This window comes from Struthio camelus, chromosome 7 (assembly GCF_040807025.1).
Source record: "Struthio camelus isolate bStrCam1 chromosome 7, bStrCam1.hap1, whole genome shotgun sequence".
NCBI lineage: Eukaryota > Metazoa > Chordata > Aves > Struthioniformes > Struthionidae > Struthio > Struthio camelus.
In genome coordinates this window covers 19,848,511-19,907,511 of record NC_090948.1, presented here as the reverse complement: position 1 = coordinate 19,907,511, position 59,001 = coordinate 19,848,511, and the positions used below count along the sequence as shown (strand labels likewise).

General features: G+C 39.5%; 1 protein-coding gene across 2 annotated transcripts; it reads left to right on the top strand.

Annotated features, from left to right (window-relative positions):
• The first annotated feature begins 4,470 nt into the window (after positions 1-4,470).
• TNKS2 (tankyrase 2) lies at positions 4,471-38,534 on the top strand. 2 transcript variants are annotated; one of them, XM_068950068.1, is made up of 27 exons: positions 4,471-4,687; positions 11,932-12,156; positions 13,151-13,246; positions 13,584-13,620; positions 13,938-14,013; positions 15,334-15,428; positions 16,547-16,613; positions 18,097-18,283; positions 19,272-19,393; positions 19,910-20,001; positions 20,113-20,191; positions 21,081-21,252; positions 22,009-22,088; positions 22,504-22,649; positions 23,096-23,261; positions 23,611-23,830; positions 24,414-24,523; positions 25,191-25,379; positions 26,182-26,434; positions 27,094-27,176; positions 27,589-27,709; positions 30,663-30,760; positions 31,415-31,489; positions 32,589-32,694; positions 34,181-34,367; positions 35,797-35,953; positions 36,263-38,534. In XM_068950068.1, exons 1-27 carry the CDS (start codon positions 4,486-4,488, stop codon positions 36,323-36,325), a joined length of 3,504 nt encoding a protein of 1,167 aa, XP_068806169.1. In that variant the 5' UTR covers positions 4,471-4,485; the 3' UTR covers positions 36,326-38,534. The 2 variants fall into 2 exon arrangements, with proteins under 2 accessions (XP_068806169.1, XP_068806170.1); XM_068950069.1 differs by lacking the exons at positions 30,663-30,760; positions 31,415-31,489; positions 32,589-32,694; ... (1 more) ...; positions 35,797-35,953; positions 36,263-38,534 and adding an exon at positions 27,990-28,110.
• Positions 38,535-59,001: the final 20,467 nt, after the last annotated feature.

Below are 59,001 nucleotides of genomic sequence, written 5' to 3'. Positions count from 1 at the left end.
TGTTTGCCTTTAGCTTTTTAGTACCTATCTGAAATGTAAATGGATTTGCTTTGCTAGCATCCCTAGCCAATGCCTATCTTTGGCCTGACTGCTCCTGTGCTGCTTGTGGCTTTCCTCCTAAAAACAAACACCAATTATTCAGGCCTCTGCCATGTTCCCTTGTTGGCAGTCCACATAATTCTATTTTGCATATGTGCAGCTGATGCTTTTATAAAAGCTCTCTATACTCTCTAAAGTGTTTGATGCGCTGCAGGACAACAAAAGCTCCCTGAAGGGAGCTGAAAAGCTCCCTTTAAACCCTATATACACGTGTCTGCATAGTAGTCTTTGAGAGGAAAACTGGAATTATTTTAAAGAAAGCACAGCGGTCCTGGGCCAAAAGCTTTTTCCTAACTCATCTAAATTTAGTTTCCGTGACCTCTCAAACACTTCTTTGTGCTCTTGGTGTCAGGACCACAAGCATCTCCCTACCACTAACTACCATTTTCTCTAAATGTATCATGTGAACTGTCATCTTCACAGCTGGTCACCAAGCTGCTGAACAGCTCTCATGGTTGCTGCACACACAGGTCTAGTATTTCGATGACCAGATCTCCTACCGTTACAGCTTGTTGACATCTCACAGTCGTATGCCTGTCTCCTAGAGGGACCGCTTAGATATGTAATTGCTCTTCTCTGCAATGTTCGGTCTCTCAGTGTTTCACTATCCCCAAATCTCCTTTCATCTTAAAAAGATTTATCCCTTCTTTATTATTTCAGAACAACTTGTTATATTTATTCCACTTTACTCCCATCTGCTGGTCAAACAAAGCCGGCACATATAAACCACTAACTGCAGATGAGTGACTTGCAGAGAAAAGCAACTACTTCCTGCTTTTTTAAGATGAGTAGCCAAACTACTTGATGGATCAACTGAGATGACTTGATTTAAAGAAAAAAAAAAAAGGAAGAGGAAGGAGAAAGTACTTTTAAAGATATGGTTGAACATACATTCACTTTTACACGGCTTAAATTTTGCTGTACACTCTTATTTCTCAAATTAATCAGCACCTCTTATGCTTAGAAAAAAATAGCTTGCACTGAAAAAGTTGCTGCTTATAGTTCTAAAAATTTAGTAACTAAACAATTAGCCTCTTCTTCTGCCCTCCTTAATTTCCTATTTTCATTTTGGGCATGTTTTAATAATTTCCTGATGTGCAGCATTAATTAATGTTGCTTTTTGCTGAGTCTCACCTAGAAATACTTCAAAAGGGTACATCTTCATCATTCTTCTTTTAAAATAAGAAAAATGTCTGGACACTTGCTTGAAGTATCTCATTGATACTAGCATTTTACTTTGCTTCCAAGAACAAGGCAAAGCACTGTAGGGACCAATTAGAAACTGCTGAGAAATCCTGTCAAAATGAAGGGCTGACAGCTGAAAATCCTAAATCTGATGGACTGCCTCGCAGGTGGCATGGAAGATGGCTCTACCCCTAAGCAACCTTTAGTCTCCAAAAGAGAAAGGAAAGGTCTTTCTCTTTCAGTCAGCTGTATCAGTCTGTCCATATCCAACAGTCCCCTTTTCTTTTCTGCCCTCTAGTGACCAACCACGCAGGTTTCAAAAGAAACTATTTGGGTACACTCTTTAAAAATACATTCATGTATTATTCAGCCAAGTCATGCCACTAATTTAAATATGCTACGTAGAAGAGGCTATTGGTATATCACGATTTACACTAAAAAATGGCAGTCAAATGTTTCTGAGCTGTTGGCAGGCAAGCTTCTTGGGCGGTGCTAATAATAGATGGGTTATAACCCCTGCTTCCTCTGGAAAAGTCCTCACCAGAAGGGTGGGCATATATTTCAGCTACAGTGTTCTAAATTTACAGTTTTCTAAAAAAAAAAAAAAAAAAGAAAGAATGAAATTTACAGATTATTTTCTCATAAAATAAATAAAAATATAAACAAAATAAAAACTAGATTTATTTTCTGTGAGGCCAATTTCTCATAAGTCAATGTGAGAGCTATTAATAGACCAGTCCTGAAAGGTGCTAAGAGTCTTTGACTCACTGAATTCAAAGGGAACTGAATGCTGCTCTTAGAGTATAATGCATCTAAAAATTATTTTCCCTTCACAAAGATCTGCCATCATTTTATACTCAAGCTGTGAGGAAGCCATACTGGAAAAGGAAGCCAGGCTATAGGTAATTTAGAAAAATTAGCACCTTTTTAGTGTAAAGATGTGGAAAGAATGGATAGTTTCCTAATTTTAGATCCAGAATAGCAATACATTTTATAATCATGCTTTTTTTCTAACTCACTTCAAACTTCTTCCATTAGCATTTCATATATTTTGCCAGAGTTGAAAAAGTAGACTTTCAGGTCTTTCCCTTCTTCAAATTTTAAATGGAAGTAATCAATTTCAAGCAAATTCATTTTCTGTTTCTGTTAGAGACCTGAAGAAGGGTTTATGAACGCAAAGGCTTGTGTATTTTCTTCCAGCCACGCTAGCTGGCCTAATAGAAGATATTCTCTCTCTCTCTGCAAATCTTGTTGTTCTGTCCTTTGACTGTCGCAGAGATAACAACTCCTCTATCAGAGGTAAAATAGAAAGCATTTCACACAAGTGTTTTTTGTGATTTCTTTTCTGCATATCAGCTGTCTGCTTTTTGCCAGGAAATGTACGGGGTGATCATGTAATAAAAACATACTTCAGATTTCCCTAAGGGCTTTGATGGGTGCCCACTGAAGACTGGGGCTCAGAGGACAGGGCACGGTAACCCCCGCTGCCTGGCTGTGCCACTCGAGGAGGTGCTCAGGGTCCACTGACAGCAGAGCAAGTGTGCTACTCATCCAGCTAACACCACCTCTCTGAGCCCCAGTTATCTAGGAGGGAAGACGATGTAGCACTTTAGGTAGTAACTAGAAGTTGGCCCCCAACATACACATGCTTTATTTTCCTTATGTGTTGTCTGTCAGGTTTTCACAGCCGCATTACCAGTGACTCATTTGCCCTGCTGACATTTCAGGAAGCGAACTGCAGCACTACAGCTCTTGTTTTCCATCTATGGAGCGTGCACGTAGAAGGGCAGCTACCATGCACACTTTGGAGAACAAGATGTTGGGAAGATCTGAGATTGCTCCAGGCCTACGAGCCATATTTGATCATAGCTTACAGAATGGTATGGCCACATGCAAAGCAGTGCATGAATTATGTATGTGTGACAAAAGCTGATAGAGACTCTGGCCGCGCCCTGACTTTTCTCTGCCTACTAATAATACTGAACAGAGCTTGTAAGGTAAGTAGTGAAAGGGAGACAGGGCAGTGGGGCAATAGCATGCATATGCATGATAAAGGCTGTCTGTCAAGGCACGTATTTTCTGTCTCTGTGCCTGAGCCGTCCGCATTCTTCTGTCACACAACTGTAGCTACATGAGTAAATTAAACAGTACCAGGCCATAGACACAGGCACTGGGCCTTGAGCTGCTACTGTAACATGGTTTGGGCCTGTGACAGCTACTAGATGCCCAGACAACTCCTGGGCACAGGTCAGGCATTAGCATGGAGCAGGGACAGGCAGCTTGGATATAACTACCTCATTTCAGTGGCATTAATAGCCTGGAAGTGACTAGGCTGTACCAATAAGCAGCAGGGTCTGTTTCCTGGCTCGTAGGCCATTTCATTTACTAGTATAACAAAAGTCTGCAAGTTCAGTTGACTTTTGAGGCACTTATCTTTCCTGCCTTAGGAACAGGAAGCCACTGACCCTATTCAACTACCTTTTCCAAAGTTTAAGTGTTTTTATTTAAGTACTATAGCATGAGGGGCAAAAAATATTTTAAATTTACCAAAAGAATCCTCCCCCAGCTAGTCCCATCTGAGCCCAAACTTCCCCATCAAGCCTGCCGGGCAGGCTTGCGCCCTGTTTTACAGAATGGGCAAAGACGCTCTGCGTTCCTTTCTACAGCCTTGAGCTGGCAACGTCCCTCAACAGCACTTTCTAACAGCAATTTCCAAGATTAAGAAAGAAAACTATATATACTATGCAAGTACCTTACTTCCTTCAGAGGAACATATTTCGCTATACCGCTATGTACGGATTTTCTCTCGTTACATCATGAAGCTATTAGCAGCAGAACGCAACCTTACGCATCTTTCAGGGAAAAAACACCAACCAACCAAGCAAGCCCTCAGCAGTCACCACACGCTAACCTACCCGCCCCCCGCAGCCCAACGGAAACACCCGCCGCCGAGGCCCGGCCGCGCCACCGCGCGTGCTCCGCCCGACAACACACGCGCGCGCCCCCGCGGCCCCCCTCCGCTCCATCTGCGCGCGCCCGGCCCCTCGGAAGGCGCCTGCGCAGGCCCCGCTCCCGGTAGTGGCCGCCGCCGCCGCGGGGCCGCCGGCGCCCGCTCTGCCGGATCCCTCCGGGGCGATGCGCCGCGCGTCGAGGGGTCGCAGCCTGTGAGCGGCGCCGGAGGCTCCTCGGCCGCCTCCCGGCATGGCGGGGCGACGGTGCGCGGGCGGGGCGGCCGCCCTGGCCGAGGCGCCGGGCTGCGGCGCGGCGGCGGAGCCGGCCCGCGAGCTCTTCGAGGCCTGCCGGAACGGGGACGTGGAGCGCGTCAAGCGGCTGGTGCGGCCCGAGAACGTGAACAGCCGCGACACGGCGGGCAGGAAGTCCAGCCCGCTGCACTTCGCCGCAGGTACGGTGGCGGGGTCGGGGGCCGCGGCTCCTGCGTGGGCCCGGCGGCGGCGGCGTGGCGTGGCGTGGCGTGGGGAGCGCCAGGAGGCGCCCGCTCGCCCCGCGTGCTCGCAGCGCCCATTTTGTGGCGGTGGAAGCGCTCGGCGGGACGGGCCCGCGGAGCTGTTGGAGCTGGGGATCCCCGGGGGGCGCAGGTGGCTTAACAAAAAACAAATACCCAGCACGCTCGGCTGGCGTTCAGGACATCGGGGTTGAGATTTTTGGCTGTTGTGGCCTGTCGGCTTTGACAGGTGACGTAGGTCGCAGGTACTGTTTGCATTGATTTCAGCAAGCCTGTTTATTTCTAGAATTTCTCCTAGGAAGGCGGCCTGTCGGATAGCACAGTTTCTGAGCAATCTGATCGTTAACAAATAGACTCTGTTAATTCGGCACTTAGACACATAAATAACTGACATCACAGGACAACTGCTTTCCCTGGCAGTTGTCCAGAGGATTGTATCCCACCTTTTCACACAAAGACCTGATTGTGGCTCTTTGTTGTTTTCCTTTTTTTTTTTTTTTTATTTGATTGCAGCAATTTTCTGTAGGACCTCAAGACAGGTTGGCTACAAAAGGCAGCAGCTTCTGTGCGCTAAACAGCATGGGTTGTAATAAAGACGTTTGTTTCTTCACTGAATTGTCTTTGAAAAGGTCTCTATTTAAGATGCCTTTTTCTCTTGTTCAGAAAGCATAGTGGGTGTAAATTTCTGAAAGACTCTTTTCAGGACAGCAGCATTTCACAGTTAGAAAAACACTTGATCGCAAAAGATGCCGGGAGAAAACTTTAAATATCCAGAAGAAAACAATTTTGCACCCACCTTTTTATATGCAGCGATCCTGACTGCTCACTCATCAACTCTGAACTTCTCAATAATTATCAGTATGTTTTACTGTGTTTTGGCGAAAGTGGGGGGGTTTCTGTTTGGTTGCTTTGGTTATTTGTTGTTGTTCTGGTTTGGTTTTTTTCTGCCTAGTCACATAATGTTGTGAGTTGGTCTGCCTCTCTGGACAGGAGTGATCTGTCTTGGCTTTAAAAAACAGAACTTCTGATCTCTAAAAAGCTTTTTATTTAAAAAGTAAAAAGTTCACATGTTTGTTAGACTTATGATGTTAAACAGAATGGTGTGTAAATGGGAGAGGCCGTGGCCATGCTTATGTCCCCTTCAGACTTGATATAAGAGAAATTACTAATGGCTCCTCTAAGAAGACTGCAGGATTTGCCAAAACTTTACGGTTAAGATCTGGCATAAAATACTTGCACAATTTCTTGATTTAACCATCCTCCTCTGCTTCAGATGGAACTCCTGCTCTCAGGCTAGTTGAGGTAGATTCAGGTAGGAAGATGGTCATAAGTAACGCCTTCTTTGGGTTTTTTTTTTTTTGTTTTGCTTTTTTCCTTGTTATTCACAGATTGAATAATACTAACTTCTTCTATTTCCTGTCTCTGGAGGAGTTACGTTACAGGAAGTAAAAGCAAAAGTCTTTTGTATTCTTGCTTTGTTTAGGCTAGGTATGTGTACATATTTGTTCTTGGAAAACAGGCTATGAAACTTATGCAACTAATTTCATTCAGTTTCGAGACATTGTTTTATGGAAGAGGCCAAAACATGAAGATAGTTTTTGTATTGCCTTTTTTGTCATTTGCAGTGGCGTTGTAGTCTGAACTCAGGTTCCACTTTTTAAGTTTTTTTCCATATTTTATCTAACTGTTTACAGGAGTCAAAAAAACCTTCTTTTTGTATGTGTTATTTTGTAAAGGTGGATTGTAAAAACTATATTGTGACTGCAAGCTCTCACTGGGCATGTGTCACTGTTAAAAGCAATATATATTGGGATCTTGGTGAAGTTTTCTCTCTAGATTTTGTAATACACAATTGTTCATGTGGCAAATAGGCTGTAGTGACGCTTAAGTCAACTGTCTGCGGGTCTTTGCAACGTAATAGGCTCAGTCTTCTCTCATCATAAGTCACACATGCTTATTTAAAAGCAGTCAATCCTTTTCATTGCAGTGTATATCAACCTGAAAGTTTCAGCAAGGTTTTAAGGACTTGGCAGGAACCAAAATGCCCTTACTGTAAGGTAAACTCATCCGAAAGCCAAAGGGCTGGGGTGGGGAGAAGAACCAGAGCTAACAAGTAGAACAGTTGTTTCTGTCGCTTTTCATCCTGTCAGAATTAGATGAATGTCAGTTGATACAACAATGATTACTGCCAACATATAGTTTTCTGTTCTGATTCATGTTCAGGATTTGTAAGCTGGAAGTTTATAACTTTTCAGATGAATTAAACAGCTACTTGGCCATTATAGATGGTGGAAGACTGTTAGCTGGAGGCCTCGATTAGCCCTTCTACTCTGCAGTCAGGAAGAAGGTCGTCGTGATGAAGACAGCAATTATCTGACCCAAGCACAGGCTGTAATGCTTTTGCTAGAAGCTCAAGAGCTAAAAATGGAAATATTTTAAAATGACAGCTTTTTTTTTTTTTTCTCTTTTGCGAAGCATTGAAACTTTCCTTGCAGTTTTGGACTAAGAGTGAAGAGGAACAGTAACAGTAGATATTGGCTTCCTTTCCTGGGCCAGCAAAGGCTGTCTTTCCGCTTCCAGAGAGAACAAGAGAGAGGAGGGAGATGCTGTTGTACAGAGATTGGCTACCTCCTCTGTACACATGTGTCCTTTGTAAAATAATGGGAAAATACTCCTGTTTCCATATATGGTGCCTTCTTGTACAAATGCTTCCACAGGGAAATAAGGAATCCCTGCTGTGTGCTTACTGCTGAGGAGAGGTTGCAGAAAGTGATATGATGCAAGTAATCTGTTGTCTCCACATTAAAATAACTACAGGTAGTTTGGGCTTGTTGCTGTACTATTTTGGATGTTTTCCAAGTAGATGCTGGCTTTGCACTGAGGAAAGCTATAGGTTGTGCATGAATTGTACGTGGTTGAACCTATGTACTAGAGAATTCACCTGTCAGTCCTCTGCACCTATAATAGGATTTACCACAGCTGAGTAATTATCCGTTTTGGTATTGATTCCCACCAAGTTTAGCACTTCATGTTCAAAACCATGGATATACATCAAAGCTTTGAGGGACAGGCATGTCTTCTGTACAAAAAGGGAATGATGTTTATCCAACAGAGGTACAATGTCTAGGCAGCAAATTGAATCAGAGGTCTTTCTAGTGTAACTAAAGCAGTTTCTGTAAAACATTTTTTTGGTACTGAAAGAGGATACCAAGCAGTCTGTCGTAGAAAACAGCTTTGATCGTGGCTTTGCAGGACTCTGGTGCTTGTAAAAGGTGTGGTCTGAGAAGATCCTGTAAGAACTTACCAAATTTTGAGTGTGCATTCAAAATGAAACAGAGTTTTAGGAAACTTTGAAGGTGTACGAAATTCAGGAGGAAACACATTTAAGAAAAATAAGAATATTTATAATAGTTATAAAAGCTACATTTACTTTATTTAAGAATGAGAAATATGCTCCATATAATTTAATATGTAGAAGATAGGACTCTATGGATATATGTTGTGCAGGTATTGATTTTTATTTTGGCGGTAGAAGCGTGCGTGTGCAGTGAATATGGCTTACTGTGCCTGTGCAGATAAATTGTTCTGGCATGCATGGCAAGTCTGACCCGGTTCCCATTTCTAGTGTATTGGGTTTGTGGCTCATGTTCTGTTAGTTTGATTTGTGTCTGCACAATAGCACAGGCTGGAATTCCTGGCAGCTTATTTAGACTTCTAGCCTGGATCCAGCCAGATATGAGGTATCGGTAGTAAATGGCTAACGTTGCGCTCTCTGGGCATTAGGGGAAAAAAAATTACTAAACACATCTGTGAAAACCTGTGCTGTATAATAGTATCAAAAAGTATCAACGCTATTATTTTTTAAACAAAAGGAAAAGCCTTTATCTGTAGGGCCTAGAGATATATGTACGTGGAGAGCTAATATGAATTTCTTCTACTGTTTTTTTGGAGAAGAGGCTTGGGAGGACTGGCAAGGTACCTTCTGTTAATTGTAATATAGGTAGAAGTGTAGTATTAAGAGTCAAAAGTATATTTGACCTACACAATATGGTTCTATGGGAGTTAAAGTGCCTAGCAAAGTAAGATTTGATTTTATTAATAATCAACTGTATTTTTGAAGGATTGAAGCACATCTGTTTGACCATTGCTCTGAAAGCATCTTGGTGTTCATTCTGAGATTAAAACGTTTTGCATAACAGTATCTTTATAATCATTAAAAAGTTATGGGGAATGTGGTTCCTTAGCAGACATTTGAGGGAGGAGAAGGAAAGACAGATTTTAAAAAAGGCTTTTCTGAACACATTTCGTGGCTTGTATTTGGCGCATATAACTTGTATATGGGATCTTCTCCCAACGTGGCTAACTAATCACATTTATACACTTAGCACAAAAAATAGTAGGATCTAGAAATTGCTTAAAAGTACAGCATTTGTTTTTTGAGCTCTTAACAGCAAAGGTTAAAGCCCCTGCTGCTCCAGGTTTTAAGTTGCTGTCGATCTGGAAGAAGGGTTTAGTAAATAGACCGTGCTATGAAAAAGTTCACAGTTGTAACTAAAATGCTAGCTTGTCGTCTTATGTGCTCTGTAATTTTGTCACTGAAATACTGTGTAATCATCGGGCGTAAACATAATTTGTGGGTTATGTTGCCCTTGACTTCTCTCTGCCTAGTGACTTTCCATGGATGATTTGTAATGAAGTTTGAATTTGTTACAATCTGAGTATAGTTGTTACTTGTAATTGCATGATGATTTGGTCTGAGGGGAAAATAAAGAGATTCTCCCGTAGACTTCATTCCCAGTTCTTGATTTCTTTGGGGAAAAAGGTTTGCAACTTGAAAATTTACAGCAAGGAAGAGCAAGTCCTGTCCGTGTGGGTTTTTTCCTGGCATGTATTTAGCACAAATCTGATATGTACCAGAATATGGCTTTTACCTGCCTAATGATCCCTGAGATCCACCGAAACCTTTGAGGCAATTTTGTCAGCAGTGTCCTTTAAAGCATAACCATATAGGCGTAGTGACTATAAGCAGAAGTCATAAGTCATTCTGGCCTCTTGTGAAAATGTTAGAGAAAACATAGACACAGTTGATAAATGTTTGAGATACTGGTTTACTTGCTATTATATAAATGTGCAAGATATAGCTAATATTAAATTTTATAGTAACTGTAGACTTGGCTTATAAGAACAATTACTTTATTTATATATTTCTAGTCCCAAATGTGCGAGTGGGCATATTTTTTGCTCCCCGTTAACTTAAATGACAGAATTTTAAAACTGTGCTACAGAATATAAGAGCATGTTTGTGTTTCAAATATTTATAATCATATTGGGGATCAGTGAAAATAGAACTTACACACTTATGGTTGTGCATGCTCTTATAATAAATTTTTTTCTATAGAGAACGGTCTCTTAGATAATTTTTTCTGTCCATAAGGGTGGTCTCAAGTGGTAATTCCAAAGATGAAAACTGTATATGTATTATATTGATTATCCTTAGAAAGCAGACAGCCGTGCTTCTAGAGTTTTAACCTTAGAGCAGTGCAACTCAGCTGCTTTTTAAAAATTAGCAGTGAGGTTCTAGAAAATACTTTTTCATGCTTTATGACTATTTTAAAAGTTTGCAATATGAGTTGTGCATGTATTGGCTTCTAGCCGGTCTTACCCCCCTACTGCTCTGTGGGCTCAGCTGTTGGTTCTTCTGCAAACTGGCTTCAGGTTGGCAGAGTATTGTGGACACTGGCTTTTAAAGCCCACTAGTCTTCCATGTACTTTAGAAGTTAAAAATCCTACAGCCATTGCTTCTAATTATTGGAACTACTGTAGTGCACCTATGAGCTACTGTAGCACCTACTGATTTATCAGAATTTCAGTATGCCAGGCACTATGTAATTGCAGAGCTGAAAGATGGTTACGTTCCTAACAGCTTATGCCTTCCTAAAAAGTAGGCATGTGAACAAGAATATAATCAAACTTATTTTTCAGCCTTTTAAATTTTGCATTGTTCAGAGACAACAGTAATCTTTAATTTGGTTTAAAGGACAAATTTGTCCGTTCATTCATTTATCTTCATTTTTACATTCTCTAGCATTGAAAGGCTTGTTTTTGATTAATCATGGTTACAATAAAGTACTGCATTGGTTAAAAAGTTTGAAGGAGAGTTCTGCTTCTTGACTCTGTTCCCTAAAGTGAATACTTTGAGGACTGAATGAGTAAGAAAACTAATACTGAAGAGGGAATTACTTTCAGTAGTTTTGAGATGGTAGCTATACTTTTTATACCAGTAGAAATGTGCATCGTACTGTCACGGCAATTCAAGAAAGGGAAGAAATTGCTTGTATCCTCATTTTGCTGTTTCAGTTATAACAGCTTAACTGTTTTGATGGTGGTGGATTTGTTTGTTTTTGAAGTACGTGATCAGGATAGTAATCATGGGTATAAAATTTGTCTCATGAACTGACTGTGACTGGTATGTTTTGTGCAGATAATGTTATACGTTCCCTTTAAATTTATAATTGTTTTAGGCAGCTGTGAGCATTTCTGCAATTTTTTGTACAAGTAAGCTAAGGTCTAGCATCCAGCTCTTCTGTAGTTTGGGAAAAAGACAAGGATTGTCATGCCATATCCGTGTCACGTCCGTGTCACACAAATCCGTTTTAACTATGAATTGTGAATATTCAGTGACTAATTACAGGAAACAGTAAGTTTTTGTCTTGAATGTAATTCCTTATTACATTCAAGACAAAAGCTGCATCAGCTGCTGCCTGATTCTGTCCTTTGCAAAACATCCCTGGAGGCTTTCATAATCTGTCCTACCGTATTTGTTGGTCATCCAGTGGATTCTTGTACTGAATCATACAAAATATTATTAGCTTTAACAGACATAGAGGTAGGTTAATTTGTTATCAGTGTTCTGCCCTTTTTTTTTTTTTTTTTTTTTTCAAGAAGCTGTTGACTGTTGTTCCGGTAATCTTGAATACTATTTTTTCTACTGATTTTAGTATAGTTTTTAGGGGTTTCATGAACTGTGTTCATTTCAGTGTGTAAATGCTCCTTTAGTGAGGAATGCCAGTTGTGATTTTATGGAAGTTTGTTTTAATCTGGATGTGTGGGACAGGGGATTTTCTTCCCCCACTCCCATGCGTTTCTTCCCTAGCGGATGTCACAGAGTTCTCTATCTATTCCAGGTTTTGGTCGGAAGGATGTAGTTGAATATTTACTTCAAAGTGGTGCCAATGTCCATGCTCGAGATGACGGAGGCCTTATTCCTCTTCACAACGCTTGCTCTTTTGGTCATGCTGAAGTTGTCAATCTTCTCTTGAGGCATGGTGCAGATCCTAATGCTCGGGATAATTGGAATTACACTCCTCTTCATGAAGCTGCCATTAAGGGCAAGACAGATGTCTGCATCGGTAACGTTCTCCCATTCTTTCTGTGACTGACTCATTTCTCTTCTTTGGAGGGGGGACAACTTTTTAAAACTACTTATATTCTGTGAAGCTACACCTAATATAAGGATTAAATACAAAAATATTTTGTAAACTTAAATTCATATGCAAATATTATCTGAGAAAATAACTGTAGTTTTAGATGTTTTTGATGATTCCCTAAATATTGGTTCACACGGACTTCACAAGGAAAGAGCTTTAGAGCAGTGTTAATGGGACTAGATTCTCTTCCACTCCAGCCTCAACTCTATCCTGCCTTCTGCTGTTACTCATAGTGCAGAGTAGTGAACAGAACTGTTTTTAATAATGGATTTATCTTGTCCTTCTGCATAGCAGCTATGTTAATTAGTTAAGCGTATGAGCTAAACTTAAACAAGGCTAATACATTTTATTGACCTTATGTTTTGTTTACACAATCCTAAGACTTAGGGAGAGGTGGAAATGTATGCATATGGTAAAGAAGCTATTTTTTTGATTGAACTGTTTCCTTCCGTTTAACTAATTGAGGAGCATGTCTGGAGAACTGGATATATAACACTGCATTTTTGGCCCCAGTATCAGTGAAAAGTCTAGAAAGATGCATGGCCTGCTACTTCTGTGTACAATTTAGGGCATAGTCACTCATGGTTTTGAGGCAGCAGGCTCTGGACCTGATGAGAGGTAGCTACCGTTCTTTTGGGGTGTTTTAGTCTCAGTCTTTCAAATGAAATTGCCTGCTGTCAGACTGTGAATGTTGCGCTTCTGCTCTGCTCCTGTCTCATAAAACGTGTCTAGGCGTGTTTTGCTAAACCGTTCACAGACGACATTAAGGAGTTTGACATCCAGAGTTTGAGAGAGGAAATTGGGACCAATAACTGGATTTTTCTTATGCTGCTTCCTGCTTAGGTAAATGATACGTCTCATAAGCCTTGTCTGCCTTATAGAGTTGTTTTCTCATGAAAACTTTTCTGTTTTGTAGTATTGCTGCAGCATGGTGCTGAACCAACCATCCGTAACACAGATGGAAGAACAGCTTTGGATTTAGCAGACCCATCCGCAAAAGCGGTGCTGACTGGTAGGTGATAATCTTTATCTGTAATCCATTTAGATCACACTGCGGGTAATAACACTCAAGCACAGTACAGTGTTCTGTTTTCTTCCTCTGATATTAGCTTAATTTCTTTCTATGCTTTATAATTCTAAATAGAAACTTCCCTTGTGGCCTTTGTCATCTCAGAATGTATTCGGTCATGGGATGTTTGTTGTTCTACTTCAGTAATGAGCTGTAAAAATTTTTAGCACTTGCACTCTAAAATTTCAGAGGAGGAGACTTAGTATTAACTTTCAATTCATAAACTTCACATATATAAATAATTATTTAACAGCTAAAGAAATATGCTTTTGACTTTCAGGTGAATACAAGAAAGATGAACTCTTAGAAAGTGCCAGGTATGCATTTATACGGAAGACATCTGGAATTTAGGTGTATTTTCAGAATTGTCTGGGTGTTTGTGTGTAATGAATATATATAAGCTTTTGAGCTACCTTTCCATCTAGATACTAAGCCTGGGCTGTTTTCTGTGAGTAAAACTATTAGAATAAGTCTAATAAATACATTTTTGCTTTGCCTTTAATGCAGACAGCACGGGGGGAAAAACTTTAGAGCAGATACGTAGAATGTAACAGCAAGCAAAAACACAAGAACATAATAAACTACTAACCATAGGGATAAAAATAACTCTGCTTATTTCATATCTGTTTGTTAGGAGTGGAAATGAAGAAAAGATGATGTCTCTTCTTACACCGTTAAATGTTAACTGCCATGCAAGCGACGGCAGAAAGGTATTTTTTTTGTCTAAAATCTGCTTGAACATTAGGTCATTCTTAAAGGTTTCAGGGTTACCGTTTGACCAGATTTTAAGAATGTTAAACATGTGTTCTATATATTTTCTTAAATATTTGTGGGGGGAAAAGAACATGCTAGCTGATGATGCTTTTTAACCTTAAAAGGACTATGTGAGTACTTCCTTCTAGGAGCAGTAAATTAACATCTCAATTGAAATTTCTGCTTCACATCTGCAGTGAGGAAGAAGGGAAGCCTTTCATAGATTATTATAGTTACCATGTAATAAAGGAGTATAAGTAGGCCCCTTGTTTGCCCTATACCCTAGGCAAGTTACTGCACTGTTTCAGGATCAGGTTAATAATCCCTGTAAGTATTGGTAAAGATACATTTGCAAATGTGTTCAAAATCTCAATTTAAAAAAAATTCTCATAGACTCCCAGACTGAGCCCATAGCTTACTGAAGCTGAGTTAGCTGATTTTTGTATCCTGGTGGTTCTCGTTAAGTATGCGTACTCGTTCCTTTAGTTTGTTAATTTTTTTTTTGAACCCATTTCTCTGTGTTAGGCTTTGCTGTCAGATACTGGGATCTCCAAAATACCTAAGTGTGTCTGTTTTCTCACCTTCTAAGCATAAGACTGAACCTCCAAAAATGTACAAAGTCATTGAGTTGATGAGTTTGTCAATGAAGAGCATAAGATTTCTGCTTTTTAGCTGTGTGCTTGGTGCTGCCGAATGGTATTCTTGAGTGGGTTTGCTAGAAAGAGCATAGAGCAGTTACCTGACTACTCTGTGAAGGGAGAGAAGGTAGAAAAGGTGAGGCTTGTCATGTACCCCATTGACTTAGGCACACACAGGTGTGGATAGCCATCTCTGGTAATGATTTCTGAACTTAATCTGTTGATTGGCAGGGATATGTATTTATAACTTAGCAGTCAATGCTTGTAACAACCTTCTTAACTCCCCTTTAGCAAAGGGGTTATAGTTCGTCCCATCAGGTAAGAGTATTTGTAGTTATAGTAAGCTGAAACATAGAAATGGATTGCAGGACTCAAAAGTCTGATCAGAGGGCTTTCATTGCCAGAATGTGTTAGTGATTAAATAGATTAAGGATTTGTGTTTATTGTAACTGGAAGAGTAGTCAGTAAAGAATGAATGTAGTTATTAAACGTCTGATTCAAGCCCTCTCTTGTGGGGAGGGTAACTTGGGTAATAAGTATTTTAAGGACCTCAGTAATTAGAACTGTTAACAAGTGTTGGGGGGAAAAAACAGCAATTGATTTCATGTTACTAATTACTTTTACATTCTGCCTTTTCAGTCAACTCCTTTACATTTAGCAGCTGGGTATAACCGTGTTAAAATAGTGCAGCTGTTACTGCAGCATGGAGCTGATGTGCATGCTAAGGATAAAGGGTAGGTTCATTTTTTCCTGGCTTCAGAATAAACAAACTGTTTAAAACTAAGCTGTATTAAAGAATATTAATACCATTTTAATCATGAAAAATTTCTAATCTGAGGCCATTATGCCACCTTTTACCTTTCTGTTATGATAAACATACAGAGTGCATGGTCTTAAGTCTTGTGAAGCAGCACAGCCCAAACTGCACTCACCATGAAATGTTTTTAGGTATCATGAAGTAATGTGTTATCTTCTGTTTAATAAAATACTTTCATATACCACTGTGGAATCAGCATATGTTTTAATGGTTGGATCAGTGATAAAATGATAAAAATAAGATCTGTTTCCCAAAGACTTTATTTGGACTACGTTTTTAAGCGTTTGATTGTTATCTCAGAAAGTCCAGTGAAAGACATGTAAGTTTATTTACAATTGTATAAAATATAATGAGATACCTATTTTTAAAAACATGTTTGTGCATTAAAGATTATGGAGAGCAAACTTACACTCCTTTTTCCTCAGATCGCTTCACAGATGCATAAATAGCTGCCTGACCACACAGCTTCAAGTGTCCTCTTGGGATTGCAATTCGCTATTGTCAGTCCTCCCTCCCTTAATAGCCCACAATGAAAGAATTCCCTTTGGCCAATTTCTCAGTTGCTGCTAAGACAACTCAGAGTATGAAGATGTTTTTAAAAACACTGTAGGTCTGCTGTCACTGCAGATTGTAGAACGTTGTACGGTTACTTAAACGTTTGTTGGTAAGACTCCTTTAGTTTTCAAGGGAGAAGATAATCTTACAGCAGTGTTCTTGTAAAAAAGGAAGCAATTACTGTCACTCCTGAAAAGCTCCTGCAGATAGTCCTTCTGCTTAGGGTTGCAAATCTGTCAGAGGAACCATTTCATATGCAGTAAGACATTGTAATTCACTTTATTTTTGATCATTTGTAATGGTTATTGTTCTGAATAACACTATATAGTTTCTCTGGGTTCTTTCCAGCAGCTTATGTCCTCTCAACTTCATTTGAGTGTTAAAGTTACTATTTTTGTAAAAAGTTCGATATTTGATGTTGTATATAAAATTGTAATTGAAATGTGTAATAACACATTCCTTCCCTTCTGTCTTATACAGAGATTTGGTTCCGCTTCACAATGCCTGTTCCTATGGTCATTATGAAGTAACAGAGCTTCTAGTAAAGGTTGGTCTTTGAAGAGGTTAAGTCAAATTGGATAATATTGCATAGAACAGTTTGTAATAGACTAATAAAAGTTGCATATCTTTTATTTTGTACTTAGATTTACAAAGCTTAAAAAGAATGATCAATTTGTTTTGCTGTCCATGTTAGTTAGTGATTATCAAGCTGGAGCTAAATCTCAGCAGCGCCTTCTGCTTGCAAGGAAGCTTTCTCCTTATAAAAATGCTTTCTGTTTTTTCCCTCTCTTGGCTCCAAAGTTGAATGTTTTTGTTACCACCATGTAAGTACTTCTTCTCTTAGCCTTCCCATCCCACATCCAAAAAATCCACAAAAAAAAAAAAAAGCTGAAGAATATTGCAAGTTTAGCAATAGAAAAACATATCAGAAGACCCAGTAGGAAAAGGGGTTTTGGAAAGTGTATTGGTAGAGATTGTGAATGTTTAAGATTAAAGAATAATCGATCTCTTGAGGAAATAGATGTTACAACAGTAATTCTGGCCCTCAATCATAGCCCTCACCCTAAAGAAAGAAAAAATGTGTCAACTTGCATAGCATAAGCAAACTCTGAGAACCAAATTGGTGGCTCTGAGATGTAGCTTGCAAGATCTGGCTGTTACCCGCAAAAGGACTTTTGACTGTGTCCGTTCTCAGCTGCTGCAGCCAGTCACGAATGTCATAGCGGCTAGGGGGTTCCTGTCAGATAACCGTGGATGTTTGGATGCTCAGGGACTAGCTGTTGGTCAACCCTGTACATCTCAGTCCACATTAATTCCTTGTATTTTTCTATTTCTTTACCAAAAATTAAGTAACAAGTGATTAAAATAAGCATGTATCATAATAAGTTAAAATAGTCAAGCAATGGGAAAGAGCATGCCCTACCAGACTTGCTTCCAGACAGAAGTCAAGGTACCTAAAGAATGTTACTGATGAAGAATCACATAGAAATTAAACATCCAAGAGTATTACTTGCAGAACCTTTACTTAAATCATTTGAGTCCAAACCGACTTTAGGTGCCTACCTGCTGTTAGATATTTAGCCTTCATCTCGCAAGAGATATTCACAGAGTGTATCTTTATTTTAGTGAAACTTCATTGTAGACTTTTTTCTAGAGCAACAAGAAACAGAAGCTTGTTCAAATATGATTTGGAGTGGGTGAGCTAGACTCTTCCTCCAATTCATCCGGTAACAGAGCTCCTTTCTTTTTAGAGAAGCTGGAGAAAGCAAGTCTGAAAAGACTAGCCTTCCTTTGGCTTCTGTGAACGTATCTTTGGGATGCTGGAGGATTAAAAGCTGCAGTATGCTGAAATATTCTGTCAGCGAAGACATGTTAAAGATGAATGTCTGGAGAATATCTTGGAAAGTGCATTCGTGCATTGATTTTAACCATCTGTTGCGTTGAAATTAATGACAGAAGTCTTTCTAATAATCTGTTTTTGATATTGCTGCTTTTTTTTTTTTTTTTTTTTTTTTTACACCCCTTTCAAGCATGGAGCATGTGTGAATGCAATGGATCTGTGGCAATTCACTCCTCTGCATGAAGCAGCTTCTAAGAACAGGGTGGAAGTGTGTTCTCTTTTGTTAAGTTATGGTGCTGACCCAACGCTGTTGAACTGTCACAACAAAAGCACCATTGACTTGGCTCCAACACCCCAATTAAAAGAACGATTAGCATGTGAGTATAAAGTGAGCTCAGCTCTTCAGTTATAGACTGTAGTATGTACTTAGGTTTTTTTAGACAGTGAACTACCAGGAGTCGTATTTGAAAAATACTTACACTTTCCGGGCAATCGTGTAATATTTGATGGTGCCTTTCACTGTAGGATAACAGCTTTATATAATTTGATATTGTTATATTTTTCTGAATGTAGCCATTCAAAATAATTTTGTTTTCAGTTCTACAGTCATTTGGCTGCAATGGCTTTTATACCTTTTCTTCCCTGAATACACTCTTCCCTTCATGACCTTGCCAGTACCCCTTCACTTTCCATTTTCCTGTCATTGCATCAAGGCTGTTGAAATACTTATCTTTATTCTACTGTGTTTTGTTTGAACAGAAGAAAAACCTTAGTTGTTTAGAACGCTAAATATATGTGTTTTGAGTGTGCTGCCATCACTAAAACTTCAAAGAAATTGATGAAAGGCATTCATTTTGTCCATCCTACTTAAAGGGTTGACAAGAATGTCCTCAATTTCTGTCTGTGAGTGGATACTTTCCAGAAGTGGAACTTTCCAGAGTATGTACAGAAATGACCTTTGCATAGTATATTAGGCCACTTGTTAACAACTAGATATGGTTTTCCAAAGGGAGGTCAGAAACAGAGGTTTATGTATGTTTTGACTTCTACATACGCAAAGAGCAGAACCTAGAACAGTGGTGAGTGAAGTAGATCTTGTTTGGACAGCTTGGATGTCTCTAGCTTTGGTTTGGAGGCAATTGAGGTGTGTTCCTGTACTGCTTTGACTTAGGAGCTAATATATTTTGTCAGATGATTTAAAAGCTTAGGTCTTTGAGTTTGAAATGTCTGCATAGGGAAGATGCCCCTTAATTATCTTACCAACCAAGAAAATGACTCTCTTCTGTAATTGAAAGAAACAATCCTCTTGATCCTTCTAGAATTAAGGAGTGTAACCTTCTGGCATGTATTTATTTCTTTTCGAAGATGAATTCAAAGGTCATTCACTGCTACAGGCTGCAAGAGAGTCAGATGTAGCTCGCATAAAGAAACATCTTTCTTTGGAGACAGTGAACTTCAAGCATCCGCAAACACATGAGACAGCACTGGTAACATTTCAGCATTTATTAATTATTTTGCACATATTGTGGCTGACCTAAAAATAGTAGTTAATAGCCTAAAGATTTCTGTGCTGAACAGTGTAATTCAGACCAAACTGGAATATGTATTGTCTAAGTAAAAAAATGAAGTAATGTTAACTTCTTTTGTTGCTTAAAGTTAAGAGTAATCTAATTTGCCAGTTTTATTTAGGTTGTTGAAATTGTTTTTCTTCTCTTTTTCTCTAGAATAGTCTAATTCTGAGCAACAGCAAGCTACATATGTTAGCTTTGTTTGTTTGTTTTTAAGGCTTAAAGTTGCCTGGCAATTACTGGAGAGAGTGTGTTGGAAAATACCAGAGTAAATCCATGAGACCATGCTGAATCTCTTGAATTAATAAGCTTCTGCATGTTTTTTTTCTGTCGACTTTGCACAGAACCAGCTCTTAGCTTTCAGCTGATCAGCAAGTAGTAAAATCTGTGTGTTGTGAACTAGCTGTTAATGCTACAATTTTGTAATGTTTTCAGCACTGTGCTGCTGCATCCCCGTATCCAAAAAGAAAACAAGTGTGTGAATTGCTGCTGAGAAAAGGAGCCAACATCAATGAAAAGACAAAAGAGTGAGTGGCCACAAATGAATACGCCTAACTGCTTGTTTAGGAGGTTTTACAGAATATGTTTTTAATTACTCTTCTTTTTTTCTTCTTCTTTTTTTTTTTTTTTTTTGACAGCTTCTTGACTCCTTTACATGTAGCATCAGAAAAAGCTCATAATGATATTGTTGAAGTAGTTGTGAAACATGAAGCTAAGGTACGAATCACTATTTATACTATTTTCTTCAGGTTCAGTTACTATGCATGTTTTCACAGGATGAGAATGGACAGCTGAGTAGACTGGGGACGCAAAGTTTGGTGAAAACTTTTTCTGGAAGTTTATATATTTTATATACATAACAGGCTATCCATCCATCAGTATAGCGCTATACTTTGAGCAAGCAAGTAGACCATACCTGATGATGTGCGGTAAAATTACAGTAAAGGCAAAATGTTAAATCATATAACACAGAGTTTAGGTCAAATTTTCTTAAGGAGAAAATGTAGAAAGGAGATGCTCTCTGTAATGTTTGTATTGCCCAAAACTAGGAGTCGGAGCTCTTTAAGGAACTTCTTAATGTAGCCTGACTGCTGTGAAGTTTAGGGAGAAGTGATGATCAAAACCAGCAGAACAATAGGGAAGATGAGTAGGCTTTGGGTGCAGGGTTTTAAGTTGCTAAATATTTCTTAATCAAGTTGATTGAACCTCGTATAAAGTCCTCAGTCTGAAAGAGTGCAACAAGCTGATACAGTTAAAACCGTGCTGCTTATTGGAACAAAGGATGTGTGCTGTCATGAACAAAATTAAGACCTATTCTGTATGTGGTAATTACGCTGTAATTGTTTGTTTAACTCACTGTGGATTACTCACATATCTCTAAAAGTTATTCTTCAGTGAGTGCAGTTTTAAAAAGCAAAAACAGTTTGTAAAGTTACCTTCTGAAACTTCATAATCTTTGGAAATATGCTGAATATGTTCCTTTAATCAGAGTAAGAAGAGTACTTGTGAAATCCCACCAGTCACCAATGAAAGTAGCCTTAATGTTAAGTTTTGATGGTGGTATTTCTTGTAATAATGTATTCTCAAGATTCTCTGTTGGTTTTAGGTTAATGCATTGGATAATCTTGGCCAGACCTCTCTTCATAGAGCTGCGCACTGTGGTCATCTTCAGACATGCAGATTGCTGTTGAGTTCTGGATGTGATCCTTCCATTGTGTCACTGCAGGGCTTTACAGCGTTGCAAATGGGGACAGAAAGCGTGCAACAGCTACTACAAGGTATGACTGATTTATTTAACATCCATTTCTAAAGTAATGTCATGTTTCATTTTACTTGCCATTTCAAGTGCTATCAAGGAATAAGAGCAAACACAAGCAAAAAATTTTCTCCAAAAGATTAAAAACTGGTAGGGGTTGTACAGTCCTTGATGTGTTTTCCATTACCCTTAACCACACCTACAGCAGACACTTATGATATGCACGTGGTATCTGTTACTCTGTAGTGTTCAGCTACACAGATTGTCAGAGATGCTCAGAATGTTTAACTCTATAGCCACTTGGAATCATTTCGGAAAAATCCGGCGGTGGGCATGGGTGAATCTCTGGAGCATAAAATGAGGTTCAAAAGCAGAATTGGTTGCTGTGCCTTTGTGAACAAAGGCAATAGGGTATAGGGATTTTCATGAATAAAGTTTGAACGTCATACACATACAGATAAGCTGCTTGATTCAGCCTAATCCTCAAACTGAATAAGAATATTTAATTGGTTCACAGTACTCCAAAATGGGTAAGTATTGCTTATAATGGGTAAGTATTGCTAATATTGCTAAGGGCAACTTTGATAAGGCTTTGGAGCCTTGCAAACACTAGAGTTAACGGCTACAATTGTGGGTCATAAGAAAAGACAAAACTTGTCTATAGCTGATTAACTTTCTTCTAATGTAAAATCCTTGAAATACTTAAATGATTTCCTGTCTTAACAAATTGTATGACAGATTACTTCGAGTATGTACATTTATTTCATTTATTTTGCAGAAGGTATCCCACTAGGTAATTCAGATGCAGATCGCCAGTTGCTGGAGGCTGCAAAGGCTGGAGATGTGGACACTGTAAAAGTAAGCCTAAACCCATCCTAAAAAAAAGAGGGAATTGTGTGCCAAATCAGGATTTTTCAAAACAAACAAAAAAATCATGGACTGTTTTAGAACTATAATCCTTGTCCTAAGACCTTTATATTGCGCAAGAAGTACAAATAACAAAATCTGATATTGACTGCGTCATAAGAGTAGCATTCAGCTTTTAAATATAAAGCTTTAAAGTAACAGGTGTGGATTTGGGGAGTGGAGTAACTAATTATGTTGTTCTTTCTGGGGAGGCAACCTATGAAAAGTAAGGGCTTTATGTTTAAAATTAAACTTTCTTTTTAATGAAATAATTTTCCACATCAGATATATGTAACACTTTATGCCTAAATTAACAGTGTGCAGCATCATATGTCGTTATTAATGTTTTGGCTGTTGGGTTTCACAGAAACTATGTACGGTTCAAAGTGTGAACTGCAGAGATATCGAAGGACGTCAGTCTACACCGCTTCATTTTGCAGCTGGTTATAATAGAGTATCAGTTGTTGAATATCTTCTTCAGCATGGAGCTGATGTGCATGCAAAAGATAAGGGGTAAATATTCAAATATATATTATATTTTCTTGGCAAATGTAGTTCTTAGGATAGCTGTCAGCCCTTGAATGCTGCTAGCTGACTGGCATCCTATTTTTTCCTCAGACATCCGCTTTCTTGTTTTCATTGAGTTTTGTTAGTATGGAGCTTTTCAGAAAACCCACAGAATGTTTTGCGGTACTTGAGAATAGTAACCAAAACCTTTTTTTTCCCCAGTTTGTTTGGGGAGTATTTTTGGTTTGTCCCACCCCCGACAGTGCCACTGCTAATGGCATTTGTATGACTTTGGTAGTAGATAATGTATTAGAATATCGCAGAACACGCAGAAAACAAGAGCTGTTTGTTACATTGTGATTGTTAAAAGTGCGTTGAGTTTTAGATTTATATCACTTTGTCAAACAGGCTCTAATTTTTTTTACATTAATTTTTCTTTGTTTTCTTTTCAGAGGACTTGTCCCTTTACATAACGCTTGCTCCTATGGTCACTATGAAGTTGCAGAACTGCTCGTTAAACATGGAGCAGTTGTAAATGTAGCTGATTTGTGGAAATTCACTCCCTTGCATGAAGCTGCAGCAAAAGGAAAATACGAAATTTGCAAACTCCTGTTGCAGGTATTCCATAATTTGGAGGGAGGTTACTTTTTGCAAGTATTTCTTGTTCAGTCTAAAATGTGATTGGATTTCTAAGACTGTGTTTTGTGTTTCTAAATGACTAGTTCCACAGTACAGTACCTTTTCAGCAGAGGAATACTATTTGTGTGTTGTTCTTTCTCACACAGTGTGTGGAGAGGTGTATTTTTTGTTTCGGGGGGATTTTGGGAGGCTTTTTTGTATATAATACATCTCTCTGAAGGAGGTGCATCCGTGTTGGAAGTACTTGCTCAGTAAGCAATGAGACACCTAAAACTTAGAAATGTTTGTTCTGCTTATGTGTGTACCACCTGTTTTTTGATGCACACAGCATGGAGCTGACCCCACAAAGAAAAACAGAGATGGAAATACTCCTTTAGACCTTGTTAAAGATGGTGATACTGATATTCAAGACCTACTTAGAGGAGATGCAGCTCTGCTAGATGCTGCTAAGAAAGGTTGTTTGGCCCGAGTAAAAAAGCTGTGTTCACCTGACAATGTTAACTGTCGGGACACACAAGGACGACATTCAACACCACTACACTTAGCAGGTTAGTGCTTTGAAGAGTTATTGCAGCTGAATCTACTAAGTTAAGCAACTTTAACAATGCAGCCTTAAGCTAAAGGATTCCATATAAAATGTTGACAGTGCTATTTTCTTAAAGAATTTGACTTCATTTTAGTGTTATCTGTGTTTTCTTGGGTTTTTTTAATCTCCTGTTCCTCCGCCCTTCAAAAGTGTTTAATGATGATGACTTCAGTTTACCCTGGGGCTAGAGAGAATGGGAATCTTTTGTTTACTGACAAAGGTTTTAAAACCAGATACTCTTAAATAAGGTGGAGCTGTCCTCACTAATAGAGAATACACTTATCTTCATGGGGAATGACATTCCAGCTTTCAAGTAATTAAGTGAATTATCATTTCTCTGCTATCTATTGAGAAAGTTTTGGCTGAAACCCTATGAAGAGTTCTTGTTCTGCTCTGCGCCTTGCAGCTATTTGGTATTCACAGGAATTCTTTGACCTGGCTGCTCATTCACTGATTTTGTTACTTCTAATATTATTTCTTTTATTTATTTTCTTTTGTTTATTTTAAACATGTTATATTTACTCTTTCCTTTTGCAACTTTTCAGCTGGTTACAACAATCTGGAGGTTGCAGAGTACCTTTTACAGCATGGAGCAGATGTGAATGCACAGGATAAAGGAGGTTTGATTCCTCTGCATAATGCTGCGTCTTACGGGGTAAATATCTCAAACTTAGCAATACTTTATTTACAAAAAAAAGAAAAAAAAAAAAAAAAGGAAACTGCATTTTATCGGAACGTCATGATCTGATAATCTCCCTAGAAAGCTTTTGCCATTCTGTTGTAATGTTATCTTATTGATGAAAAGCAAAAAAGTAACTGAATCGGTCAACTGAATCGGTAAAGACTTTTGAATTGACAGAATGAGTTTTCTGAACGTGAACATTTACAAAACAAATAGTCTAAAAGGTATTCCATAAAATGCATTTTCTTACCCATGCCAGTCAGCTTTTATCAGCAAGATCTCATTTACACTACTTTGGTTGAAGTTGCGATGCTACTTGTTTGTGTGGACTTTCAGTCAGGATCTTTTGTTTTGATCAAGTCTTTAATCAAAGCAGCTGGAGTACTTTCCAGACTGGAAGTTTGGATTCAGGCTTTTTTCATCTGTTAGTGAAATCCAAGGAGTCTGGATTATGGATTCTGTAGTCTGTCTCTCTTTCACAAGAGAAGAAATCTTAACTTTTTACTGGTATATTGTAGGTCTTGTAATAACAGTTCTAAGAAAATTCAGAATGAAGTTACAGAGAAGTACCAGTAACAATTCTGAATTAGTTTAATATACTGTAGCACCTTGGAATTTAACAGGATGTTTTATTTTTCAGCATGTAGATGTAGCGGCTTTACTTATAAAGTATAATGCATGTGTGAATGCTACGGACAAATGGGCTTTCACACCTTTGCATGAAGCAGCCCAGAAAGGAAGGACACAGCTTTGTGCCTTGTTACTGGCTCATGGGGCTGATCCTACTCTGAAAAACCAGGAAGGACAAACACCATTAGACCTGGTCACCGTAAGTGATGGGGCTCTTCCTGGGAAATCTGTACTTCTCTGCTTGTTGTGGCAGCTCATCTAAAGTTACTTTTTTTTTTTTTTTTTCCCCAAAAGAATAATGTGGCAACTTCTGCAAAGTTTAAAATGCTCTGGTTTCTCTGGTGTTTATACATGCTTTCCAAGCATGTATACATGATAAGGAAAGTTAGAGCCTTTTAAAACAGGAAAATCTTGAAAAAAGGTTTAAAACCTCTTATTTTGAAATAAAGCAAAAACCCACGTTTTTAAGTGGATGCTTTTAATGTGGTACCTACAGTTTGACTAATGCAAAAACTAGTGTGGCAATGAAATGTAAGCAAAATTTGTAACAGTTTCCTAAATTTAGGGAACTATCTGACTCTTAAGCTTGCTTCCCCACCCCCCCTTAAGTTTATAATACAATCAAAAGCTACACTCGGAGTAAGTCTGTTTTCATAAATTCTGATCGTCATAGAATATTTTGCAGGTTTCCCCTTGGAAATGAGAGTTTTGTTTTGACTATCTTAGAAGTTCTTGTAGAAATATTAACTAACTACCTTTTAGCTTATTTCAGTTTTTATTTTAAAGTTTTACTTACATTTCTTATGTCTTTATTTTCAGTATGCTGCTGTTGGCACAAAAGGGCATTTGTAAATTGACTGAAGTTTTCCTCTATGCATATATTTATATTGCAGTACACTTAGGAAGCAGTCTGGAATAACAATAATACATTATAAGACAAACTGTTGTGTGAAAGTGTTCCTGTATTTTTTTTTTTTAGTAAATTGTTTTCTGATATTTAGGCAGATGACGTCAGTGCATTATTGACAGCAGCGATGCCTCCTTCCGCCTTACCATCTTGCTACAAACCTCAGGTTATTAGTGTATCACAAACTGCAGGATCTACAGCTGATTCCCTGTCTTCTGTTCCATCCAGTCCATCCAGCCTGTCTGCTGCAAGCAGCCTTGACAACTTATCTGGTAGTTTTTCTGAACTTCCTTCTGTTGTTGGTGCAAACAGTGCAGAAGGAGCTACTGTTTTAGAGAAGAAAGAAGGTGAGACTTTCTCAGTAATGAATAGGAGTTCACACCATATGGTAGAAAGAATACCTAAGTGTGAGGTTGTGCCCAGGTAGTATAGTTTATGACATATGTAACACCCATATTTCTTATGCTGTCATTAATGAGGAACAGAAGTCTAAAAGCCTTGCAGTGCAGGATTCTAGTCCTTTCCCCTTGTGGGAGATCTTAAAGTCCTTTTTTTACGCACAGGCTCACAATGGTGAATTGTGGTTTAAAAAAGAAGTCACGTGAACTTTGACTCCATACCAAGCAGTATTTTACTACAAACTTTGTCTAGTTTCTAAGACGTAGTTCTTAGATCAGATACCTTCAAAAGGGTCTTTCTATAACATCTGTTAGTTCTCAAAATATTTGCTGCTGGGAGATGCGTTTCGGGTAACTAGTTAGTTGCTTGTGTCCCAGATGCATAAAGACTACTCCTTTTGGTGGATGGGGGTAGAATATCCGACAGTATTGTTAGTGACCCCAAAAATAATAGTTGCTACTTGTTAGTGACGTAGATGATCTTTTCGTAGTCTCCAAGTCCAAGAATTCTTGTATCTCCCTTTGTTGCCACAGAGAGCATGTAATGTGCATACTTTTTTATATGGTATAGGTATGAATGTTCCGTCTCAGTTTTTCTGCTTATCCAGTTTCAGGTATAGATTTTAGTATAAATCAGTTTGTGCGGAACCTTGGCCTTGAACATCTGATTGACATATTTGAGAGGGAGCAGGTAAGTAGTTGTATTTCCACATATTCAACTAGGAAGCAAGGGAATAAAACATTGACTTTTTAGGATAGTGTAATAACACAAGTTTGAAATGAGTAAATGTGGTCAGTGTTGATTAGTAATTGCTGTGTTTTTATCTGTTGGCTTTAACGCATTTAGAAAATGATATTTCTCAGCCCAAAACATGATCTTTGCGGGGAATAACAGTTACTCAACTGTAGCTTGTAGAAAATTAAAGACAAAAGTCTGGAGAATGCAGTAGAAGTAAAGCTAAGGGTGAGAATGATATGCTAATTTCCAGTACGCATATTCTTTTCACACTTTTTGTCACAGCTATTGTGGAATACGTTCTCATTGTCATTGGTAGCTGTTCTGTTTATGCTGTCGTGCAAAAACGGTGTTGCTCTTACTCTAGATAACATTGGATGTATTGGTTGAAATGGGACACAAGGAATTGAAGGAGATTGGAATTAATGCTTATGGTCATCGGCATAAAATCATTAAAGGAGTTGAAAGACTGATTTCTGGGCAGCAAGGTATATATTTGTTTCAAAATATTATGTAACACTGCTTTTATAGAATCCTTTTTTATGAATGCTTTAGGTTGTTCCAAATGATATCTCATAAAAAGACAATTTGTAATCAAAGTTAGTTTATTCTGAAGAAGGGCACTTTTAACGATAAAACATCTTTTGACTTGACGCATGAGGGCTTTTAGAGGGCTTTTATTTGTGCCATGAATTACTGTGAATTTTGTCTTCTAATTTGCTCTAATTTTATTCCTTCATGATCACTGTTTTGTGTTTACTTGCTTAGCTGAAGTGAAGATTTAGAGTGCTTTGACTGTGAGCTTTTTGAAGCAGGGAATGGTTGTCTTCATCAGAGCACACTGGAGCATGGAGCGCATTGTCTGTTCGTGGATTAGGGCCTGTTCTACGCTGTTTCTTTGCGTTCTGCATGGCATTAGACACTGCGTTTGCTTTCTCAGAGAGCAAGATGAAAGATATATCCTTTGATATATCCTTTTCTTTAAAAGTACAGTTGGTGTGTTTCCAGTGAGCCAAAATTAGCATAGCTGCTTTGTTTAACAGCTTCAGCTTGTATTGAATTTTATGCTAAAGCCCCTTTATTTGTGCAGCGTTGTTGATTCCGGCACAATGCTGGGAATAGCACGCTTCATTTAACTGTGGCTGCATAGGACACAAAAAAGAATACGCTATTTTTTTTCTCCCTGTCTCACTGAAACATCAACTATTATTGTTTTGCCATGTTTCAGAGCAATGGAATAAATTAGTTAGAATTGGTAGGGTTTCTTCTCTAGAGATGCCATCTGTGAATTCTCATTCCAAAGTCTGGACTCCGTAGTAATGAGAGAGTTGCTGTCCCAAGTGCTAAATGATATTTTGCTCCTTAAGACAAACCAAGCCATAAGGTAAAATCTTCGTCACTGGCAAAGGATTATGTGGATCTCTAGCTTCCTTTTAAATTTCAGTTGCTTTTGGACTGATTCATTGAGTATTTGAGGTGGAAACTACTTTTAAGAAGCTGTACCAGCCTCATGTCCTAATTCAGTTTTAAACTTCTGCAGACTTCTGCAGCTACTAATCATAGGGTTTTGGCCTTCCAGATGTATTTGTTGTTTTTGGTTTTGTTTGTTTGTTTAGTACACCCATGTACAGATGGGATATCCTTCACCTTCCCCCTCACCCCAACCCGCCTGCCCTTGTTCTTCCTTAACTCTTGCTATCTTGCACTGAAAGGCCTGGCATTTTTCATTTATAACATTAGCCACAAGCAGAGTACTTAAACTGAATGTTTCAGTAACTTGTGCTCTTTTTTTTTTTTTTTTTTAAGTTTTTGTAATTATCTGAGCTTTGCCCTTGTGCTTTTGCATTCTAGTATGTTGGCATTAGTATTTTGTCATCTGTCCCTGAACACAGTGTAGACATTGGTTCAAGGTTCATAGGGCTCTTATGGAATAGTTTCATTTTGAAGCTTTCATCAGAGTTTCTTGCTTCCAAACACTGGATTCCAGTTGCATACCAGTAATGTGAGGCTCCAAACAGGAAACTCCAGTGACCACTTTAGCTGAGTGACTTAAACATCTTGGCTCCTGAACGTGGATGGAACCTCAGTTCTCCTTTTTCCCATGTCATCCCTTTCTAGGGATATTATGACAGACCTAGCGTCTAACTGGTTGCCTGCTGATTGTCTGGGAAGGCTGTGGCAAAATGATGCCTGGTAGACCTCATCTTCATTAACTCCGGCGATTAGATTCCCGTTCCAACTGTGGTAGAAATCTGTATGAAAAATGACAATGGATTCTGCATGACATTTCAACACTGCTGGCGTGTTTGAAGCCTTTGATAGAGGAGTCTCCTTCGAGCGTGCATTTTCAGGCTCAGGCCTTTTAGGTTCAGGGATTATCTTAGCTACGTTGTCAGCTCTTTCTGCATTACGATTTGAGCTAGAAATCCCTGCATCCAAGGTGATCCAAAGCATGAAGATCTTAGTCTGGTAGATATATTCCTGCTGAAAGGTCAGAATTTGCACTTCAAGTCAAGTTGCAGAATGACAGAATGTTTGGGGTTAGAAGGGACCTCTGGAGATGATGTAGTTCAACTCCCCTGCTCTAAGCAGGGTGAGCTACAGCAAGTTAGCTAGGACCTTACCCAGTTAGGTTTTGAACATCTCCAAGAATGGAGACTCTGCAACCTTTCTGGGCAACCTGTTCCAGTGTTCAACCACCATCACAGTAAAAAAGTGTTTTCTTATGTTCAGACAACTTCCTCCATTTCAGTTTGTGCCCCTTGCCTCTTGTCTTGTCACTGGGCACCACTGAGAAGAGTCTGGCTCCATCATCTTTTCTGCATGATGCCATCACCATTAGATCAGTAGTCATGGACTCTTCTGCACCGGGATAGGTTGCTCTTGTTGTTTCACTGCCTGCTGCTCAGACTCGAGTAGGCAACTGCTTACACGTGGTCTCCATGTCTTGTACTCTGGAGATACTGAGCTAAGCACGTTCAGATGGGTTAGTGTGTCCAAAATGTACATTTGTTTGGAGGGAATGATGGATCAGTATCCACGGATAAATGAGTAATTGTGGTTGATACACATCCAGACCCAGCTGCTGTGCTTCTGATGGCATGAATATTGTATGGATGATAATATAAGGATAGAAGTTATAGGCAGAGACATTGAGAAGGTTATTTTGTTTGAAACTAATGAAACGTTTTGAGGCACTTGGACATCTGCAAAAATTTATGTGGGTGAGGGAAGGCAATTAAAAACCTTGGTCTTCGTAACTTTTGGACTCCTTAGCAACTAAACTCTTCATCTTGTAAACTGAGATTTGAGAAGACCAGTGCGCTTACAAAAAAAAAAAAAGAAAGAAAGAAAAAGAAAAAAAAGCTGTTGCTGCTTATTCCAAATTGGTGATCTTAAAGCAGTATCTGAAATTGTTGTTGTATTTTGTTATTTTCACAGGACTTAACCCATACCTGACTCTAAATACTTCTGGCAGTGGAACTATTCTCATAGATCTTTCCTCTGAAGATAAGGAATTTCAGTCAGTAGAAGAGGAGGTTTGCCTTTTTTTTAGTTTCTCAGTGTTTTTGTCACTGTTGTTAAGGAAGTAGACAAAAGAGTATTGCTAGGCAGTTTAACTGTGCAATAAACATTTCTAAGCGTCATAAGAAAAAACAGCTTAAGGATACTTTGAATTTTGATTTTTCTTCTTGCCTGTGCTTCTTGACTGCACCAGTATTACAATCCATACTCGTTATATCCATAAATTTTAATTCTTATCTATGTTGTTATTGCTAATAGTGTATATATAAAATCTCTAAGATACCGAAAAATTCTTTGATATAACATAAAAATTTAGTGCTACCAATTGCCAGTCTGTTAGACGCTGTTGGACTTCCTTCCAAAGTGTGATAATCGCACAGGGCAAAATACTGAAGAAAGACTACTCTAATGCTACTATTTTTTTTTTTTTAATTTGGAAACTAGTCTATAAACTAGTCTATAGACTATTCAAGGTATAGTTTTAAAAAATCAGGAGATCTATCTGTGTGCCTCCGCAATCCAGCATTGCTTAACGCAGTTATTGCCTAAAAGTTTCTTCTATGAGCTTTTATTTTTTTTAAGACAGATGTAGTTCTTCTGATTGTTAGAATGTATGAAGGATATTATTCTGGAGCAAAATAACGCTCCTTAAAATTCTCAATCTTCAGATGCAGAGTACCGTCCGAGAGCATAGAGATGGAGGACATGCTGGTGGAGTCTTCAACAGATACAACATTTTAAAGGTAGTAGTCACATTTTTATGATTGATTATACCTTGGGTATTCTGTTTGAAAGTATCTTTAACTCAGCGGTAAAATGTTCTGTGCTCATTAGTTGAGCTCCATAAGAGATGTGTGTCATTCTGAGACTTGCACAGGAAAAGGATCATGATCCAGGGAAAAATCAGAGGATAAGATTATATGGAAAAACTGCTTATGGCGAATAGAGATTAATAAGTTTTATGAGAGATTGACATAAAAGGACTTCACAGGAAAGTGCAGAATTTTTGAAGAGAAAGACAGAGGGTTTAATAGGAACCAAAGGATTGTTTCTGTTGAGGGAATGGCCAGGAAGAAACACGAAGCAAGAAGTGAAAGAAAAACTTCTAGAGACATGGAATTAAAGGGACCTCGTATGGCTTGGTACTTAGTATGGCTTGATTGAAAGACAAGAACCTTAAAATATCGGAAAGCAAACAACCTTGCTTTTAAATAATCGATTGGAATTTTGGTTTGTGTTCGTATTTTTATTTCCCTAAAGAAATGGTCATTTTTATTAAAAAAACTTATAGTTTTTTATTTGGAAGTAAATACAAGTTCTGTGCTAAACTGATGTTACACTTTTCCAAGTGGAATAGATATGCTATATCTACACACACATTACAGTGAGAACATTAGTACACCTCTGCTTAGAGGAATTTTTTTCTTTTTGAAACCTACTAGAAGTTTTCATGGAAGATGCTTTTAATTTACTAGATGATCTTTTTACTAATGATTTATATTAAGGAATGTTGGAAGGGACCCTAAGGTATAATTGTGATGAAGCCTTCTAAATTTAAATTAAGAGGAATTACTCTACAGATCTTTAAAATGAATTAACTCTCATGAAACTTATAGTTATGGCTTACTCGGTGTTTCACTGTTGTGTTAGAACAATGAACTTCTGTTAGATAAGCGGTATAACTTCAGTGTTGCTTAATTGAGTTCTAAGTAAAGATTCTTGTTTAAGTGATATTTTAGAGTAAGTGTATTGTGGTATAGGTACTATATATTAAACATCAGTCAAATAAAGCAAATGTAAGTTTTCAGCTTCAGGGTAGAACTTACATTTTGGCTATTTCAGATTCAGAAAGTGTGCAACAAAAAGCTGTGGGAAAGATACACTCACAGGAGGAAAGAGGTCTCTGAAGAGAATCATAACCATGCTAATGAAAGGATGCTGTTTCATGGTGAGATACTGAAATGAAATGCACCTTATTTAGCAGTTTCCCACTACCAACACTCTTTAGTGGGGGTTTTCTACTGGTTCTTGCATCTTCTTGTCTCTCCCCAAAGGGGACTTTTGAAAAGTTTAAATAAAAACATTTTAGCAGTTACGAATGGAGATGAAGGGGCTTACCTTCTCCTTGGTTAAGTTGCTAATTCTTTTTTAATGGCGGTATGGCCAAAATGATTCAGTCAAACTTTATTCTGCAATAGTGTTTTTTTTTTTTCATTTTTTTTATTCAGCAAGTTAGCTCGTGTTCAGGTCATAATTCCAGAGAAGATAGGTTATAATTGCGAAATCAAACCCAGTTGAAAGTTCTTTTGCATACAAATGGCAACTGACTGTCCTGACTTGCAGTGAAATAAGTTCACTGTACATCCTTAAAATGAAAGCTACATAGTTCCCAACATAATATATCACTGTTGGTAATAATAACGTAATAATTGCTTGCCCAAAGTTGTACAGATTAAAATCCTGTCGTTTGACTGTGGCCTGTACCACCATTAGAGGAAACGTGGAATGACTTCCTTGATGGAATTGCTTTCCTTTAAATGAAGATCTTACAAATTAGATAGTAAAAAAAATTATCCCTGAAAAGGGGGAATTTATGCTGTATGAATATTCCTAGTTGTGTAATATTTTTTTTTTTAATTTACATTAACACTTATGTCCTGCATATCGCATAATGACTAAATGGAAACAAACTGTGAGTGTTTCCAGTTTCTTTTCATGTGGAATGTCATTTAATTTTATATAAGGTTTTCTTATCCTTATACTGGAGGATAAGACTGGATTATTTGCATTAAAGCTCCCTATGTAACTGAAATGCTATATGCTTTTAGAAAGCTCTTCTCTGAAGCTTTTATAAAAATCCTTACTAAAAAGTTACCCATTCATTTTCACAAAAAGTGTATTAGGTGTCTCTAGACATGCTGAGTCCGATTTGAATAGATTATTCTTTAAGGCTAGATTTTTATACCCAGTGCAAGTAAATAAATACTGAAGGACACTGGAGGGAGAAACAGAAGAACAATACCCTCTCCTCAAGAGAGATAACAGCAGAATTTTGACTGGAGTACCTCTATTGTTTCTAAATGCAATCTACTCAGTGTTAGGAAGAGATGGGATTTATGTGGCAAATTCACAAAATCTTGGTTAGAATAAAGCTGTACAGAAAGGAGTGCTGAATCAGAGAGTCTTCCCTTGTGGCAAAAGTTGCCTCAGATCTACTTTGTAAATACAAGAATGTGCACATATCAGCTGCTGTTCTGTGTATAACACCTCTAGCAAACTGGTCGTGTAAACCTGAGTTGCTCAGAATTTCTGGAGATTAATTTCGTTGTATATGTAAAAACATGTACTAAAAATGTTGGGTAATGAATGGTAGAATTCAGACACTTACAAGTACGTTTCAAAGCACTTTAAATATTTTTCTTCCTTCCCTGTAGGCTCCCCATTTGTGAATGCAATTATTCACAAAGGCTTTGATGAAAGACATGCCTATATAGGTGGCATGTTTGGAGCTGGGATTTATTTTGCTGAAAATTCTTCCAAAAGCAATCAGTATGTATATGGAATTGGAGGTGGCACTGGATGTCCAATTCACAAGGATAGATCTTGTTATGTTTGCCACAGGTAAGTCATGATCTTTTTACACAGAGGAATCCAAATATGCGTTTGCACGTTCTGTTATTGTCCGCCAAGTGAGCAGATTCTCTGAAGAAAGATTTGCTCAGTAACAGAACCTTCCCTGTTTTCACTCTATGCTGCGCTTTTCAGAAAAAGTCTCACAGAATTTTTAACTATCTTCAGTGCACTTACCTGAGTCTTTGCTCTTAGCTTACTGTAAAAATTAGGTTAGATAGCCTATGAGTGAAAAGAGTCTGCTAGACACCTGTGTGAAAGATACAGCAATGCAAGGATTTAGTCTACTTCATTGCCTGTTACAGAGAAAGGAAGAATCCAGTAGTACTCAGATGCTGTATGCTTTGAGGATGTGCTCCGTAAGAGCCCCCACCTCACTGCTGCTTCAGACAATAAAGCATAGACATGGATTTGTGGAATCTCTGCTACTAATTCTCAGTTCTTAAATCTGCTGTTCTGCAGAACACCCATTCTGTCCCATTGACACCTTCAGCTTAGAATAAAGTTATTTTTACTTCATGGAGTTCTTGCGGCAGTGGCCATCATTTCAAGCGAGAAAATATTATGTTTGCATACTGTTTTTCCACTAATTTCACAGGGATAAGGCAGCTGTCACGGTTTCCTTCCTTGAGTCTGTGACCCTTTTTTTTTTTTTTTCCTCCAAATTGCATACCGTTTTCCAGCACCCTTAAATAAAGAAAAGAGTCTTCTAGATTTAAAGAGTCTGTCAGTATCTCTTCATGGTTTTCTATTCACGTTTTCTAAAGTTTTGATAAGTTCTTACAATTTTTCATGTGTGAAGAGTTTGAAAAGCAGAAATGTTTTGGCTGAGCATAGCAAAATGGTACGTAACACTAATCTACAGAAATGTTGATATTCCATTGCCATTGTATTGAAGCCTATGTAAAGAAATAGTTACCTTTGTTCTGAACTTTTTTTTAATGAAAACATTGTAACATAACATACTGACAAATGCTAGTATTGATGTATTTTGATTTGATCTGGAGTTTGTGGTTTGCACTTGGCCTTGATGATGATATGGCTGTTTCAGATCTGGCACAAATCTGGCATTAGAACACAAGCGTATTATGTTGTTAATATGAGGGATTTGGGGGTAGAAGGTTCCCTCATACTACTTTATTTAAAAAAAAAAAAAAAGTAGTGACAGTCTGAGTTTGTTGTTAGGCCTTCTGTTGCCAGTCGTTACGATAAATGTTATTCGGTATCAGTACCAGCTCTTTCCCCAGGCTGAAGATCATCTCCTGAGGGAGAACTTCGGTTTTGCTTACTAGAAGGACTGACTGAAGTGGCTCAAGTAAATTTAAATCAAGTAATCAAGTTTAAAATAACCTTTCTGTTGCTTCAGAAGCTTTTTTTTTTTTTTTTTTAATTCATGATCCTTTTTTCCCTTTTAACATAGGCAGTTGCTGTTTTGTCGTGTAACCCTGGGCAAGTCTTTCCTGCAATTCAGTGCTATGAAAATGGCTCACTCTCCCCCAGGACATCATTCGGTTACTGGGCGACCCAGTGTAAATGGACTGGCATTGGCAGAATATGTCATTTACAGAGGGGAGCAGGTAATTTGGTTTTGGGGTTTTGTTGTCATTGTGTTTCCAGACATTATTTTAAAAACTGCATAGTATAATATTTTTCCCCTTGCCTTAGAGCTGCTAGTACTTGCTTTTGTCTTACAACAAACTCCAACTTTGCGTGAAGATGAAATGTTCTTTGCTTCCTGAATGCTTCAGACTTGCTGCCATTGACATTTTCCTTTTTTTTTTTTTTTTTTGATATAAATACTGTGCTTTTTTTCCCTCTCCGCAAACAGATCTTGCGTTTATCTGGAAAATGTAATCATAATAAAGAATGTGTTTGTCATTTTTCAGGCTTATCCGGAATACTTGATTACTTACCAGATTATGAAACCTGAAGCCACCACTGAAGCTTAAGACAAATACTTTTGGAAAAATCATCAGACTTTGGATGTGAAGATATTAATAGCTGACATCCTGTTAATTTACACTGAGTTGATTTAAAAATATATATATATATATTCATCTGCAGGTGGAGTGGTAGCAAATGTGAACAAAATCTAACAATTCTGACTTGATAAAGCTTTAATAATGTACAGTATGTTTTTCTAAAGTTTCAGAAATGTCCTCTTTTTCAGCACTTTAACAGAGATACCATTCCAGCCATAAACTGGCGTTTGGCTTACTAAATCATAAACAAAAATTAACTTGAATAATGGTTTTATACAATACTACATTGAAATTTAGCAGAAATTGTAATGCTCTATACAGGAACTCATTTTACTAATGCTATGTTCTTTAAAACACTGCATTTACACTGAAAACAATTTCATTTGTAAAACTGTAAATAAGAGCTTTTGTACTAGCCTGGTATTTATTTACATTGCTTTGTAATATAAGTGTTTTAGAACTGCAACCTTGTACAAAGTGTTTTTTCCGGATGTTGGTTTGTTCATCTGTTTCCTCATGCACGATAGATTGGAAAAGCCAATTTTTTTTTAGGGTTTATCATTAATTTGGGAGGGAGACAGATTTTATCTGAAGAGGTGTAGAAGTATCCAGCATTAGAGTGATTACTCATATTTTTGTTCTGTATTTTTATTTATGAAATACACATTTCTGAGAATGATGGGCTTTGAAAGTAGAATATTACTGATGAATGCTAAAGTATTTTTCCACCTACTTACTAGAGTTTCATATTTTATTTCTTAAAAATGTCTTTAAAAGTCTTTATTTAACTATTGCTATAGTTAACCTGTATCCTCACTTCAAGGCTATTAGACCTTGCAAGTTATAGTTTTAGTAAATTATTTTCTTTGAATGTAGTTGGAAAGTTAACCTCAACGAGGTCTTTCTAGATAAGTTCTGCTTGCTTACATTTAAGCCAGGAAGTCAAATAGTTTATTCTTAATATGAGGGTAAACAACTTTTTTTGTATGATTATTTTTGTAAATTAATCTACTTTTTGGTGCCCTCAGGATATGAATATTATCAGGTGGAAATTTTAAAACCATTCTGTCGTCTTCTGTCTTTCTTCCATGTTTATAGTCAAGCTCTAGTTGAAGCACTTGTGTAGAAGCATGTTTATCTGCAGTGCTTTTGGCTGAGTGAAACTGATTGGGGTGTAAGATTCTGGTCCCTTGCACTCAGATGTCTGGAGGAGAAGTGCATAAGCAGGATGAGCAGCAATTCCACCGCAACAGCTGGATACGGTAACCCTATTAAGATGACTTGGGTGGAGGGAGAGTGCAAAAGGTATAACCCCCTGTCAGAGGTTACTGATAGCACTGATCAATTCAGTAAGCCCTATCTTCTCTCTTGTGTATTCTGCTTCTGTCCCATCTGCAGTTTTTACCTACATATTTCAAAAATATGTAAATAAATTACAAACAAAGTGTAGTTCATTTGGGTTTAATCTTAAAGCGGTTAGGAGCATATTTTAGTTGTTTTATATTTCTGCATATAGGTCACTGTCCCGAAAGACAATTTGTTTGCAGGGCATGTTGTCATACCATGGTTTTAAATGTAGTAACTGGTCAAGATAATGAAAATGTCTTGCTGATGTGATGGTTATGTGATTATGCTCTATGTAAAAATGTATTGAACCTTACCTAGTTATGTGAGGAATCTGAATAATAAGATTGCATAACTTAACTCTTGCAGGAAAAAATATTGGCTATGAATAAAAGAGGCTTTGTTTTCTTTTTTTTTTTAATTTCATTTTTATTTTTTAACTTTCTCCCAGCATGTTGCCTGTTCCTTAGGTATAGTAATGCTGGAATTGGTGTTCATGCAAAATCTGTTAAGTATGTTCAGAACATTTTAGTTATTGCTAAAATGCTTCATTCTCTATGAACGATCACTTAATGTCTTGTAAAATATTGTGGTATGATAGCATTTAAGTGGTACCACAATGTTGGTTTTGTCTGTTTGGGGATTTTTTTGAGTTGTTTTTTGCATGACTTACCTTGCACTCTGAAGATGGAAGCTGTAATGGTTTGATAATATTGAGGTGAACCTTTAATCTCTTGTGCAGTTAGTTCTGCTTTATTCATCTTGAAGTGTCTTACATGTACTGTATAACATTCCATATCCATTTAACACTAAATAAATTTAATTCACTGGTTTTCTGGTAGCATGGGAGTAATTACAGGCATAGTATGTCAAACCGTTGTTTTGAATGTAAGCATGTGCAGTAATATAGCAAACTGCCTAATTAGAGGGGAAATTGATCGTGTTAAACGGACAAGCTTTTAACATGGATGACAAATTGTAGATGCTGTGGAAACTTGTACTTTGATATGGAACTAAAATATAGCTAATTAATAGTTTTAGCTATCAGTGAAAATGTTTGAATGATAACTTGAAGCTTATTTCTAGATTTCTGTATTTTAAACTCCATTACGTAGCCCAAAGCTGAAAAAGAAAACTGCCTTAAGTTGATTTTGTAAAATGAGCGATAACCTGAAAGTTCTGACCTTTCAGATTACTGCATCGGTTAGCAGTGTGGCGCCTCACTGAGCAGCGTTAAGAATGCTGCTCAGATCGCTTGCAATATGGCAATAAGCAAATAGAGTTTTATTTCAGTAGGACCACTTATATGGTAGATGGTTTCCAAAACCAACCTTACATATAAGATTTAAATAGATATGAGCACTAGAGGGCAGGAAAGCAACTAAAAATCAAAGATGATGCAATTCTGGAAGGTATTTTGGGAGTACAACTTTTAATAAAAATTAAGTGCTTCTGAAAAATTCCACCTATCTAGGTTGAAAAAACAAAAATTAAGTAGTATAAAAGTTGCTGCAACTAAGCAAACTAAAAATAATAGTTTTTTTCTTAAACTTGGTTTATAACTTTAGAGCTTAATTCTTAGAAGTTCAAAAGTAATTTAGCAAGCCACTGGATAACTGGAAAAAAAAAAAAAACAAAACTAGGGTTGTCCATACAAGAGATATTGAAGTGGTGTGTTGGCAGTAATTTCCAGTGGAGATGATTGTATATAAAAGGAGTAGTTGCTGTCTTTTCTAACCTGAACTTACTCCTTAAGTCGTGCAATACACACATGTTCCCTCCCTCCCTCCTTTCCTCTCTCCTTCCCTTCATTCACCAGGAAGCTGAGAAGGAGTGGAAAAAGGTGATTCATCCAGTGGACCAGCATTGCTAGGGAGGGTTCTGCAGCTTAGGAGCCATTTCCCCTTCGTCTGGCTGTCTCCTGAACTTAATATGATAGTAAAACAGGTTGTTTGTTTTTTTTCTTTTGCTGGAAATGACAACAGAATCCCCTGGGTGGCCTGGCTGCTGCCTTCTAGTAAAAATACGCGTAAAAGCCTGATTTGTACTCATCTAATGTAGTACTAACAAAGACGACTGCTTTCTCACCTTCAGTGAACTGGAAAATCAGATTGACGGAGGTCTGCCCCTCTGTGGTTCTTGGAGTTGTGCTTTTCCTGCACCTGCTGAAGTTGCAGTAGGTGGAGATAGTGTCAGCAAGGGAAGCGCTATAGCTGAGGGTGCAGAGGGAGGCCTGCACCTCTCTTTGCCCCTCTCCGGCAAGTGTAAGCAGTGGTACTTCTGAGAGCATCAAGGGGTTTCTCCTTCTGCCTGTGGCTCACTAGCAGATCTGATTAAACTGCAGGCAGCTACAACAGAATGCAAGATAAAAGGAAAAAGCATGTGGATGACTGGTTTGAAGTTAACATGTTCTGCCCCAGAAGGGGGACAAGGTTAATAACTGAAAGAAGACAGACAGGAGGGGAGATAAAATAATTAGAAAAAAGAGCAATCTACAAAGAAAGAAATCTGAGTTGTAAGAGCTCTCAAAAGTAATAGTAGAAAAAGCTAACATAATTTTTAGGAATGGCTGAGATTATCATGGTACATTAGCTTCCACCCGTGGTAGGAATAATTTCTGTCACATTTTGAGTTAAAACAACAAGCAATTGTTGATGCATAGACATCATAGGGATTTCAAAATAGCTACTCTTGAGAAGAACATGCATGTTTAAGAGGAGAAAGTTGCAGCTGCCAACTCAAAGCATTAATGAGCTAAGACCTAGGAAATAATGAGTGCAAGAAAAAGAATTAGGATTCAAAGACTTGAAGACAAATGTCCTATATAATAGTTCTTAAAAACATTGTTGTCTGTGATAATCAGTGCTTAAAAAAAAAAGGTCAAATGCCAGTTGAAAAACCACAGTAGATCAGCATACCAATAAATGAAAGTATATCCCATAAAATTATTTGCTTGGGTTGTGTCCAGTAGTAGGATATATGCATAGAGGGGAGGACATTTTAATTTTAGTGCAGCCAGAAAATTGGAAGGAGGAAGTGGAGGCTAGGTGCATCTTTCCGTCAATGCATCTGTAATCCTGATAAAAGCACTATGTTTATTCTGCAGCAGTAAAGAGGAGAGGAGTTAATACAGCTCAAGTATGTTTCAGCTGTGGTCTTACTGGGTGGAAGTGAAAGAGATTGGGATGCTTTCTGAGTATGGTCAAGTGCGATGTGTGTGACACAGCTTGGGGGACGCATACTTGCAAAGTTTTTGAGTTAAGACTGTTAAGAGTTTTCAAGAAATAATATTATTATTTGAAAACTATAATATTTAAAACAGTTGCACATCGGTTAAGGAGCAAATGAAAATGCACAAGTGCTTAAGATGCATGAATGACACTTTATAGTTGGGGATGCTGCTTCACATCAGCTGGTAATACTGTTTACAGATCCAGCATGGTACATGTGGGAAAGGATCAATACTGAAATGTTGAAGATAATAAAATTAGTCTGAGAAACAGACTTGAAAGCAGTCCATTAGTTCTAAAGTGTGGGGTGTTTTTTGTTTCTTTTCTAGCTGCTCTTGAAAATGTAGCTCTCTTCCAGCAAGAGCTCAGGAAACTTAGGTCAAAACAAGAAAACTGCTAAAGTTTCTAAGGCAGATATAGAACTACTTACTAGCCTGGTAAATGAACGCACAAATACTGATTAAGCAAATAAATAGGATTGAAATGAAGTGGAACTGAAATGATGTGAACAGAGGAAAAATGGATTTTGTTTGCAAAGGTAACGGTAAGTCAGTTAGTACATGTAATGCTTATCATCCAGCTGAAGGAAGACATTGCATCTAATAGCTTTTGATTATTGAAGTAGCCAAAGTAGTAGCTAACAGCAGTTTATATTAAATGTTGTTTTAATTGTAAAATGAACTACCAAGGAGTCCAAAAGTGTCATCTTTAAATAAATAAACCTGTATATGATGATCAGCGCATGATAGTGCTTCCCTAATTGGAAGGTTTTTACTGAAGCAGTGCAAACATGCACTAGAATAAATTAGATTTGATTTGGTATCAAAGGGCTTGTTGAATTAAATTCTTTCATTTGAAGTAATAAATATTGATGAGAATGCACCTTTTCCATAAAGTCTAACTCAGGACTTAAGGGCAAGAACTTGGAAACTAACTTACTGGGTGACTTTAACGTACTGAGCGACAAAGATTTACAGATAAAAGAAAAAAAATAAAGGCAGTTTCACATACAGCATAATCTCCGTAATAAGGTAAGAGGCCTCTGAACAACATTATAGAAAGTGTCATTTAATGCAAAGATCTTAGAACAGTAAGCATACACAGAAATAAATTTAACCTCAAAACAAGGGAATAGTGACGAAGCTTATTTCGTAAGATTAGGAACGTGAAAATGCATTAAGCCTGCAAAAACATAAGAAAGAAGACAGGTCCCCTTTGGGGGCCAGAGCTCTATGAATGGAGAACAGGTTAGCAAATTACTAGAAAGATAGATTTCTGAAGATACAACACAGATGTATATTGAAGACAAAAGTGGTGTTTCAGGAAAAAATGAAGTGGGAGAGGGTGGATTGAGCATCTATGAGAGCGCATCTGAGAGAGATGTGCTAACAGATATGTTGACGTGGAAAACCTAGTCAGTGGTGTATAGGAAGATCTTAAATTGCTTACACAAAGATAAAGTGAAAGGCAGGAAAGAAGATAGAGAAAAATATTGTTCTTAAAGGTGGTGAAGAATAATTCAGATTACAGTTTTCAGTTCAGAAATCCAGCAAAGAGAACCTCCTATCCAATGTCCTATTTATGGATGCGCCATAAGTATCTTAAGTAGCTTTAAAAGCCTCTGAGCGTGTGTAAATCAGATCAGAATCGACATGGTGTGGCAGAATGGTCAGCTGAGGTGAGGGCCTGGCTCTAGCACACTTCAAGCAATTCTGAATAGTAGCACAGAGCAGACATGTCCAGGATGGAGCTCTGATGGAAATAGTCCATTATGGAGAACGACTGGACAAAAACAGGGAAACCTACTCTTTCTGTATAACTGTGTAATAGACCATATTTCAAAATGCAGCATCTCTTCTGAAATATTACCTGCTATTAAAAGTGCACGTGATTGATGATAACATATGAAACCCCTAATTAAAAAAAAAAATAGGTGTTTGTAGAATAAAAAAAGAAATAATAGTAATTTCAGACCTGGACTGATTACAAGGAATATTCCATATTTACTCTGAAGGGAGGGATTTATACAGGGACAGACTTTAAAACCAGTTATAGGTAGTTCTATAATTAAAAGTACTGGTATCGTATCATAGGAAAGTAGTCCAGTAGAAATGCTGAAAATAATTTTCAAGAGATATGAGAATCTTATACACATGACAAGTACTAATAGCTGGGGACTAACACAAAGTGGTCAGTAAACAAATAGCTATGCCTTAAGCTATGCCTGCCTTCTATCTTCTGAGACTCCCCTCCCCACTCCTGTTCCCAGGAAATGCCAGCTTTTCAGTAAAGGAGTTAAGCTATTAGTTATACAACATTGTCTCATTACTCTTTCCTCTGTTCAAAAAAATAAATACAACCAGAACTTGATATCTGAATATTTAACTCGCATATTTTTGTTAAAGTATTGTTAATTATGTAATAGGGTGCATTGTTATGTATTACAGATGTTTTATTGCAGCATCAATAAATAACACTTTCCTTTAAAAAACAAAAAAGAAAACTTTTGAAAAATAATGAATGCTCAATATGTCTCCTTTACTGGGCTGACTTTACAGTAGAGATTATGGGGGGAGTTCAGCATCTTTAACCTATTTCAAATAGTGTTAAGGTAGTGGGGTTTGGGCTCACTTTTGTATAATGAATGTTCTTCTCTCTGTAGATGTGGTAAAACCTCATGTATTGGTTTCTCAATTCTTTTGTTTCAAAAAAATTAAAACTATATTTGTATTGCTAAATCAGGGCATGCATAGATACCTTAAAGTTATTAACAGTTGGCCTCTCAAACTTGGACACAATTAATTCTCTCCCCTTTTGTATCTAATTCTGGAAGTAAAATGCAGCCAGTGTTTCCTGAACAAATTCATGAAGTATGGTCTTTAGTTTTAAAAATTTATTCTAGTTTCTTCCTTTTTACAATGTTTCCTCCCTTTGACCCAGTGCAATTGTTACTTAATTACCTGTGGTCTATTTTACAACTACCTAAAAAAACGTTGCTGTTATCACTAATTCTCCCTTATACAGAGGTCAAAACGAGGGTTTGCATGTGCCACTACAGGGGAAAAAGGCTGTGCATAAGTATTTTTCCTCTAAAAGTTTATTCCGTGAACTGCGATTTTGCCTGTTCACAGGCAGGGTTGTGGCTAGCTTCGGAAGATCTGGATGATCTGCCTCTGTTCCTGAAGCAACCTTTCCCTGAGCAGCAGTGAGTGGCCCCTATAGTATAGTGTTTTCCCTTGTCACTGCTGTAGGTAGCTCCAGAGCACCTTACTGAGTCAGTCAAAGCACTAAACAAAATAGCATGAAAGTCTGTAATCGCCTTAAAGATGCACACTCTCATCGGTTGCTTTTTGGACCTCTCAGTTATGCCAGCACGGCCCTGCAGTCTGTTACAAGTGCCTCAACGTTCTGCTTTTTCTGTCCAGCTGTAGAATCTGTACCTGGACTGAGGAAGTGCCGAAGTCTGTTGTGTGCGTTTCCCCTGGTTGGAGATTCATGATGTAAAATATTTGCCTTATGTTTTAGATGGCATGTGACAAGAACGTATATGTCCTAAATAAACAGCAGTTTCCATGAAGATCTACAGATACACAATCCAGCATCGTTTTTATTGCTGGAAGTTGCTCTGTTTCTCCTGTAATCAAGCCTGCCTCTATTATGAGGCCGTACAGTTTTGTCCGGTTTCTTTTTCAGGCCAAGCTGCCTAATAAAGTGATTGAGGCTGGAGTTCTGTGATAGTCACAGTATGCACTGGGAAACTGAAAGGCAAAACTGAAAGGTAAAAGTGAGGTTTCTGCAGCTTACGCGTTCTCGGGTAAAAATTCTGCACAAAAATATCTGCCATTGTTCTTTACAGTACACCCTGTAAAAGCAAACTAAATTAATTTGGATTGAAAAGAACCGAACCTATATTCCAGCTGGTAATTAAGCCTTGTATTTGAGAAGGATAAAAGCGTATACCTATTTTTAGAGGTCTTTGTTTTAGAGAACTTTGCTTGCTTTGAAAGAGGCCATTTCCATTCTAAATGTTAAAGAATAGTAGTGAGATTGCACCGTAGTAATAGTGGTTTGGCATTTTAAGTAGTTGCAAGTATATAAGGAGTATCAGAAGAAAAAACTATGTTCAGCTTCTCTTTATAGCTTAGGATTAAAGAAATTAAGTAGAGGAGCCTGTATCACTAATTGTTAAGAACAATTAATCTGCATGCTAACAATTTAAAATGAATGTGAAATGTATAGCTCTGTATGTCAAAAGCAGTACAAGAGAGACCACCAGTTCTGACAGTCAGTCATTCACATTTCCCACTGTTTTGCTCTATTGTAGAAAAATGTGAGAAGCTGCTCTCAAGGCCACACAAACAATGCTCTTTATTGGTCTTTACTGAGGCATGATCAGGCATCTATGCTGAAACTGCCAGCCTGAAAGAAGGGCTACTTGATGGCATCTGGCAGCCTGGCTTTGCCACAGATAGATTTATGAGCTGTGAAAGATGGTCAAATTAACATCTTCTGCATTCTTGATAGGATTAGAGTTTCTGGGACATGCAGCCATTTGCATATTGCCCTGACTTACCACATTAGTCTTGTGTTCGAGGCTCATTTTAATAGATTTTCATGGGGGTCTTTCTCCCTTTGCATCCAACCATTTTTCAGCCGCTGTTAGCAGTGACGCAGATGTGTTCCTGTAATAGACCCAGCAGAAATCCCAGGCTAAAAGATAAAAATCTCTAAAGCTGCCCCAGTGCCTGCAAGACATGAAGCACACCAGTGCCACACTTGCATAGGGTGCAGCCCTCAGCGTCCCTAGGGCCTGCCCCAGCCGCACTGTGCCAGGGTAGGCCAGAGCGAGGGCAACAGCAGCGCAGGGAAGGGGCTCGCAGGCTCCGGGTGGGCTGGGGTGGGCACGTGGCCTGCGGCAGGAGGGTGGCTGTGGTCCCTGCCAGGGCCTGGGACTGCTCTGAGCCTTCAGATGGGAGTGGTGTAAGATTGATAGCAGAGGGTGTAAAATGAAACAAAGGGGCTTTGCAGCCTGGATGTGCTGCTATAGCCCTGTTAAACGCAAGGTTGAGCGTTGCGTTTAATTCACCTTCTGGATCAAGATACTCTCGGGGAAGTTCATGGTAATGAGGTCATGATTTTTGTCATCACAGACAAAAGAGATCCCGTTCTTACTCACCTTCATAGCCTAACTGGTTAAACATCCAGACTGAGTGATCAACTTCTTCAAGCAGGTATTTTTCTACCCTCCAGTTTTGTTTTCCAGATGCAGATATGCAGCGTAAGTGTGACACTCTGTGGTAGGAAACTGGAAGGGTTATTTCAGCTGCCCAAGCAGCTCCGTGCCTGTGGGCATGGGCGTTGGAAAGGGCAGAGAGCAGCCACTCCAAATCCAGAAAACACAATTCACAACTCTCAAAGGATTTGGGTTCAATTTCTAGCACTTAGAGAGTCCAATGTGACAACTTAGAACTGTCTAAAAATTAAATATTTTATACTTCCTTTCTTAGCACGTTAGCTAAGTTTTCTTCTTAGCTTGTAAATTTTTTGCATTAAGGACTGTCTCTACCCACGTGTATGTAATTAATCTTATCCAGGCCTTTCAGGAACTACTGTAATACAAATAGTAAGCAATAATAATGAAGTTTTCTCCTGGTAGACCCCAAGCACAACTTACCTGCAACAGACCTCTCCAGTTTCAGGCATGCTGCTGCTATCTTTTTGTCTTCCAGAGAGTTCATCTGATCATTGCTGGATGACTCCTTCCCTGGTCCCCTCTGGATGCTCTAGTGAATGTACCTGGAGAGTTTGATGCTTACATTGGGTCTTCCTAATTCGGCTGCATAAATTTACTGTACTTGGTGCTAGGGGATACGCTGTTGGCTAGTTTGAACTCACCCATTCTTCAGAGCAGGTTTAGGGAAATATAAATAAATGAATCTTTGTAGACTCCTAATTGCATTCAGTTGCAAGACTTGACACAAAAATTGAGTAAATTGACTTACATCCAACTTAAACAAGATTTCACCAACCCCGTCATTGAAAGAGCCATGCTTGCCTGTCTTCAACTCCTGTGCAATCACTACCCTGATGCTGACACAAGCATTTAGGGGAGCTGACCCAGCTGAAACCGTCCCCTGCGCCCGGAGATTTTAACCAGGATGGGTTTCCTGATCTTGTTCAGAATGTGGCTGCATAAACGCTTGTACTGACGTTAAAAAAATGGGGAATAGAGAAAAAGGCAGAAGGAGGACAAGGCTACCTCTTTCAGCAGCAAGGCCAGCTCCTGCTGACTGACATTGATGGTGAATTTCTGGCGTAAGCAATGTTCTCCAGCCTTGATATCCTAGCGCATGATAACCAGGTTAACTGAACACGCATATGGTGAAAGGGCTGTCCAGGGTGCACAGAACAGAGCCTGTATCCAACAAATCACTACTCAGAATTTACAAATAACACTTCAGTGTGCTTGGCTCTTCCCGGGAGTATGTAATAATAAAAAATAAATGGGCTATTCTTCTTCAGGAAATAATGACTTTTCCCAGTGTCATCTTTTGATCTCTCTAGTCCATTTTCTTGCACACACTTCCGTTCTGATGTAAAGGTAGGTCATGCCTTCTCTCGAAAGCCAGTTTCTTTTTGTTGTGAATGATGTGGGATGGGCATGTTTTCATTAACCTTGTTTAGGAGTTAGCCCCAAACTTCCAGCAATGAGACTGCTGTGGTATTTTACCTGAAAGAAACTGCGCAGAAAACAAACCATTTCATCATCGTTTTGTGGAAGCTATTGCTTGTAGCTGCTGTTCAAACAGACCCAGGCCTTTTTCAGCCTCTCTTTTCACTCAGGCTCACAGATCATCCCAGAGAGGTGGGATGCCCAGAAATTGGGCACCAGTTTGGGGTCTCCAGCCAGCCCAGTGCGGGCAGAAGGGGTCAGCCCATGGCCTCGCCATGGCCGGTGACCTGGCAGCCATTTCGGCTGTGGCAGGCGGTCCCACAATGCCCAGCGGCCGTTTTGGCTGCGGCAGGTGGCTCCCTTCGACACCCGGCGGCCATTTCAGCTGCCACAGGTGGCCCCACCATGCCTGGCGACCATTTCGGCTGCCGCAGGTCGCCCCCTGACACCCAGTGGCCATTTTGTCTGTGGTAGGTGGCCCCCTAATGCCCAGCAGCCGTTTTGGCTGTGGCAGGTGGCCCCGCCACACCTGGCAGCCATTTCAGCTGCAGCAGGCACCCCTGGCCAGCACGACCTGGGAAGGTGCTCGTGCCCCGGCACGCTGCTGCCACAGGCTCCAGGGCTGCCTCGTGTGCCAGAGAGGAGCCTTGTCTCTCAAATAACTTCTTAAAAAAACATACATTTTTTGTTTCCTGGTGCTGTTTTTCCTATGTGACTATCGCACTGTGAAGTTCTTGGCTAAGGTAGGTACAGAAAAAAGCCATTCGAACAAAGCACCATGTTACCACTGCTGTTTACCACGCACTGACAGAGATTTAAAATGCTCCCAGAAGCCATTAAAATGCAGTTGATATGTACATTTCTGGCTGCGGCGGCTGGCCGGAGCGCGCTCATTGGCCCCTCGCTGGGTGGGATGACATGAGGCCCCGTATTCAATAGGGCCTTCAGTTTGCCTAAATGTCTGCCGAGGGCTGCGAGAGAATAGAGGAGAGGGGAGAAAACGTCCACGCCACATGGTCTGCGGCCCAATGAAAACACAGGCTGCCTCAGCTGGGGATAAAAGAACTTAAAAAACAAAAAGAGAGAGAGAGCCTGTAGTCCTAGAGCTGCTATTAACGGGAGATGAATCGCAAGAGACCATTTCATGCCGAGGCACTTTAGACAGCAGAATCCCAAAGAGCCATTAGCTCTCAGTGAGATTCCTGTCGAAGTCCTTTGCTGTCAGGACAGAAGCATGCATATAAATTTTATACCATTTGTCTTTGAGCAGAGACAAAAGATCAGCTCTAAATCCTCAACATCTTGTCTCTGCTAATGTAAAATAATTCTCTTGTGCGGCTGTCTTGTTACTCTTTTCCCATCAAAAGAGTACTGGTGATAAATTTATTCATAATTTTGAAATGTTTTCCTCTTTAAAAAAAAAAAAGAAATCACATGGGATAAAAGCTATATTTATTCTTATTAGTACAAATCATTCTGCTGCTAAGCATGGTGAGTTTGGGAGGTCACAGAAGCAGAACTTTACAATGTCAGCCACTAGATTTTCTTCTGCTTTCCTCAAAACTAACTCTGAGGATGATATGTCTTCTATATTTTCTAGTTCTAAGTGTGTGGTAAGTGCAATCTAAAAAAGGCACATTATTGTAGGATTTTTTTTCTCTTTTCAACAAAGAAATCACATCCTATAGACATTTTGGGGCCTGAAACCTGCAAACATTATTCATGCAAGTAAATCTGGTGAATCCAGTAGGTCTAGTTACACTGAATAGGGGTTCTGGCTATAATTTGCAGAATAAGGCCTTTTAAGATCTTTATTAAAGATCTTTATTATTAAATCCATTATGTGTACTTAAGTAGATCTTAGATAAAATTCTACATTTTATGATTTGGTACTTTTTTATTGAACAAAAGTTTGTTCTATGTATTCCCTTTGTTAAATACATCTTTTATCTTCAGTAGTATGTGTATGTGTAATAAGAAATGATTTCATTCTGTGTTCACCATGGCCCTTTCATCAAACATTTTCTCATTTTATGACAATCTAAATAGAAAATAATGTAATTTTGGAGCCTAAAGTTAATTAATCCTAAAGAGCTTTATTTTAAAAGGAGTAATTATTCCCAGATTTCCTCTGAGATTTAAACATAGAACTTCTTCAAATGACCCAATAGCTCTGTATGGGTGTAAAATGGAAATAAAGTCAGAATTATTCATAATGGTTCACGTATAACGCAATGCTGTGTGCATGACACAGGACAAAACCTAAAAGGCTAGTTGTATGTATTTAATAGTTTTATGCAGTTATTTTTAGCATGTTTCTCTAGCAAGGTACGGCTGCTAATGTGATGATGGTACTGTGTGTGTCTCTAGTACTAACCTAGTGTTTAGCAGAGCCCTCTTCCTACAGGACAAACTCACAGCAACACTGTTATTGAACACATGTACGCGTCCAGCTACCATGGTACCATGTACCCGTGCGAGGGCCAGCAGCAAGGACAGAGCTCTAAAATAAGGATATATATTCTTGCTGCCAATGAAGTATCTGCATGTTTTCCCTAATGCACTGAGACCACATGGGCTGGGCCCTCTGCGTTTGTCCTTGCCGTGTGGCGGCTGCGTGGGAGCCCAGGGAAAGCACAGGAGCTGTTCGGGGCACGGCGGGGGCCTCTCCCGTGGGAAGGCTGGAGCCAACAAGTAAAATCACACCACGGCAATCAGGCCATGTCCCCTATTCAGAAAACAGGAATGTGGGCTGAGTTAAGGCTCCTACTGCCGCCCCTCTCACGCCCTCTCTCCGCTCAGAGAAACATGCATCATTAACCTTCTGAATGCTTGAAATTAATTGGGCAAAATATTTGCCTTCTCAGAGGCCAGCATAGACTGTACACATTTCATGAAGCAAGGCGCATACCAAACAAGGTTAAGCCCTAAAACTCTGAGTTATTTCTAAAGCTGTTGAGTATTTTATACAAAATTGTGCTTAGCGGATCCCTTCCACTTAATGAAACAGTTTGAGGGCTGCAGGAGTTAACATAAACTCTGTAATACTGTATGGTTAAAAGCCTCTTTCATGTAATTGTATTTATGAACTGAGCTTGGAATTCTTAAAAATTCAAATTATTACAGAGGAAACTTAGCCTGGTATTTGGCGAAATCACAAAGCCTGCCATTCTCTTGCTTCTTGTATTGCTTTGTTTTACAGTGGGTTTCAGAAAAGGGTTCATGGCCCAAGGGAGATGTGTAATATGTTGGGGTAATTTAAAGAGAAATTCCCAAAGATTTAAGGTTCCATTATCCAACTTGCTTTCACTTGGGTGGTTGCTTTTCTGTGCCTCTACCTTATTATCTGTGTTTGTTAATAGCCTGACTGCTTTTAAGTTGCACCACAGATCTCCAAAAACATAGCTTCCTTTTGTCAGGTACCCACAGAACACGTTGGTCTTAAAACTAGGTAGAAAACATCAGTGTCAAATAATCAGCTGTAGAAAAATTAAATATGTAAATACAGGCATGTGTAGCAGATAGAGCAGATATTTGAACTGAGATTATCTGACAAGATTTTAATTTTTCACTTCTTGAAACTGTTAAATGTTCAAAGATATTGTGAAGGCATTAATGAGATGGAAATTCACCTCTCATCTTCCTACAGCAGTGCAAAAAAGCACTTTAAATCCCAGTTTGTATCAAACACCTGACAATTAAGCTCAGTTTATGTCAGAATCTCATTAGCTTTTGTTATATCATAGGAAATTGAACTTTCATGTTCAGCTTGTGTGGTGTGTACGCAGATAGTTCAGCCCAAAAGCTGGAGACTGTTCCCATTACATAAGTGGTGGAACTAATTTTTACATTGGACTTTGAGCGTTACAAAGAAATGGCTTAGGATTTCACAGGGAGAAACAGAGTCCCATTGGTAGAGTTACAGACACGGGGAAAGAAAAGCCTCACGCAGACCGAGGTGGGCAAGGACCCAGGCTAAGTGTTTATCATGTTAACCCAAAATACTGGCCTCACCACCTTTTCAAAAAAACAGTTTCTCACAAATATAATTAAATAACTTCTCCAGCCGAATTAAGGCCTTGGTTTAACCAAGATTTTGAATCAAAAGATTTAAACTTGTTTCTGTGCTAGCTGAATGGCTGGCATGGGGGGGGGAGGGGCCTGTGGACAGGTGGGTGCTATTGCCCTGATGTGGGAGCCCCACAGTGCCCAGGCATGGGCCAGGGCATCTGGGGTGCTGGGGGGTGACCTGTGGCCCCACGGGGACCTAATTTCTGTGTGTCCTGGTCACACATGGGGTGAGGGCTCTCGTAGCTCTGACAACCAACACAAGCTGCACATGTTTGATGAGGGACCTGTACAGATTCTGCTGCTGTGTTTTCACAGGGAGATGATTTGGCTTCTCTGTAACAGACAGCTGCGACATCCTGACAGCCACCACTGGCAGGTAAGGGCTGTGATGTGATTTAAACACAGGTTTTTCAGGCATCCTCTGCCTTGCAGCGTTGGCCCTTCCCAGGCAGAGCTGATAGTGGGAAGCACTGCAACCACCATAGACAACACTTCACCCTGAGATGCTGAATACAAATTACATTAATTGTTGCATTGTTAATCAGGTAAATAATGGTGTCTTGTTCAGGTATGTCTCCCTGTTCCATCATCCTGCTTTCTTCTAATGTTAGACGTTTTCCACATCGAAGTGCCTAGTGCAGAGCCCAGGAAAGAATAATTCCTGTTGTGGTTATTGTGCACTAGGACAAAAGAGCAAACTGATCAAAGTTTGGGGTCTGTAACCCGAAAAGCATCACGTGAGCAGCCATCTCAGTGTTTGCAGCTGTCAAAGGACAAGCTGGGCTGGAGCTATATCGCCGTTCCTGGGCGCTCGCGTTACCTGGCAACAGCCTCCAACAGTCCCCCACTTTGTTTGAGGTTTCATGACCACTGAAGATTCTCGGTGAAACTTTCTGCAGCTTAGCCATTTCAAGGGTGTTTTTTTTCAATCGCCCATAGACCTCTTCAGTTAGTACTGCGCTGTTTGGGCTGGCAGAGATGCAGCACCATCTGCGGGAGCATCAGCCTGTGTTTGTCTGTATTAAGATATCAGAAGTTCATGGCCTTTCAGTACTCTGTTTCTAACTCAGGCTGTCTTGAAATGGGTAGGGAAGAGGTGAGCAGGAGTCTGAATATGTAGTTCAGGGTCTGAACATGTAATACATGAAATGAAAAGGGGACAGGTAAAGCCCAAAATTAATTTACGGAGTCAGTATTAGTAATATAGGTGTAAGCTGGAGTACTTGTGCCTTGTACCTCAGTAATTAATGCACTGAGGACATACAGAAACCAGTGCCTACTAAGTCAAAACTGTAAATGTTTAAAAAATGCTTACAACAACTCAGTAAAATTAAGACCACTATACACCTTAAATTGCAATACATGTTTTGTATATTGCAGTATATTGGCATGCACTGGCCTATTTTAGTGTCAGTTTACCTTTACAAAGGTACAAGAATAAATGGATGGGTGGTCCTTCAAAACAAGAGCTAGTCTAGATTGGGTGGAGCACATTTACTCTCTGTCCTTTTGTGGACAGCAGACTTTTCTTCTATCTCAGTCCAGTTTAAGTCACTAGTGTCAAAATGACTTACGGATATGGAAATGCTTTGAAGTACAGCACAGCCAATGATGAACTTTAAAGCAGATATCACAGTGAATATTACTTTTATGCAGAATCTTTGCTGGTGCCTGTTCTTAGTTCAGCTCAGTTCAGTTTTGAAGAAAGATTTCTTGTATGTATTAATTTTGCAATGTCATTTTATAGGAAGGGATTGTTGCAAACACCAAGACAGGAGAATGTTTACTCTCTGCTCTAACCTCACAATTAGCATAACATCTTTTATTTTAATTGCCCCTTCAAAATCAAAAAGTGGTGAGACATTACTAGTTTGCTATTTATTAAGCTCAAGGGTTTTATATATGTAAAAGCATGAATAAAATCAGTTACACTAAAAACATATCCAGATTCAGCATCACTGATTTTCTCCAAAGGAAAACCAAGACGCAGTATTGCCATCTCTTGAAACTCTAGCTACTCTGAAATGTTTGAATTGTCTCATAAATGCATGATGAACTGTGAATTCAAACTGGTTGCTATCTCTACTGAGTAGCCAAAGAGGAGAAAACCATTTTGTATGTATGTAATTCAGCACAAAGCTGGTATTTTAGCCCTGAAAACTTGCAAACACTTAGAGCCCTCAGAATCCAGAAGCTAAAAAGAATAGATTTTTTTTAAAGATAGTGCATGCTTTCCCTTGAAAGTCAAACTTACTGATCTTGGTGAGTTTAACTGGTAGCACTCTTGTGAGAATAACAGAAGCTGCAACTCTGTCTGAGGAAGATCTCTTCTCTAAAGGTGGTCGCTTTAGACCACCTGGGTCCACCTGCCTCTGGGATGGGAGAGCTCATCAGTTCTGCCTGAAGGCAGCCAAGGTTTGCTCCTGGCAGGCTGTTGGACTGTCTCCTCTCACTGAGGACGACAGAGTGGCCTGCGAGAGCTGAGGAGGGAAGGGTGAGTTGGTCGGAGCCATCTGAGCCAGGAATCAGAAATGTGATGAAGGACTGCAGCGGGAGAGCAGAGGTAAGGCAGGCTGCAGAGGGGGTGCATGGGCAGACTTGGGCTGCTGACCCAAATTAATGGGGAGAGGGGTGACAAGCACATGTCATGGTAGAACTGTTGTAGGGCTGGAAAGGAGCAGGCTCAACTGGAGATAAACATCTTGTAATAGGGGCCACAGGTCCTTTCTGTGCTTGGTTGGCTTAGCTGGTGGCACCAGCCATTGCCTAACCGTGAGAAACATTGAGTTAAGGAGCAAAACACCATGGTCTATTCCCCTTTAAAAACAAATCTGAGGATCTCCCTGTGATTTTTCAGCCTTTGGGAACTACAGTGCCCAAAGTACAAGAACTCAGTATTTGTTGCCATTCAGCTGTGGGCAATGATATTATTAACCAAAGCAGGTGTGATCAACACAGTATCTTGGATTGTTGTGTTTAATTATTTAGTGGTACTATAGGAAAGACAGAAGTCAAAGCTCTTTTGGGGAGTGGGGGAATATTGTGGCGCAACATGGAGAAAGGGATCGTCTTCCTTCTCCTCCCTCTAAGGTAAAAGAATGAACTTGTTAAGAATTTCTACTTAGATTTTCTAAAAACACTGAGATGGGGGTAAGCAGATCAGTTGCTGTGGTGTTCCACCTTTGCATGTGATAGTGCAAAATGCAAGATCTGACTGCACTGGACAAAGCAGCAGTTGCACCATGTCTGTAGACTGCTGTGATTATCTGTGAGGCTGAATGTTTTATCCCAATAAGCTTGCCATCAGTTTAGCGGTGACATCGAAGCTTCTGCAATGCATTCTTACTATTTCCCTTGTATGGAAAGGTAAAGTTCTGTCAATGCAGCAACACAAAGAAATAATGCTGCCGTAAGTATGAATATGCATTACATGACTAAACACTCGTTGACCTGTAATGCTAGAGCTTTGAAGATGTGTGTTTTCCTGCGGCAGAGAGCTGGTTACACAGTGACCACCAGCCTTGTAAAAATAGTGGCTGACTTCCTTTTCTAGTCTGCTTGCTTTCCGAAATCATTCCTCAGGGTAAAGAGAACATGTATTTGGTGCTTCTTGATGTGATTGTTCCTTTGAACGTTCTTATTTCTTCTTCAGCGCAGGTGTTATTCTGCCTCTAACTGCTTTATCCGTAGTGTATGCTGTTCCTTTACTGTACTTGCTATGGATTTGATGTTTAATCACTGGTCCTGTGTAAGGTGAAGGGACAATGATATGTACTCTGCTGCTGATGGGATATTGTTTTTCTGTGCTCAGTCTGCTGAAGCGTTCTGGTTCAGGAATAATGTAAGAGGCAGCCCTCTAAATGACTGTAGGGGGAATTTCAACTTATCCCTGAGGAACAATTAACTTAATGTTATCTTTAATCAAACATTTCTCTGCAGACAGGTATTGTTCCACTTTCTGTGCAAGTAACTCCCCAGGAGCTGCTTTTTTCATGATTGCGGAGGCCAATTGTGGAGGATTGTGGGTCCTTCCCACATTTACCTCAACTGCCATCCTGCTTTCTGCAGAATTGCCTTAGGCAATAGGGCAGAATTTGACTTATCTCGGCAAAGCTGTTGATGCTCAGTCAGACACATGCTGTAGCACCGTTGCTCTTTTAGAATCTGAGTGGGATGTGTCTAAACGAAAGAAACGAGGAGTGCGGAAAACTTGAGCTTTATTTTCCAAATTGTACCAGAGAATTCCTCTTCAGGAAGTGGATAAAGTGTTTAATATCTCAAAAGCCTCTTCCTCCTTCGTAAAACAAGGAAGCTATTCACCTACTTCAAAAGATTGTGTGGACTGATGTGTTTATACTCGTGTGGTACAAGGAGGTGTCTGAGGGAAGGCAATTAGGAAATCAACTTATTTCCCACTAATATTTTTCACTTGATAGTGCTGAGCACAGGAAAACAGGGGGATAATCAAGAGGGAGACAATAGCGGGGGATAATCAAGGGGGGGGGATAATCAAGAAGGTCTTGCAATGTTCCTGCAAGACCTTAGAAATCATATTCCTTGCTCGCACCTTTTAATGCTTTTTAGTCTCCAAAGGTGATGTGAGAAGGTAGGTAGTCTTTACAGCCATGAGATTTATGCAGCAGCTGAATGGCATGGCCTGAACTAGAATGTCACTCTTTCAGTCCATACCAAACTCTTGTAACCACTAGAAAACACTTGTTACTTGCCAGTTTATTGGCAACGTGCAGATAATGTTCCAGGAGTAAATTACAGAAATAGAGGTCCTTACCCTGAGGACACAGATATTCTTGATTTTTTTCAGACACATCTGAACTTCTCAAAGCCTGTTCAGTACGTTTCTCTTGATAGTCTTGATAGTTTTATTCTGAGACAAAAGAAATATGAAAATTATGAAAGGCCCTTTCTGCACTTCAGAAGAGAAATCTGAGTTAGAAAATTCTGAGTCCTGCAAAACCCTTCAGGCTTGCTCTGTGACCTGACTGTGGCATCCTCCGAGTACGGCTCATCCTGTGGCCAGCTGAGCTCCCACCCTGCCTTCTGGGAGATCGCCTGGTCCAGGGGAGCACTCTGGGCCACGTGACTACAGTCTGTGTTCACTCCCACACTGCAGTTCTTAAGGCTAAAATGACGGAGCTTTAAATAGTATCTTATCCCTGTTGAGGTATATTCTAATCTGAAAACAATTTTTTCCCAAAAACTGTTTCTTCTGTATGAGAATGAAAAGCATTTTACTGCTTGGAAGGGGAAAAACCAACAACAACCAAACAGAAATGCTGTTTAGAATGGTAAATCTCACTGCATCCTCCCATGGCAAGAAAACAACCTCTGTGCCATTAAACACTGCAAACACATTGTGCTTTTTCAGTGTGTTGCAGCACAGAAACATGAGTATTCCCCTCTCACTGATACCTAGTAGAAGTCTTTCTTCAGAGGCTGCCAATAGCTTCCAACTCTGTAATTTCTCAGGCGTGCTGGCCCAGTTTCACCAGGGGTAGGGGCGGGTAGCAGTGCGTTCTTGCTCTGAATCTTTAGGGTTTTGGCCACAAGAGTGGGACTTGCAAACCCTGCATGGACATCTGACTTGGAAGCACGGTCTGTGGAGAGCTGGGTGCTTTGCATAGGATCAGGACAAGCCGTGTGCTGACCAGGAGGCACCTCAGCTGGTTCAGGTTGAAAAAGGTGTTGTCTCCAAAGTATCACTGAGCAGATGCATACAGCAACATTGATGGTCAGGGAGTGAGAAATACTACCAGCAATTTTTCTTTGAGCTAAATGTATATGGTTTGGAGGCTGGTTGGTTTTTTATTACAATGGGAGTTTGGCCTCAAAACAGAAAGCCAAGAAAAGGAAATTCTAGGGACAGTGCACTAATCTGCATCTGTCACCAAAAATTGGCCTCTTGGTCTAGACCAAGTGTGTTGTGATCGTGGTCCCTGTGGGCAGTCTGCCCTTTTCAGACCTCAGACCCATACAGAAGCGTGTGATGAGCCTGCCTATACCAATGTTGTAGGAGGGTCCACGTGTAGGTCAGTTCAGTGCCTCTAAAAGGTCAAGCCTGTGAATGAAGTCCAAAACCGAGCTGAAAAACAGCACCTAGTTGAGAAGACTGAATAATGCAGTAGCAATGCATGAACCATATTTCCCTCTAAATCCAAATGCTGCTTTGGGCTTAGTTTCTTAGGTAAACAAAACATCATTCATCGCCAAAGTGAGTTTGCATGTAGCTACTTGAGTTTCTGTCAGGAAACCTTTCCATGGTTTTTGTTTTTTTGTTTTGCTTTGCTGCCCCCCCCACCCCAACCCCACTACATTTCTGTTTAAACTCAGTCAGTGATCATCTAGCCCGGAAATAAGGTTCCCTCTATGGAGGTGGGTAGCATACAAGTCAAATGCTAAGTCTCACCCAAACAGGCCTTTTTATCTTGCGACTGTAAGCAAGAAAGTCCTTCTAGGAGTTACTGTTTAGTGAAGACATAGTAGTTCCTTATTTTGGTATAAGTGTCTTATTTTTCAAGCTAGGCAATTTCAGTGTAATGTTTACCTTTAGCTATTGTGGAAATTGACTTGAGTGCAGGGGGGAAAGCAATTAGCTGTTATCTCGGTCTTTATCTCCTTTGGGAAAAAGTAACATACTAAAAATACACAAATTTTCCCTAGACACCTTTATTCCGTCAGTTACTTAGCTGGCTGGCATTGCATTGCACTGCTTATTCAGCAGTGTACAGTGCTGCAGATATATTACAGGATTTCAGAGAGAAAAGAGTTCCATGAGACTGTACAGTATCATAAAATAGTTAGCACTTTATTGGGAAAAAGAAAATGGCGAACATTGACAAATCTGAGAGAAAACTTCCTCCGCCAGACGAAGGCTACGCACGGGGAGCGGGCGGCGCGCCGGGCGAGGGGGCCGGCCGGCGGGGAGCTAAACACTAGCCTAGGGGAAGGCGCGCCGCCGCTCCCGTTTCTCACGCCGTCACAGCACCTGCTGCGCTCTCACGGCTCTTAACCGCAGGTGGTTCCTCGGCGCCAGCGGAGGAGCCGGTGCTTTCAGGGCACCGGCAGAAAGCGGGCGGTGCGCGGCAGCCCCGGCCCGGCAGCGCCTCAGGAGGGCGGGGGCGGCCGGCGAGGCAGCCTGCCCCGCGGTATCGCCCGCCTGGGCCGCTGCCTCCCTCGAGGCCCCGGCGAGCCTCCGGCTGCCGCCGCGGAGGGCGAGGGCAGGCGAGCCCCTCCGGCACCCCCGGCCGCGGCGGCGCGGCGCAGCCCGGGCGGTTAGTGACGGGGCGGCGCGGCGCGGCCGGCGGCGG

Coding starts and splice junctions, on each gene's coding strand:
- TNKS2 (XM_068950068.1), top strand. CDS start 4,486: ATGGCGGGGCGACGGTGCGCGGGCGGGGCGGCCGCCCTGGCCGAGGCG. Junction 25,380..26,181: donor CACCATTAGACCTGGTCACC/GTAAGTGATGGG, acceptor TCTGATATTTAG/GCAGATGACGTCAGTGCATT. Junction 30,761..31,414: donor TTCAGTCAGTAGAAGAGGAG/GTTTGCCTTTTT, acceptor CTCAATCTTCAG/ATGCAGAGTACCGTCCGAGA.